General features: G+C 43.4%; 6 non-coding genes across 6 annotated transcripts; all 6 read right to left on the bottom strand.

Moving 5' to 3' along the window:
• Window positions 1-1,128: 1,128 nt before the first annotated feature.
• Window positions 1,129-1,202, bottom strand: TRNAN-AUU (transfer RNA asparagine (anticodon AUU)). Its single transcript has one exon. It is a non-coding gene; the product is annotated as a tRNA-Asn (tRNA).
• A 14,585-nt stretch (window positions 1,203-15,787) lies between these two features.
• Window positions 15,788-15,861, bottom strand: TRNAI-UAU (transfer RNA isoleucine (anticodon UAU)). Its single transcript has one exon. It is a non-coding gene; the product is annotated as a tRNA-Ile (tRNA).
• Window positions 15,862-19,453: 3,592 nt separating this feature from the next.
• Window positions 19,454-19,527, bottom strand: TRNAI-AAU (transfer RNA isoleucine (anticodon AAU)). The gene has a single exon. It is a non-coding gene; the product is annotated as a tRNA-Ile (tRNA).
• A 7,248-nt stretch (window positions 19,528-26,775) lies between these two features.
• On the bottom strand, window positions 26,776-26,849 carry TRNAI-AAU (transfer RNA isoleucine (anticodon AAU)). Its single transcript has one exon. It is a non-coding gene; the product is annotated as a tRNA-Ile (tRNA).
• Window positions 26,850-30,440: 3,591 nt separating this feature from the next.
• On the bottom strand, window positions 30,441-30,514 carry TRNAI-AAU (transfer RNA isoleucine (anticodon AAU)). The gene has a single exon. It is a non-coding gene; the product is annotated as a tRNA-Ile (tRNA).
• A 20,604-nt stretch (window positions 30,515-51,118) lies between these two features.
• TRNAI-AAU (transfer RNA isoleucine (anticodon AAU)) lies at window positions 51,119-51,192 on the bottom strand. Its single transcript has one exon. It is a non-coding gene; the product is annotated as a tRNA-Ile (tRNA).
• Between the last annotated feature and the right edge of the window lie 4,071 nt (window positions 51,193-55,263).

Raw genomic sequence — 55,263 nt, 5'->3', positions numbered from 1 at the left:
GTTGGAGGTAAGAGAGTTTTTTTTAGGTCTGGCCTTTCCTTCTGCTTCAAATTACTTGAGCTCATGTCAACAAAGTAACAACAAAACATAGCCAACGGTTCCTTGCTCAAGCCTTCCCTACTGCGCCTTCCCATGTCTCTCCTGCCGACCACAGTGCAGGAAATCTGAGTTTGCATTTGCGCGAAGAGATGTACAACACAAGAAGGCGCGCTTTCGTGCGCCGGGCACCACCCGGCCTGTGCATTCCTCACTGTTGTGAGATCAGTTTACTCAGCAGAGCATGACGCTGCAATTGGTTAGTAGGGCAGGCCTGACCAGAATAGTATATTTGGGGTCATGTATTTGATTGCATTTTTAAAACAGTAACAGAACTTAACTGCAATGTTTAAATAGGTCTAGACATATTTAAACAGTGTCAATTTAATAGAAGAATTGTGGACAATTCAGAGGGGAGGCACCAATGTTTTTTTTTCCCATTGGGTGGATACGGCATTAAAGAGTTTGAAGACCACTGGTCTAAGTGGACACTAATACACCTGAATGCTCCTGAATTCCTCGCAACAGATGCCAGCAAACCTGGCTGGAGAGCTACTGTGTTGGACTGATCCTGTCGATTAAAGTGGTCTTTCCTAGAGAGTCAGAGGTCATGGAAATAGATGGAGTTGATGGTAATCTTCAGGGCTTTGAAGTTTTCCCATCATCATCTGTCTCAAAAAAATGTGCTACTAAAGACAGAGAATAAGGTAGCTGTCTTTTACATTAACCAACAGTGAAGCATTCATTCAAAATCCCTCAATGCAATAGCAGAACAATTGGGTTATTGGGCAGAGATCAACCTGTTGCACACGTCGGCAGTACACATCAAGGGCACCCCACGCATCTAATAATCAGCTCTTGGTCTCCCTCCACCTCTCACGAGACATAGTCTGAGGCAGTGTCTCCATCTTGGAGAGACAATCCCTTGCACTTGTGTTGTTCTACTGGCGCTGCCGGCTTGAGCTTTGGTCAGCAGTGGCAAAAGAAGGACTAATGGAAAGTGAACGTATACTGGAGCAACAGAGTGTATGGATTTATGAGAGCTTGATTAAATGAGAAAAAAAGAGTTTAGTTGAGAGAAAAAATGCAACCTGGCCCGTACAGGGATCGAACCCACGACCTTGGCGTTAATAGCACCACGCTTTAACCAACTGAGCTAACCGGCCATGAGTACTAAAGATATCCTTTTTCCATGTAATGCAGATAGATAGAAGAGTTGGTCTCACTATCGCAATTCCTTCATACTTTTCTCCTTCCGCCCCCTGTCTGGATTACAATAACAAGAGCTGTGGAGTGCTGCACGCCAGCCTCAGTGCCTCTTCTTTCACTCAATCTCACTGTGTGCTGTGATATCTTTGTAACATCGCTAGTTGCCGGAAAAAAAGGAAAGGAGGGATAGTATTTTTATTCTTTTACAACAAAACCCAAAATGCATCGGCTTGCTTGGTCAATAGGTTTACAAGGCCAGCTGCTTTTGAGATATTATAATTATTGTGGTTATTCGGCGTTGGAGGTAAGAGAGGTTTTTTTAGGTCTGGCCGTTCCTTCTGCTTCAAATTACTTGAGCTCATGTCAACAAAGTAACAACAAAACATAGCCAACGGTTCGTTGCTCAAGCCTTCCCTACTGCGCCTTCCCATGTCTCTCCTGCCGACCACAGTGCAGGAAATCTGAGTTTGCATTTGCGCGAAGAGACGTACAACACAAGAAGGCGCGCTTTTGTGCGCCGGGCACCACCCGGCCTGTGCATTCCTCACTTTCGTGAGATCAGTTTACTCAGCAGAGCATGACGCTGCAATTGGTTAGTAGGGCAGGCCTGACCAGAATAGTATATTTGGGGTCATGTATTTGATTGCATTTTTAAAACAGTAACAGAACTTAACTGCAATGTTTAAATAGGTCTAGACATATTTAAACAGTGTCAATTTAATAGAAGAATTGTGGACAATTCAGAGGGGAGGCACCAATGTTTTTTTTTCCCATTGGGTGGATGCGGCATTAAAGAGTTTGAAGAACACTGGTCTAAGTGGACACTAATATACCTGGATGCTCCTGAATCCTCGCAACAGATGCCAGCAAACCTGGCTGGAGAGCTACTGTGTTGGACTGATCCTGTCGATTCAAGTGGTCTTTCCTAGAGAGTCGGAGGTCATGGAAATAGATGGAGTTGATGGTAATCTACAGGGCTTTGAAGTTTTCCCATCATCATCTGTCTCAAAAAAATGTGCTAGTAAAGACAGAGAATAAGGTAGCTGTCTTTTACATTAACCAACAGTGAAGCATGCATTCAAAATCCTTCAATGCAATAGCAGAACAATTGGGTTATTGGACAGAGATCAACCTGTTGCACACGTCGGCAGTACACATCAAGGGCACCGACAATGTGATGGCAGACAGCTGGAGGTTTCCAAATTTGCTGGAGTTGACGTTACCAGGTCGTTGTTTTGAGAGATATGCCGAGAGTTTGTGAAACCCTTTCTGGATCTCTTTTCAAACAAGGACAATGCTCATCTTTGTCGATTCTGATCCAGGCTTCCGGAACAAGGAGCCTAGGTAGTGGACGTATTGGTGATAAAGTGGCTGAGAAGTCTCCTTTATACATTCCCCCACTTTTTATTGATCCAGATGGTTCTCTTCAAGTCTCAGCAGGGGGGAGGGAACTTTATTCTTGTGGGCCCTTATTGGCCAGAGATGTCATGGTTTCCTCTTCTGAACCCCTGGCTCTTCTACCTCCTTGAGTACTGCTCAAGTGTGTCTCTGTCAGAACGTCGTCCCTGACCTTCTTGCTCCAACTCACTCTATCGCTTTGGAGGTTGAGAAGTCTGGACTGCTAGCAAAGGGTCTTTCCTCTTCCTTAGTGGAGTTAATTCAGCACTCCAGCAGGCCTTCTACTTCGAAGTCTTACTCAAAGAACTGGAAGTCTTTTGAGACGTGATGTTCTGCTCATGATCTTTTGGCACCTACCTGTAGTTTGTCTGCTATTTTGCATTTTCTTCTGAATGGGTTTCACTTGAATCTCTTTCCACTCTGAAAGCTCATTGCTTTGCGATAAAGGTTTTTAGGGACTTTTCTGTACCTTCGTCGATGTTACAATCTTTGGTGTCTAGGCTGTTCTGATCTTTTGTCAATTGTAAGACCAGTTGAAAAATCCCTTTTCTCCAACTCAGAATCTTCCTACTCTTTTATAGGCTTTGCAATTTTATCTCTTTGAGGATCTGGATACTGTAGACATAAAGATTGTTTCCTATAAAGTTATTTTCCTATTTCCTATCACCTTGCTGAGAACAATTGGGGAGCTGGGAGCCTTAAAATGCTGTCCTCTCTTCATTTGATACTTTGGAAGATGGGGTAACTTTAAGGCCTAGCCTTACCTTTGCTGCAAAGGTTAAGTCTATTTTTGATAGATCTTAGGAAATAATTCTTCCTTCTTTCCTTCCCTCTCCTTCCTCTCCGGAGGAACATTTGCTGAATACACTTGATGTTTAAAGAGCTCTTTTCATTCATGTCACCAGGCCTCTGCAGTTCAGGAAAACCGACTCCTTGTTTGTGACTTTTGGACAGCCTGGAAAAGACAAGAAGGTGACTTTTATGACTCTGAGTAGGTGGATTAAGTTGTCAATTCTTCTGGCTTTGCAAGGCTTTTTAGAATATCTTCCAGTTCAGGGATGGTCTACGAGAGGAATGGCCAGCTCCTGGGTTGAATTCCAGTGAGTAACAATCTAGGAAATTCCTAGGGTGGCTACTTGGTCCTCAGAGCATACATTTGTCAAGCATTATGGCTTAATAATTTTTCTGTTTTGCATTTGAGTACCAATGTTTTGAACTCTGCATTACCCTTAGTCCATCTTGTCTTTGTCACAAACATTACATCCTGCCCACCTTCCCATCAGTCCTTTGGCAAGGGCTTGGCACCCAGGTTGGGTGCATGGGGCTAGCATTTAAGGATCCTCCTGTTCTTTCTTCCTGTTGGAAGGTGACATCACCTTACTTTGTAATGACTGTCACAAGGTCGCAATGGACTAAGGCTAATGAAGATCACCAATAAGTAACCAACGCATCACCACTCTTTCTGAATGTGCGTGGCTCATTCCGCAGGACTAGTTCTTTGTATAATTCCTGGATTTTCAGAAGCCCTTTGATGGCAGCACCCCCACACTGAAAATTGTTTCAGCACCACTGTACAAGGGTCAGTTGTCGTGCTCATCTGCGGCGTAAACTTGCATTGAAGTAGTCTAACTCCCCAGGCCTTGTCTTTTGCTCAATTTTCCTTTGTGAGTTTTCTCTCAATCACTGTCGACTTCCTTTGATCTTTCTTTCTTCTTTCACTTCACCTTCGCCTTCAGTGTGTCTTTCGGCCCTCTTAAGAGACACACCCCCTTGTAGCCACTTCTATACTTCTGTCACCTAATTATTTTCCTATCCTTTCCCCTGTAACGTTGCTGATCCTAGCTATAGCATCACTATCCAGAATCTGTTCACCTGAGTTATGTTCCTCTTATCCCCATGCATCTAATAATCAGCTCTTGGTCTCCCTCCACCTCTCACGAGACATAGTCTGAGGCAGTGTCTCCATCTTGGAGAGACAATCCCTTGCACTTGTGTTGTTCTACTGGCGCTGCGGGCTTGAGCTTTGGTCAGCAGTGGCAAAAGAAGGACTAATGGAAAGTGAACGTATACTGGAGCAACAGAGTGTATGGATTTATAAGAGCTTGATTAAATGAGAAAAAAAGAGTTTAGTTAAGAGAAAAAATGCAACCTGGCCCGTACGGGGATCGAACCCGCGACCTTGGCGTTATTAGCACCACGCTCTAACCAACTGAGCTAACCTACCATGAGTTCTAAAATATCCTTTTTCCATGAAATGCAGATAGATAGAAGAGTTGGTCTCACTATCGCAATTCCTTCATACTTTTCTCCTTCCGCCCCCTGTCTGGATTACAATAACAAGAGCTGTGGAGTGCTGCACGCCAGCCTCAGTGCCTCTTCTTTCACTCAATCTCACTGTGTGCTGTGATATCTTTGTAACATCGCTTGTTGCCGGAAAAAAAGGAAAGGATGGATAGTATTTTTATTCTTTTACAACAAAACCCAAAATGCATCGGCTTGCTTGCTCATTAAGTTTACAAGGCCAGCTGCTTTTGAGATATTATAATTATAGTGGTTATTCGGCGTTGGAGGTAAGAGAGTTTTTTTTAGGTCTGGCCGTTCCTTCTGCTTCAAATTACTTGAGCTCATGTCAACAAAGTAACAACAAAACATACCCAACGGTTCGTTGCTCAAGCCTTCCCTACTGCGCCTTCCCATGTCTCTCCTGCCGACCACAGTGCAGGAAATCTGAGTTTGCATTTGCACGAAGAGACGTACAACACAAGAAGGCGAGCTTTCGTGCGCCGGGCACCACCCGGCCTGTGCATTCCTCACTGTCGTGAGATCAGTTTACTCAGCAGAGCATGACGCTGCAATTGGTTAGTAGGGCAGGCCTGACCAGAATAGTATATTTGGGGTCATGTATTTGATTACATTTTTAAAACAGTAACAGAACTTAACTGCAATGTTTAAATAGGTCTAGACATATTTAAACAGTGTCAATTTAATAGAAGAATTGTGGACAATTCAGAGGGGAGGCACCAATGTTTTTTTTTCCCATTGGGTGGATGCGGCATTAAAGAGTTTGAAGACCACTGGTCTAAGTGGAAACTAATACACCTGGATGCTCCTGAATTCCTCGCAACAGATGCCAGCAAACCTGGCTGGAGAGCTACTGTGTTGGACTGATCCTGTCGATTCAAGTGGTCTTTCCTAGAGAGTCAGAGGTCATGGAAATAGATGGAGTTGATGGTAATCTTCAAGGCTTTGAAGTTTTCCCATCATCATCTGTCTCAAAAAAATGTGCTAGTAAAGACAGAGAATAAGGTAGCTGTCTTTTACATTAACCAACAGTGAAGCATGCATTCAAAATCCCTCAATGCAATAGCAGAACAATTGGGTTATTGGGCAGAGATCAACCTGTTGCACACGTCGGCAGTACACATCAAGGGCACCGACAATGTGATGGCAGACAGCTGGAGGTTTCCAAATTTGCTGGAGTTGACGTTATCCAGGTCATTGTTTTGAGAGATATGCCGAGAGTTTGTGAAACTCTTTCTGGATCTCTTTTCAAACAAGGACAATGCTCATCTTTGTCGATTCTGATCCAGGCTTCCGGAACAAGGAGCCTAGGTAGTGGACGTATTGGTGATAAAGTGGCTGAGAAGTCTCCTTTATACATTCCCCCACTTTTTATTGATCCAGATGGTTCTCTTCAAGTCTCAGCAGGGGGGAGGGAACTTTATTCTTGTGGGCCCTTATTGGCCAGAGATGTCATGGTTTCCTCTTCTGAACCCCTGGCTCTTCTACCTCCTTGGGTACTGCTCAAGTGTGTCTCTCTCAGAACGTCGTCCCTGACCTTCTTGCTCCAACTCACTCTATCGCTTTGGAGGTTGAGAAGTCTGGACTGCTAGCAAAGGGTCTTTCCTCTTCCTTAGTGGAATTAATTCAGCACTCCAGCAGGCCTTCTACTTCGAAGTCTTACTCAAAGAACTGGAAGTCTTTTGAGACGTGATGTTCTGCTCATGATCTTTTGGCACCTACCTGTAGTTTGTCTGCTATTTTGCATTTTCTTCTGAATGGGTTTCACTTGAACCTCTTTCCACTCTGAAAGCTCATTGCTTTGTGATAAAGGTTTTTAGGGACTTTTCTGTACCTTCGTCGATGTTACAGTCTTTGGTGTCTAGACTGTTCTGATCTTTTGTCAATTGTAAGACCAGTTGAAAAATCCCTTTCTCCAACTCAGAATCTTCCTACTCTTTTATAGGCTTTGCAATTTTATCTCTTTGAGGATCTGGATACTGTAGACATAAAGATTGATTCCTATAAAGTTATTTTCCTATTTCCTATCACCTTGCTGAGAACAATTGGGGAGCTGGGAGCCTCAAAATGCTGTCCTCTCTTCATTTGATACTTTGGAAGATGGGGTAACTTTAAGGCCTAGCCTTACCTTTGCTGCAAAGGTTAAGTCTATTTTTGATAGATCTTAGGAAATAATTCTTCCTTCTTTCATTCCCTCTCCTTCCTCTCCGGAGGAACATTTTCTGAATACACTTGATGTTTAAAGAGCTCTTTTCATTTATGTCACCAGGCCTTTGCAGTTCAGGAAAACCGACTCCTTGTTTGTGACTTTTGGACAGCCTGGAAAAGACAAGAAGGTGACTTTTATGACTCTGAGTAGGTGGATTAAGTTGTCAATTTTTCTGGCTTTGCAAGGCTTTTAAGAATATCTTCCAGTTCAGGGATGGTCTACGAGAGGAATGGCCACCTCCTGGGTTGAATTCCAGTGAGTAACAATCTAGGAAATTCCTAGGGTGGCTACTTGGTCCTCAGAGCATACATTTGTCAAGCATTATGGCTTAATAATTTTTCTGTTTTGCATTTGAGTACCAATGTTTTGAACTCTGCATTACCCTTAGTCCATCTTGTCTTTGTCACAAACATTACATCCTGCCCACCTTCCCATCAGTCCTTTGGCAAGGGCTTGGCACCCAGGTTGGGTGCATGGGGCTAGCATTTAAGGATCCTCCTGTTCTTTCTTCCTGTTGGAAGGTGACATCACCTTACTTTGTAATGACTGTCACAAGGACGCAATGGACTAAGGCTAATGAAGATTACCAATAAGTAACCAACGCATCACCACTCTTTCTGAATGTGCGTGGCTCATTCCGCAGGACTAGTTCTTTGTATAATTCCTGGATTTTCAGAAGCCCTTTGATGGCAGCACCCCCACACTGAAAATTGTTTCAGCACCACTGTACAAGGGTCAGTTGTCATGCTCATCTGCGGCGTAAATTTTCATTGAAGTAGTCTAACTCCCCAGGCCTTGTCTTTTGCTCAATTTGCCTTTGTGAGTTTTCTCTCAATCACTGTCGACTTCCTTTGATCTTTCTTTCTTCTTTCACTTCACCTTCGCCTTCAGTGTATCTTTCGGCCCTCTTAAGAGACACACCCCCTTGTAGCCACTTCTATACTTCTGTCACCTAATTATTTTCCTATCCTTTCTCCTGTAACGTTGCTGATCCTAGCTATAGCATCACTATCCAGAATCTGTTCACCTGAGTTATGTTCCTCTTATCCCCACGCATCTAATAATCAGCTCTTGGTCTCCCTCCACCTCTCACGAGACATAGTCTGAGGCAGTGTCTCCATCTTGGAGAGACAATCCCTTGCACTTGGTTGTTCTACTGGCGCTGCGGGCTTGAGCTTTGGTCAGCAGTGGCAAAAGAAGGACTAATGGAAAGTGAACGTATACTGGAGCAACAGAGTGTATGGATTTATAAGAGCTTGATTAAATGAGAAAAAAAGAGTTTAGTTAAGAGAAAAAATGCAACCTGGCCCGTACGGGGATCGAACCCGCGACCTTGGCGTTATTAGCACCACGCTCTAACCAACTGAGCTAACCTACCATGAGTTCTAAAATATCCTTTTTCCATGAAATGCAGATAGATAGAAGAGTTGGTCTCACTATCGCAATTCCTTCATACTTTTCTCCTTCCGCCCCCTGTCTGGATTACAATAACAAGAGCTGTGGAGTGCTGCACGCCAGCCTCAGTGCCTCTTCTTTCACTCAATCTCACTGTGTGCTGTGATATCTTTGTAACATCGCTTGTTGCCGGAAAAAAAGGAAAGGATGGATAGTATTTTTATTCTTTTACAACAAAACCCAAAATGCATCGGCTTGCTTGCTCATTAAGTTTACAAGGCCAGCTGCTTTTGAGATATTATAATTATAGTGGTTATTCGGCGTTGGAGGTAAGAGAGATTTTTTTAGGTCTGGCCATTCCTTCTGCTTCAAATTACTTGAGCTCATGTCAACAAAGTAACAACAAAACATAGCCAACGGTTCGTTGCTCAAGCCTTCCCTACTGCGCCTTCCCATGTCTCTCCTGCCGACCACAGTGCAGGAAATCTGAGTTTGCATTTGCGCGAAGAGACGTACAACACAAGAAGGCGCGCTTTCGTGCGCCGGGCACCACCCGGCCTGTGCATTCCTCACTGTCGTGAGATCAGTTTACTCAGCAGAGCATGACGCTGCAATTGGTTAGTAGGGCAGGCCTGACCAGAATAGTATATTTGGGGTCATGTATTTGATTGCATTTTTAAAACAGTAACAGAACTTAACTGCAATGTTTAAATAGGTCTAGACATATTTAAACAGTGTCAATTTAATAGAAGAATTGTGGACAATTCAGAAGGGAGGCACCAATGTTTTTTTTTCCCATTGGGTGGATGCGGCATTAAAGAGTTTGAAGACCACTGGTCTAAGTGGACACTAATACACCTGGATGCTCCTGAATTCCTCGCAACAGATGCCAGCAAACCTGGCTGGAGAGCTACTGTGTTGGACTGATCCTGTCGATTCAAGTGGTCTTTCCTAGAGAGTCGGAGGTCATGGAAATAGATGGAGTTGATGGTAATCTTCAGGGCTTTGAAGTTTTCCCATCATCATCTGTCTCAAAAAAATGTGCTAGTAAAGACAGAGAATAAGGTAGCTGTCTTTTACATTAACCAACAGTGAAGCATGCATTCAAAATCCCTCAATGCAATAGCAGAACAATTGGGTTATTGGGCAGAGATCAACCTGTTGCACACGTGGGCAGTACACATCAAGGGCACCGACAATGTGATGGCAGACAGCTGGAGGTTTCCAAATTTGCTGGAGTTGACGTTATCCAGGTCGTTGTTTTGAGAGATATGCCGAGAGTTTGTGAAACCCTTTCTGGATCTCTTTTGAAACAAGGACAATGCTCATCTTTGCCGATTCTGATCCAGGCTTCCGGAACAAGGAGCCTAGGTAGTGGACGTATTGGTGATAAAGTGGCTGAGAAGTCTCCTTTATACATTCCCCCACTTTTTATTGATCCAGATGGTTCTCTTCAAGTCTCAGCAGGGGCGAGGGAACTTTATTCTTGTGGGCCCTTATTGGCCAGAGATGTCATGGTTTCCTCTTCTGAACCCTGGCTCTTCTACCTCATTGGGTACTGCTCAAGTGTGTCTCTCTCAGAATGTCGTCCCTGACCTTCTTGCTCCAACTCACTCTATCGCTTTGGAGGTTGAGAAGTCTGGACTGCTAGCAAAGGGTCTTTCCTCTTCCTTAGTGGAGTTAATTCAGCACTCCAGCAGGCCTTCTACTTCGAATTCTTACTCAAAGAACTGGAAGTCTTTTGAGACGTGATGTTCTGCTCATGATCTTTTGGCACCTACCTGTAGTTTGTCTGCTATTTTGCATTTTCTTCTGAATGGGTTTCACTTGAATCTCTTTCCACTCTGAAAGCTCATTGCTTTGCGATAAAGGTTTTTAGGGACTTTTCTGTACCTTCGAAGATGTTACAATCTTTGGTGTCTAGACTGTTCTGATCTTTTGTCAATTGTAAGACCAGTTGAAAAATCCCTTTTCTCCAACTCAGAATCTTCCTACTCTTTTATAGGCTTTGCAATTTTATCTCTTTGAGGATCTGGATACTGTGGACATAAAGATTGTTTCCTATAAAGTTATTTTCCTATTTCCTATCACCTTGCTGAGAACAATTGGGGAGCTGGGAGCCTTAAAATGCTGTCCTCTCTTCATTTGATACTTTGGAAGATGGGGTAACTTTAAGGCCTAGCCTTACCTTTGCTGCAAAGGTTAAGTCTATTTTTGATAGATCTTAGGAAATAATTCTTCCTTCTTTCATTCCCTCTCCTTCCACTCCGGAGGAACATTTTCTGAATACACTTGATGTTTAAAGAGCTCTTTTCATTTATGTCACCAGGCCTCTGCAGTTCAGGAAAACTGACTCCTTGTTTGTGACTTTTGGACAGCCTGGAAAAGACAAGAAGGTGACTTTTATGACTCTGAGTAGGTGGATTAAGTTGTCAATTTTTCTGGCTTTGCAAGGCTTTTAAGAATATCTTCCAGTTCAGGGATGGTCTACGAGAGGAATGGCCACCTCCTGGGTTGAATTCCAGTGAGTAACAATCTAGGAAATTCCTAGGGTGGCTACTTGGTCCTCAGAGCATACATCTGTCAAGCATTATGGCTTAATAATTTTTCTGTTTTGCATTTGAGTACCAATGTTTTGAACTCTGCATTACCCTTAGTCCACCTTGTCTTTGTCACAAACATTACATCCTGCCCACCTTCCCATCAGTCCTTTGGCAAGGGCTTGGCACCCAGGTTGGGTGCCTGGGGCTAGCATTTAAGGATCCTCCTGTTCTTTCTTCCTGTTGGAAGGTGACATCACCTTACTTTGTAATGACTGTCACAAGGACGCAATGGACTAAGGCTAATGAAGATTACCAATAAGTAACCAACGCATCACCACTCTTTCTGAATGTGCGTGGCTCATTCCGCAGGACTAGTTCTTTGTATAATTCCTGGATTTTCAGAAGCCCTTTGATGGCAGCACCCCCACACTGAAAATTGTTTCAGCACCACTGTACAAGGGTCAGTTGTCATGCTCATCTGCGGCGTAAATTTGCATTGAACTAGTCTAACTCCCCAGGCCTTGTCTTTTGCTCAATTTGCCTTTGTGAGTTTTCTCTCAATCACTGTCGACTTCCTTTGATCTTTCTTTCTTCTTTCACTTCACCTTCGCCTTCAGTGTATCTTTCGGCCCTCTTAAGAGACACACCCCCTTGTAGCCACTTCTATACTTCTGTCACCTAATTATTTTCCTATCCTTTCCCCTGTAACGTTGCTGATCCTAGCTATAGCATCACTATCCAGAATCTGTTCACCTGAGTTATGTTCCTCTTATCCCCACGCATCTAATAATCAGCTCTTGGTCTCCCTCCACCTCTCACGAGACATAGTCTGAGGCAGTGTCTCCATCTTGGAGAGACAATCCCTTGCACTTGTGTTGTTCTACTGGCGCTGCCGGCTTGAGCTTTGGTCAGCAGTGGCAAAAGAAGGACTAATGGAAAGTGAACGTATACTGGAGCAACAGAGTGTATGGATTTATAAGAGCTTGATTAAATGAGAAAAAAAGAGTTTAGTTGAGAGAAAAAATGCAACCTGGCCCGTACAGGAATAGAACTCACGACCTTGGCGCCATTAGCACCACGCTCTAACCAACGGAGCTAACAGGCCATGAGTAATACAGATATCCTTTTTCCTTGAAATGCAGATAGATAGAAGAGTTGGTCTTACTATCGCAATTCCTTCATACTTTTCTCCTTCCGCCCCCTGTCTGGATTACAATAACAAGAGCTGTGGAGTGCTGCACGCCAGCCTCAGTGCCTCTTCTTTCACTCAATCTCACTGTGTGCTGTGATATCTTTGTAACATCGCTTGTTGCCGGAAAAAAAGGAAAGGATGGATAGTATTTTTATTCTCTTACAACAAAACCCCAAATGCATCAGCTTGCTTGCTCATTAAGTTTACAAGGCCAGCTGCTTTTGAGATATTATAATTATAGTGGTTATTCGGCGTTGGAGGTAAGAGAGTTTTTTTTAGGTCTGGCCATTCCTTCTGCTTCAAATTACTTGAGCTCATGTCAACAAAATAACAACAAAACATAGCCAACGGTTCGTTGCTCAAGCCTTCCCTACTGCGCCTTCCCATGTCTCTCCTGCCGACCACAGTGCAGGAAATCTGAGTTTGCATTTGCGCGAAGAGACGTACAACACAAGAAGGCGCGCTTTCGTGCGCCGGGCACCACCCGGCCTGTGCATTCCTCACTGTTGTGAGATCAGTTTACTCAGCAGAGCATGACGCTGCAATTGGTTAGTAGGGCAGGCCTGACCAGAATAGTATATTTGGGGTCATGTATTTGATTGCATTTTTAAAACAGTAACAGAACTTAACTGCAATGTTTAAATAGGTCTAGACATATTTAAACAGTGTCAATTTAATAGAAGAATTGTGGACAATTCAGAGGGGAGGCACCAATGTTTTTTTTTCCCATTGGGTGGATGCGGCATTAAAGAGTTTGAAGAACACTGGTCTAAGTGGACACTAATATACCTGGATGCTCCTGAATCCTCGCAACAGATGCCAGCAAACCTGGCTGGAGAGCTACTGTGTTGGACTGATCCTGTCGATTCAAGTGGTCTTTCCTAGAGAGTCGGAGGTCATGGAAATAGATGGAGTTGATGGTAATCTACAGGGCTTTGAAGTTTTCCCATCATCATCTGTCTCAAAAAAATGTGCTAGTAAAGACAGAGAATAAGGTAGCTGTCTTTTACATTAACCAACAGTGAAGCATGCATTCAAAATCCTTCAATGCAATAGCAGAACAATTGGGTTATTGGGCAGAGATCAACCTGTTGCACACGTCGGCAGTACACATCAAGGGCACCGACAATGTGATGGCAGACAGCTGGAGGTTTCCAAATTTGCTGGAGTTGACGTTACCAGGTCGTTGTTTTGAGAGATATGCCGAGAGTTTGTGAAACCCTTTCTGGATCTCTTTTCAAACAAGGACAATGCTCATCTTTGTCGATTCTGATCCAGGCTTCCGGAACAAGGAGCCTAGGTAGTGGACGTATTGGTGATAAAGTGGCTGAGAAGTCTCCTTTATACATTCCCCCACTTTTTATTGATCCAGATGGTTCTCTTCAAGTCTCAGCAGGGGGGAGGGAACTTTATTCTTGTGGGCCCTTATTGGCCAGAGATGTCATGGTTTCCTCTTCTGAACCCCTGGCTCTTCTACCTCCTTGAGTACTGCTCAAGTGTGTCTCTGTCAGAACGTCGTCCCTGACCTTCTTGCTCCAACTCACTCTATCGCTTTGGAGGTTGAGAAGTCTGGAGTGCTAGCAAAGGGTCTTTCCTCTTCCTTAGTGGAGTTAATTCAGCACTCCAGCAGGCCTTCTACTTCGAAGTCTTACTCAAAGAACTGGAAGTCTTTTGAGACGTGATGTTCTGCTCATGATCTTTTGGCACCTACCTGTAGTTTGTCTGCTATTTTGCATTTTCTTCTGAATGGGTTTCACTTGAATCTCTTTCCACTCTGAAAGCTCATTGCTTTGCGATAAAGGTTTTTAGGGACTTTTCTGTACCTTCGTCGATGTTACAATCTTTGGTGTCTAGGCTGTTCTGATCTTTTGTCAATTGTAAGACCAGTTGAAAAATCCCTTTTCTCCAACTCAGAATCTTCCTACTCTTTTATAGGCTTTGCAATTTTATCTCTTTGAGGATCTGGATACTGTAGACATAAAGATTGTTTCCTATAAAGTTATTTTCCTATTTCCTATCACCTTGCTGAGAACAATTGGGGAGCTGGGAGCCTTAAAATGCTGTCCTCTCTTCATTTGATACTTTGGAAGATGGGGTAACTTTAAGGCCTAGCCTTACCTTTGCTGCAAAGGTTAAGTCTATTTTTGATAGATCTTAGGAAATAATTCTTCCTTCTTTCCTTCCCTCTCCTTCCTCTCCGGAGGAACATTTGCTGAATACACTTGATGTTTAAAGAGCTCTTTTCATTCATGTCACCAGGCCTCTGCAGTTCAGGAAAACCGACTCCTTGTTTGTGACTTTTGGACAGCCTGGAAAAGACAAGAAGGTGACTTTTATGACTCTGAGTAGGTGGATTAAGTTGTCAATTTTTCTGGCTTTGCAAGGCTTTTTAGAATATCTTCCAGTTCAGGGATGGTCTACGAGAGGAATGGCCACCTCCTGGGTTGAATTCCAGTGAGTAACAATCTAGGAAATTCCTAGGGTGGCTACTTGGTCCTCAGAGCATACATTTGTCAAGCATTATGGCTTAATAATTTTTCTGTTTTGCATTTGAGTACCAATGTTTTGAACTCTGCATTACCCTCAGTCCATCTTGTCTTTGTCACAAACATTGCATCCTGCCCACCTTCCCATCAGTCCTTTGGCAAGGGCTTGGCACCCAGGTTGGGTGCATGGGGCTAGCATTTAAGGATCCTCCTGTTCTTTCTTCCTGTTGGAAGGTGACATCACCTTACTTTGTAATGACTGTCACAAGGACGCAATGGACTAAGGCTAATGAAGATTACCAATAAGTAACCAACGCATCACCACTCTTTCTGAATGTGCGTGGCTCATTCCGCAGGACTAGTTCTTTGTATGATTCCTGGATTTTCAGAAGCCCTTTGATGGCAGCACCCCCACACTGAAAATTGTTTCAGCACCACTGTACAAGGGTCAGTTGTCATGCTCATCTGCGGCGTAAATTTGCATTGAAGTAGTCTGACTCCCCAGGCCTTGTCTTTTGCTCAATTTGCCTTTGTGAGTTTTCTCTCAATCACTGTCGACTTCCTTTGATCTTTCTTTCTTCTTTCACTTCACCTTCGCCTTCAGTGTATCTTTCGGCCCTCTTAAGAGACACACCCCCTTGTAGCCACTTCTATACTTCTGTCACCTAATTATTTTCCTATCCTTTCCCCTGTAACGTTGCTGATCCTAGCTATGGCATCACTATCCAGAATCTGTTCACCTGAGTTATGTTCCTCTTATCCCCACGCATCTAATAATCAGCTCTTGGTCTCCCTCCACCTCTCACGAGACATAGTGTGAGGCAGTGTCTCCATCTTGGAGAGACAATCCCTTGCACTTGTGTTGTTCTACTGGCGCTGCCGGCTTGAGCTTTGGTCAGCAGTGGCAAAAGAAGGACTAATGGAAAGTGAACGTATACTGGAGCAACAGAGTGTATGGATTTATAAGAGCTTGATTAAATGAGAAAAAAAGAGTTTAGCTGAGAGAAAAAATGCAACCTGGCCCGTACGGGGATCGAACCCACAACCTTGGCGTTATAAGCACCACACTCTAATCAACTGAGCTAACCAGCCATGAGTACTACAGATATCCTTTTTCCATGTAATGCAGATAGATAGAAGAGTTGGTCTCACTATCGCAATTCCTTCATACTTTTCTCCTTCCGCCCCCTGTCTGGATTACAATAACAAGAGCTGTGGAGTGCTGCACGCCAGCCTCAGTGCCTCTTCTTTCACTCAATCTCACTGTGTGCTGTGATATCTTTGTAACATCGCTTGTTGCCGGAAAAAAAGGAAAGGAGGGATAGTATTTTTATTCTTTTACAACAAAACCCAAAATGCATCGGCTTGCTTGCTCATTAAGTTTACAAGGCCAGCTGCTTTTGAGATATTATAATTATAGTTGTTATTCGGCGTTGGAGGTAAGTGAGTTTTTTTTAGGTCTGGCCGTTCCTTCTGCTTCAAATTACTTGAGCTCATGTCAACAAAGTAACAACAAAACATAGCCAACGGTTCGTTGCTCAAGCCTTCCCTACTGCGCCTTCCCATGTCTCTCCTGCCGACCACAGTGCAGGAAATCTGAGTTTGCATTTGCGCGAAGAGACGTACAACACAAGAAGGTGCGCTTTTGTGCGCTGGGCACCACCCGGCCTGTGCATTCCTCACTGTCGTGAGATCAGTTTACTCAGCAGAACATGACGCTGCAATTGGTTAGTAGGGCAGGCCTGACCAGAATAGTATATTTGGGGTCATGTATTTGATTGCATTTTTAAAACAGTAACAGAACTTAACTGCAATATTTAAATAGGTCTAGACATATTTAAACAGTGTCAATTTAATAGAAGAATTGTGGACAATTCAGAGGGGAGGCACCAATGTTTTTTTTTCCCATTGGGTGGATGCGGCATTAAAGAGTTTGAAGACCACTGGTCTAAGTGGACACTAATATACCTGGATGCTCCTGAATCCTCGCAACAGATGCCAGCAAACCTGGCTGGAGAGCTACTGTGTTGGACTGATCCTGTCGATTCAAGTGGTCTTTCCTAGAGAGTCGGAGGTCATGGATATAGATGTAGTTGATGGTAATCTACAGGGCTTTGAAGTTTTCCCATCATCATCTGTCTCAAAAAAATGTGCTAGTAAAGACAGAGAATAAGGTAGCTGTCTTTTACATTAACCAACAGTGAAGCATGCATTCAAAATCCCTCAATGCAATAGCAGAACAATTGGGTTATTGGGCAGAGATCAACCTGTTGCACACGTGGGCAGTACACATCACGGGCACCGACAATGTGATGGCAGACAGCTGGAGGTTTCCAAATTTGCTGGAGTTGACGTTATCCAGGTCGTTGTTTTGAGAGATATGCCGAGAGTTTGTGAAACCCTTTCTGGATCTCTTTTCAAACAAGGACAATGCTCATCTTTGTCGATTCTGATCCAGGCTTCCGGAACAAGGAGCCTAGGTAGTGGACGTATTGGTGATAAAGTGGCTGAGAAGTCTCCTTTATACATTCCCCCACTTTTTATTGATCCAGATGGTTCTCTTCAAGTCTCAGCAGCGGGGAGGGAACTTTATTCTTGTGGGCCCTTATTGGCCAGAGATGTCATGGTTTCCTCTTCTGAACCCCTGGCTCTTCTACCTCCTTGAGTACTGCTCAAGTGTGTCTCTGTCAGAACGTCGTCCCTGACCTTCTTGCTCCAACTCACTCTATCGCTTTGGAGGTTGAGAAGTCTGGACTGCTAGCAAAGGGTCTTTCATCTTCCTTAGTGGAGTTAATTCAGCACTCCAGCATGCCTTCTACTTCGAAGTCTTACTCAAAGAACTGGAAGTCTTTTGAGACGTGATGTTCTGCTCATGATCTTTTGGCACCTACCTGTAGTTTGTCTGCTATTTTGCATTTTCTTCTGAATGGGTTTCACTTGAATCTCTTTCCACTCTGAAAGCTCATTGCTTTGCGATAAAGGTTTTTAGGGACTTTTCTGTACCTTCGTCGATGTTACAGTCTTTGGTGTCTAGACTGTTCTGATCTTTTGTCAATTGTAAGACCAGTTGAAAAATCCCTTTTCTCCAACTCAGAATCTTCCCGCTCTTTTATAGGCTTTGCAATTTTATCTCTTTGAGGATCTGGATACTGTAGACATAAAGATTGTTTCCTATAAAGTTATTTTCCTATTTCCTATCACCTTGCTGAGAACAATTGGGGAGCTGGGAGCCTTAAAATGCTGTCCTCTCTTCATTTGATACTTTGGAAGATGGGGTAACTTTAAGGCCTAGCCTTACCTTTGCTGCAAAGGTTAAGTCTATTTTTGATAGATCTTAGGAAATAATTCTTCCTTCTTTCATTCCCTCTCCTTCCTCTCCGGAGGAACATTTGCTGAATACACTTGATGTTTAAAGAGCTCTTTTCATTCATGTCACCAGGCCTCTGCAGTTCAGGAAAACCGACTCCTTGTTTGTGACTTTTGGACAGCCTGGAAAAGACAAGAAGGTGACTTTTATGACTCTGAGTAGGTGGATTAAGTTGTCAATTTTTCTGGCTTTGCAAGGCTTTTTAGAATATCTTCCAGTTCAGGGATGGTCTACGAGAGGAATGGCCACCTCCTGGGTTGAATTCCAGTGAGTAACAATCTAGGAAATTCCTAGGGTGGCTACTTGGTCCTCAGAGCATACATTTGTCAAGCATTATGGCTTAATAATTTTTCTGTTTTGCATTTGAGTACCAATGTTTTGAACTCTGCATTACCCTTAGTCCATCTTGTCTTTGTCACAAACATTACATCCTGCCCACCTTCCCATCAGTCCTTTGGCAAGGGCTTGGCACCCAGGTTGGGTGCATGGGGCTAGCATTTAAGGATCCTCCTGTTCTTTCTTCCTGTTGGAAGGTGACATCACCTTACTTTGTAATGACTGTCACAAGGACGCAATGGACTAAGGCTAATGAAGATCACCAATAAGTAACCAACGCATCACCACTCTTTCTGAATGTGCGTGGCTCATTCCGCAGGACTAGTTCTTTGTATAATTCCTGGATTTTCAGAAGCCCTTTGATGGCAGCACCCCCACACTGAAAATTGTTTCAGCACCACTGTACAAGGGTCAGTTGTCATGCTCATCTGCAGCGTAAACTTGCATTGAAGTAGTCTAACTCCCCAGGCCTTGTCTTTTGCTCAATTTTCCTTTGTGAGTTTTCTCTCAATCACTGTCGACTTCCTTTGATCTTTCTTTCTTCTTTCACTTCACCTTCGCCTTCAGTGTGTCTTTCGGCCCTCTTAAGAGACACACCCCCTTGTAGCCACTTCTATACTTCTGTCACCTAATTATTTTCCTATCCTTTCCCCTGTAACGTTGCTGATCCTAGCTATAGCATCACTATCCAGAATCTGTTCACATGAGTTATGTTCCTCTTATCCCCACGCATCTAATAATCAGCTCTTGGTCTCCCTCCACCTCTCACGAGACATAGTCTGAGGCAGTGTCTCCATCTTGGAGAGACAATCCCTTGCACTTGTGTTGTTCTACTGGCGCTGCCGGCTTGAGCTTTGGTCAGCAGTGGCAAAAGAAGGACTAATGGAAAGTGAACGTATACTGGAGCAACAGAGTGTATGGATTTATAAGAGCTTGATTAAATGAGAAAAAAAGAGTTTAGTTAAGAGAAAAAATGCAACCTGGCCCGTACGGGGATCGAACCCGCGACCTTGGCGTTATTAGCACCACGCTCTAACCAACTGAGCTAACCTGCCATGAGTTCTAAAATATCCTTTTTCCATGAAATGCAGATAGATAGAAGAGTTGGTCTCACTATCGCAATTCCTTCATACTTTTCTCCTTCCGCCCCCTGTCTGGATTACAATAACAAGAGCTGTGGAGTGCTGCACGCCAGCCTCAGTGCCTCTTCTTTCACTCAATCTCACTGTGTGCTGTGATATCTTTGTAACATCGCTTGTTGCCGGAAAAAAAGGAAAGGATGGATAGTATTTTTATTCTTTTACAACAAAACCCAAAATGCATCGGCTTGCTTGCTCATTAAGTTTACAAGGCCAGCTGCTTTTGAGATATTATAATTATAGTGGTTATTCGGCGTTGGAGGTAAGAGAGTTTTTTTTAGGTCTGGCCGTTCCTTCTGCTTCAAATTACTTGAGCTCATGTCAACAAAGTAACAACAAAACATACCCAACGGTTCGTTGCTCAAGCCTTCCCTACTGCGCCTTCCCATGTCTCTCCTGCCGACCACAGTGCAGGAAATCTGAGTTTGCATTTGCGCGAAGAGACGTACAACACAAGAAGGCGAGCTTTCGTGCGCCGGGCCCCACCCGGCCTGTGCATTCCTCACTGTCGTGAGATCAGTTTACTCAGCAGAGCATGACGCTGCAATTGGTTAGTAGGGCAGGCCTGACCAGAATAGTATATTTGGGGTCATGTATTTGATTACATTTTTAAAACAGTAACAGAACTTAACTGCAATGTTTAAATAGGTCTAGACATATTTAAACAGTGTCAATTTAATAGAAGAATTGTGGACAATTCAGAGGGGAGGCACCAATGTTTTTTTTTCCCATTGGGTGGATGTGGCATTAAAGAGTTTGAAGACCACTGGTCTAAGTGGACACTAATACACCTGGATGCTCCTGAATTCCTCGCAACAGATGCCAGCAAACCTGGCTGGAGAGCTACTGTGTTGGACTGATCCTGTCGATTCAAGTGGTCTTTCCTAGAGAGTCGGAGGTCATGGAAATAGATGGAGTTGATGGTAATCTTCAAGGCTTTGAAGTTTTCCCATCATCATCTGTCTCAAAAAAATGTGCTAGTAAAGACAGAGAATAAGGTAGCTGTCTTTTACATTAACCAACAGTGAAGCATGCATTCAAAATCCCTCAATGCAATAGCAGAACAATTGGGTTATTGGGCAGAGATCAACCTGTTGCACACGTCGGCAGTACACATCAAGGGCACCGACAATGTGATGGCAGACAGCTGGAGGTTTCCAAATTTGCTGGAGTTGACGTTATCCAGGTCATTGTTTTGAGAGATATGCCGAGAGTTTGTGAAACCCTTTCTGGATCTCTTTTCAAACAAGGACAATGCTCATCTTTGTCGATTCTGATCCAGGCTTCCGGAACAAGGAGCCTAGGTAGTGGACGTATTGGTGATAAAGTGGCTGAGAAGTCTCCTTTATACATTCCCCCACTTTTTATTTATCCAGATGGTTCTCTTCAAGTCTCAGCAGGGGGGAGGGAACTTTATTCTTGTGGGCCCTTATTGGCCAGAGATGTCATGGTTTCCTCTTCTGAACCCCTGGCTCTTCTACCTCCTTGGGTACTGCTCAAGTGTGTCTCTCTCAGAACGTCGTCCCTGACCTTCTTGCTCCAACTCACTCTATCGCTTTGGAGGTTGAGAAGTCTGGACTGCTAGCAAAGGGTCTTTCCTCTTCCTTAGTGGAATTAATTCAGCACTCCAGCAGGCCTTCTACTTCGAAGTCTTACTCAAAGAACTGGAAGTCTTTTGAGACGTGATGTTCTGCTCATGATCTTTTGGCACCTACCTGTAGTTTGTCTGCTATTTTGCATTTTCTTCTGAATGGGTTTCACTTGAACCTCTTTCCACTCTGAAAGCTCATTGCTTTGCGATAAAGGTTTTTAGGGACTTTTCTGTACCTTTGTCGATGTTACAGTCTTTGGTGTCTAGACTGTTCTGATCTTTTGTCAATTGTAAGACCAGTTGAAAAATCCCTTTCTCCAACTCAGAATCTTCCTACTCTTTTATAGGCTTTGCAATTTTATCTCTTTGAGGATCTGGATACTGTAGACATAAAGATTGATTCCTATAAAGTTATTTTCCTATTTCCTATCACCTTGCTGAGAACAATTGGGGAGCTGGGAGCCTCAAAATGCTGTCCTCTCTTCATTTGATACTTTGGAAGATGGGGTAACTTTAAGGCCTAGCCGTACCTTTGCTGCAAAGGTTAAGTCTATTTTTGATAGATCTTAGGAAATAATTCTTTCTTCTTTCATTCCCTCTCCGGAGGAACATTTTCTGAATACACTTGATGTTTAAAGAGCTCTTTTCATTTATGTCACCAGGCCTTTGCAGTTCAGGAAAACCGACTCCTTGTTTGTGACTTTTGGACAGCCTGGAAAAGACAAGAAGCTGACTTTTATGACTCTGAGTAGGTGGATTAAGTTGTCAATTTTTCTGGCTTTGCAAGGCTTTTAAGAATATCTTCCAGTTCAGGGATGGTCTACGAGAGGAATGGCCACCTCCTGGGTTGAATTCCAGTGAGTAACAATCTAGGAAATTCCTAGGGTGGCTACTTGGTCCTCAGAGCATACATTTGTCAAGCATTATGGCTTAATAATTTTTCTGTTTTGCATTTGAGTACCAATGTTTTGAACTCTGCATTACCCTTAGTCCATCTTGTCTTTGTCACAAACATTACATCCTGCCCACCTTCCCATCAGTCCTTTGGCAAGGGCTTGGCACCCAGGTTGGGTGCATGGGGCTAGCATTTAAGGATCCTCCTGTTCTTTCTTCCTGTTGGAAGGTGACATCACCTTACTTTGTAATGACTGTCACAAGGACGCAATGGACTAAGGCTAATGAAGATTACCAATAAGTAACCAACGCATCACCACTCTTTCTGAATGTGCGTGGCTCATTCCGCAGGACTAGTTCTTTGTATAATTCCTGGATTTTCAGAAGCCCTTTGATGGCAGCACCCCCACACTGAAAATTGTTTCAGCACCACTGTACAAGGGTCAGTTGTCATGCTCATCTGCGGCGTAAATTTGCATTGAACTAGTCTAACTCCCCAGGCCTTGTCTTTTGCTCAATTTGCCTTTGTGAGTTTTCTCTCAATCACTGTCGACTTCCTTTGATCTTTCTTTCTTCTTTCACTTCACCTTCGCCTTCAGTGTATCTTTCGGCCCTCTTAAGAGACACACCCCCTTGTAGCCACTTCTATACTTCTGTCACCTAATTATTTTCCTATCCTTTCCCCTGTAACGTTGCTGATCCTAGCTATAGCATCACTATCCAGAATCTGTTCACCTGAGTTATGTTCCTCTTATCCCCACGCATCTAATAATCAGCTCTTGGTCTCCCTCCACCTCTCACGAGACATAGTCTGAGGCAGTGTCTCCATCTTGGAGAGACAATCCCTTGCACTTGTGTTGTTCTACTGGCGCTGCCGGCTTGAGCTTTGGTCAGCAGTGGCAAAAGAAGGACTAATGGAAAGTGAACGTATACTGGAGCAACAGAGTGTATGGATTTATAAGAGCTTGATTAAATGAGAAAAAAAGAGTTTAGTTGAGAGAAGAAATGCAACCTGGCCCGTACAGGAATAGAACTCGCGACCTTGGCGCCATTAGCACCACGCTCTAACCAACGGAGCTAACTGGCCATGAGTAATACAGATATCCTTTTTCCTTGAAATGCAGATAGATAGAAGAGTTGGTCTTACTATCACAATTCCTTCATACTTTTCTCCTTCCGCCCCCTGTCTGGATTACAATAACAAGAGCTGTGGAGTGCTGCACGCCAGCCTCAGTGCCTCTTCTTTCACTCAATCTCACTGTGTGCTGTGATATCTTTGTAACATCGCTTGTTGCCGGAAAAAAAGGAAAGGATGGATAGTATTTTTATTCTTTTACAACAAAACCCCAAATGCATCAGCTTGCTTGCTCATTAAGTTTACAAGGCCAGCTGCTTTTGAGATATTATAATTATAGTGGTTATTCGGCGTTGGAGGTAAGAGAGTTTTTTTTAGGTCTGGCCGTTCCTTCTGCTTCAAATTACTTGAGCTCATGTCAACAAAATAACAACAAAACATAGCCAACGGTTCGTTGCTCAAGCCTTCCCTACTGCGCCTTCCCATGTCTCTCCTGCCGACCACAGTGCAGGAAATCTGAGTTTGCATTTGCGCGAAGAGACGTACAACACAAGAAGGCGCGCTTTCGTGCGCCGGGCACCACCCGGCCTGTGCATTCCTCACTGTTGTGAGATCAGTTTACTCAGCAGAGCATGACGCTGCAATTGGTTAGTAGGGCAGGCCTGACCAGAATAGTATATTTGGGGTCATGTATTTGATTGCATTTTTAAAACAGTAACAGAACTTAACTGCAATGTTTAAATAGGTCTAGACATATTTAAACAGAGTCAATTTAATAGAAGAATTGTGGACAATTCAGAGGGGAGGCACCAATGTTTTTTTTTCCCATTGGGTGGATGCGGCATTAAAGAGTTTGAAGACCACTGGTCTAAGTGGACACTAATACACCTGGATGCTCCTGAATTCCTCGCAACAGATGCCAGCAAACCTGGCTGGAGAGCTACTGTGTTGGACTGATCCTGTCGATTCAAGTGGTCTTTCCTAGAGAGTCGGAGGTCATGGAAATAGATGGAGTTGATGGTAATCTTCAGGGCTTTGAAGTTTTCCCATCATCATCTGTCTCAACAAAATGTGCTAGTAAAGACAGAGAATAAGGTAGCTGTCTTTTACATTAACCAACAGTGAAGCATGCATTCAAAATCCCTCAATGCAATAGCAGAACAATTGGGTTATTGAGCAGAGATCAACCTGTTGCACACGTCGGCAGTACACATCAAGGGCACCGTCAATGTGATGGCAGACAGCTGGAGGTTTCCAAATTTGCTGGAGTTGACGTTATCCAGGTCGTTGTTTTGAGAGATATGCCGAGAGTTTGTGAAACCCTTTCTGGATCTCTTTTCAAACAAGGACAATGCTCATCTTTGTCGATTCTGATCCAGGCTTCTGGAACAAGGAGCCTAGGTAGTGGACGTATTGGTGATAAAGTGGCTGAGAAGTCTCCTTTATACATTCCCCCACTTTTTATTGATCCAGATGGTTCTCTTCAAGTCTCAGCAGGGGCGAGAGAACTTTATTCTTGTGGGCCCTTATTGGCCAGAGATGTCATGGTTTCCTCTTCTGAACCCTGGCTCTTCTACCTCATTGGGTACTGCTCAAGTGTGTCTCTCTCAGAACGTCGTCCCTGACCTTCTTGCTCCAACTCACTCTATCGCTTTGGAGGTTGAGAAGTCTGGACTGCTAGCAAAGGGTCTTTCCTCTTCCTTAGTGGAGTTAATTCAGCACTCCAGCAGGCCTTCTACTTCGAAGTCTTACTCAAAGAACTGGAAGTCTTTTGAGACGTGATGTTCTGCTCATGATCTTTTGGCACCTACCTGTAGTTTGTCTGCTATTTTGCATTTTCTTCTGAATGGGTTTCACTTGAATCTCTTTCCACTCTGAAAGCTCATTGCTTTGCGATAAAGGTTTTTAGGGACTTTTCTGTACCTTCGAAGATGTTACAATCTTTGGTGTCTAGACTGTTCTGATCTTTTGTCAATTGTAAGACCAGTTGAAAAATCCCTTTTCTCCAACTCAGAATTTTCCTACTCTTTTATAGGCTTTGCAATTTTATCTCTTTGAGGATCTGGATACTGTAGACATAAAGATTGTTTCCTATAAAGTTATTTTCCTATTTCCTATCACCTTGCTGAGAACAATTGGGGAGCTGGGAGCCTTAAAATGCTGTCCTCTCTTCATTTGATACTTTGGAAGATGGGGTAACTTTAAGGCTTAGCCTTACCTTTGCTGCAAAGGTTAAGTCTATTTTTGATAGATCTTAGGAAATAATTTTTCCTTCTTTCATTCCCTCTCCTTCCTCTCCGGAGGAACATTTTCTGAATACACTTGATGTTTAAAGAGCTCTTTTCATTTATGTCACCAGGCCTCTGCAGTTCAGGAAAACCGACTCCTTGTTTGTGACTTTTGGACAGCCTGGAAAAGACAAGAAGGTGACTTTTATGACTCTGAGTAGGTGGATTAAGTTGTCAATTTTTCTGGCTTTGCAAGGCTTTTAAGAATATCTTCCAGTTCAGGGATGGTCTACGAGAGGAATGGCCACCTCCTGGGTTGAATTCCAGTGAGTAACAATCTAGGAAATTCCTAGGGTGGCTACTTGGTCCTCAGAGCATACATTTGTCAAGCATTATGGCTTAATAATTTTTCTGTTTTGCATTTGAGTACCAATGTTTTGAACTCTGCATTACCCTTAGTCCATCTTGTCTTTGTCACAAACATTACATCCTGCCCACCTTCCCATCAGTCCTTTGGCAAGGGCTTGGCACCCAGGTTGGGTGCATGGGGCTAGCATTTAAGGATCCTCCTGTTCTTTATTCCTGTTGGAAAGTGACATCACCTTACTTTGTAATGACTGTCACAAGGACGCAATGGACTAAGGCTAATGAAGATTACCAATAAGTAACCAACGCATCACCACTCTTTCTGAATGTGCGTGGCTCATTCCGCAGGACTAGTTCTTTGTATAATTCCTGGATTTTCAGAAGCCCTTTGATGGCAGCACCCCCACACTGAAAATTGTTTCAGCACCACTGTACAAGGGTCAGTTGTCATGCTCATCTGCGGCGTAAATTTGCATTGAACTAGTCTAACTCCCCAGGCCTTGACTTTTGCTCAATTTGCCTTTGTGAGTTTTCTCTCAATCACTGTCGACTTCCTTTGATCTTTCTTTCTTCTTTCACTTCACCTTCGCCTTCAGTGTATCTTTCGGCCCTCTTAAGAGACACACCCCCTTGTAGCCACTTCTATACTTCTGTCACCTAATTATTTTCCTATCCTTTCCCCTGTAACGTTGCTGATCCTAGCTATAGCATCACTATCCAGAATCTGTTCACCTGAGTTATGTTCCTCTTATCCCCACGCATCTAATAATCAGCTCTTGGTCTCCCTCCACCTCTCACGAGACATAGTCTGAGGCAGTGTCTCCATCTTGGAGAGACAATCCCTTGCACTTGTGTTGTTCTACTGGCGCTGCCGGCTTGAGCTTTGGTCAGCAGTGGCAAAAGAAGGACTAATGGAAAGTGAACTTATACTGGAGCAACAGAGTGTATGGATTTATAAGAGCTTGATTAAATGAGAAAAAAAGAGTTTAGTTGAGAGAAAAAATACAACCTGGCCCGTACGGGGATCGAACCCGCGACCTTGGCGTTATTAGCACCATGCTCTAACCAACTGAGCTTACCGGCCATGAGAACTGAATGTATCCTTTTTCCCTGTAATGCAGATAGATAGAAGAGTTGGTCTCACTATCGCAATTCCTTCATACTTTTCTCCTTCCGCCCCCTGCCTGGATTACAATAACAAGAGCTGTGGAGTGCTGCACGCCAGCCTCAGTGCCTCTTCTTTCACTCAATCTCACTGTGTGCTGTGATATCTTTGTAACATCGCTTGTTGCCGGAAAAAAAGGAAAGGATGGATAGTATTTTTATTCTTTTACAACAAAACCCAAAATGCATCGGCTTGCTTGCTCATTAAGTTTACAAGGCCAGCTGCTTTTGAGATATTATAATTATAGTGGTTATTCGGCGTTGGAGGTAAGAGAGTTTTTTTTAGGTCTGCCCGTTCCTTCTGCTTCAAATTACTTGAGCTCATGTCAACAAAGTAACAACAAAACATAGCCAACGGTTCGTTGCTCAAGCCTTCCCTACTGTGCCTTCCCATGTCTCTCCCGCCGACCACAGTGCAGGAAATCTGAGTTTGCATTTGCGCGAAGAGACGTACAACACAAGAAGGCGAGCTTTCGTGCGCCGGGCACCACCCGGCCTGTGCATTCCTCACTGTCGTGAGATCAGTTTACTCAGCAGAGCATGACGCTGCAATTGGTTAGTAGGGCAGGCCTGACCAGAATAGTATATTTGGGGTCATGTATTTGATTGCATTTTTAAAACAGTAACAGAACTTAACTGCAATGTTTAAATAGTTCTAGACATATTTAAACAGTGTCAATTTAATAGAAGAATTGTGGACAATTCAGAGGGGAGGCACCAATGTTTTTTTTTCCCATTGGGTGGATGCGGCATTAAAGAGTTTGAAGACCACTGGTCTAAGTGGACACTAATACACCTGGATGCTCCTGAATCCTCGCAACAGATGCCAGCAAACCTGGCTGGAGAGCTACTGTGTTGGACTGATCCTGTCGATTCAAGTGGTCTTTCCTAGAGAGTCGGAGGTCATGGAAATAGATGGAGTTGATGGTAATCTTCAAGGCTTTGAAGTTTTCCCATCATCATCTGTCTCAAAAAAATGTGCTAGTAAAGACAGAGAATAAGGTAGCTGTCTTTTACATTAACCAACAGTGAAGCATGGATTCAAAATCCCTCAATGCAATAGCAGAACAATTGGGTTATTGGGCAGAGATCAACCTGTTGCACACGTCGGCAGTACACATCAAGGGCACCGACAATGTGATGGCAGACAGCTGGAGGTTTCCAAATTTGCTGGAGTTGACGTTATCCAGGTCGTTGTTTTGAGAGATATGCCGAGAGTTTGTGAAACCCTTTCTGGATCTCTTTTCAAACAAGGACAATGCTCATCTTTGTTGATTCTGATCCAGGCTTCCGGAACAAGGAGCCTAGGTAGTGGACGTATTGGTGATAAAGTGGCTGAGAAGTCTCCTTTATACATTCCCCCACTTTTTATTGATCAAGATGGTTCTCTTCAAGTCTCAGCAGGGGGGAGGGAACTTTATTCTTGTGGGCCCTTATTGGCCAGAGATGTCATGGTTTCCTCTTCTGAACCCCTGGCTCTTCTACCTCCTTGGGTACTGCTCAAGTGTGTCTCTCTCAGAACGTCGTCCCTGACCTTCTTGCTCCAACTCACTCTATCGCTTTGGAGGTTGAGAACTCTGGACTGCTAGCAAAGGGTCTTTCCTCTTCCTTAGTGGAGTTAATTCAGCACTCCAGCAGGCCTTCTACTTCGAAGTCTTACTCAAAGAACTGGAAGTCTTTTGAGACGTGATGTTCTGCTCATGATCTTTTGGCACCTACCTGTAGTTTGTCTGCTATTTTGCATTTTCTACTGAATGGGTTTCACTTGAATCTCTTTCCACTCTGAAAGCTCATTGCTTTGCGATAAAGGTTTTTAGGGACTTTTCTGTACCTTCGTCGATGTTACAGTCTTTGGTGTCTAGACTGTTCTGATCTTTTGTCAATTGTAAGACCAGTTGAAAAATCCCTTTCTCCAACTCAGAATCTTCCTACTCTTTTATAGGCTTTGCAATTTTATCTCTTTGAGGATCTGGATACTGTAGACATAAAGATTGTTTCCTATAAAGTTATTTTCCTATTTCCTATCACCTTGCTGAGAACAATTGGGGAGCTGGGAGCCTCAAAATGCTGTCCTCACTTCATTTGATACTTTGGAAGATGGGGTAACTTTAAGGCCTAGCCTTACCTTTGCTACAAAGGTTAAGTCTATTTTTGATAGATCTTAGGAAATAATTCTTCCTTCTTTCATTCCCTCTCCTTCCTCTCCGGAGGAACATTTTCTGAATACACTTGATGTTTAAAGAGCTCTTTTCATTTATGTCACCAGGCCTCTGCAGTTCAGGAAAACCGACTCCTTGTTTGTGACTTTTGGACAGCCTGGAAAAGACAAAAAGGTGACTTTTATGACTCTGAGTAGGTGGATTAAGTTGTCAATTTTTCTGGCTTTGCAAGGCTTTTTAGAATATCTTCCAGTTCAGGGATGGTCTACGACAGGAATGGCCACCACCTGGGTTGAATTCCAGAGAGTAACAATCTAGCAAATTCCTAGGGTGGCTACTTTGTCCTCAGATCATTCATTTGTCAAGCATTAGGGCTTAATAATTTTTCTGTTTTGCATTTGAGTACCAATGTTTTGAACTCTGCATTACCCTTAGTCCATCTTGTCTTTGTCACAAACATTACATCCTGCCCACCTTCCCATCAGTCCTTTGGCAAGGGCTTGGCACCCAGGTTGGGTGCATGGGGCTAGCATTTAAGGATCCTCCTGTTCTTTCTTCCTGTTGGAAGGTGACATCACCTTACTTTGTAATGACTGTCACAAGGACGCAATGGACTAAGGCTAATGAAGATTACCAATAAGTAACCAACGTATCACCACTCTTTCTGAATGTGCGTGGCTCATTCCGCAGGACTTGTTCTTTGTATAATTCCTGGATTTTCAGAAGCCCTTTGATGGCAGCACCCCCACACTGAAAATTGTTTCAGCACCACTGTACAAGGGTCAGTTGTCATGCTCATCTGTGGCGTAAATTTGCATTGAAGTAGTCTAACTCCCCAGGCCTTGTCTTTTGCTCAATTTGCCTTTGTGAGTTTTCTCTCAATCACTGTCGACTTCCTTTGATCTTTCTTTCTTCTTTCACTTCACCTTCGCATTCAGTGTATCTTTCGGCCCTCTTGAGAGACACACCCCCTTGTAGCCACTTCTATACTTCTGTCACCTAATTATTTTCCTATCCTTTCCCCTGTAACGTTGCTGATCCTAGCTATAGCATCACTATCCAGAATCTGTTCACCTGAGTTATGTTCCTCTTATCCCCACGCATCTAATAATCAGCTCTTGGTCTCCCTCCACCTCTCACGAGACATAGTCTGAGGCAGTGTCTCCATCTTGGAGAGACAATCCCTTGCACTTGTGTTGTTCTACTGGCGCTGCCGGCTTGAGCTTTGGTCAGCAGTGGCAAAAGAAGGACTAATGGAAAGTGAACGTATACTGGAGCAACAGATTGTATGGATTTATAAGAGCTTGATTAAATGAGAAAAAAAGAGTTTAGTTGAGAGAAAAAATGCAACCTGGCCCATACGGGGATCGAACCCGTGACCTTGGCGTTATTAGCACCACGGTCTAACCAACTGAGCTAACTGGCCACGAGTACTACAGATATCTTTTTTCCATGAAATGCAGATAGATAGAAGAGTTGGTCTTACTATCGCAATTCCTTCAAACTTTTCTCCTTCCGCCCCCTGTCTGGATTACAATAACAAGAGCTGTGGAGTGCTGCACGCCAGCCTCAGTGCCTCTTCTTTCACTCAATCTCACTGTGTGCTGTGATATCTTTGTAACATCGCTTGTTGCCGGAAAAAAAGGAAAGGATGGATAGTATTTTTATTCTTTTACAACAAAACCCAAAATGCATTGGCTTGCTTGGTCATTAAGTTTACAAGGCCAGCTGCTTTTGAGATATTATAATTATAGTGGTTATTCAGCGTTGGAGGTAAGAGAGTTTTTTTTAGGTCTGGCCGTTCCTTCTGCTTCAAATTACTTGAGCTCTTGTCAACAAAGTAACAACAAAACATAGCCAACGGTTCGTTGCTCAAGCCTTCCCTACTGCGCCTTCCCATGTCTCTCCTGCCGACCACAGTGCAGGAAATCTGAGTTTGCATTTGCGCAAAGAGACGTACAACACAAGAAGGCGCGCTTTCATGCGCCAGGCACCACCCGGCCTGTGCATTCCTCACTGTCGTGAGATCAGTTTACTCAGCAGAGCATGACGCTGCAATTGGTTAGTAGGGCAGGGCTGACCAGAATAGTATATTTGGGGTCATGTATTTGATTGCATTTTTAAAACAGTAACAGAACTTAACTGCAATGTTTAAATAGGTCTAGACATATTTAAACAGTGTCAATTTAATAGAAGAATTGTGGACAATTCAGAGGGGAGGCACCAATGTTTTTTTTTTCCAATGGGTGGATGCGGCATTAAAGAGTTTGAAGAACTCTTGTATAAGTGGACACTTATACACCTGGATGCTCCTGAATTCCTCGCAACAGATGCCAGCAAACCTGGCTGGAGAGCTACTGTGTTGGACTGTTCCTGTCGATTCAAGTGGTCTTTCCTAGAGAGTCGGAGGTCATGGAAATAGATGGAGTTGATGGTAATCTTCAGGGCTTTGAAGTTTTCCCATCATCATCTGTCTCAAAAAAATGTGCTAGTAAAGACAGAGAATAAGGTAGCTGTCTTTTACATTAACCAACAGTGAAGCATGCATTCAAAATTCCTCAATGCAATAGCAGAACAATTGGGTTATTGGGCAGAGATCAACCTGTTGCACATGTCGGCAGTAAACATCAAGGGCACCGACAATGTGATGGCATACAGCTGGAGGTTTCCAAATTTGCTGGAGTTGACGTTATCCAGGTCGTTGTTTTGAGAGATATGCCGAGAGTTTGTGAAACCCTTTCTGGATCTCTTTTCAAACAAGGACAATGCTCATCTTTGTCGATTCTGATCCAGGCTTCCGGAACAGGGAGCCTAGGTAGTGGACGTATTGGTGATAAAGTGGCTGAGAAGTCTCCTTTATACATTCCCCCACTTTTTATTGATCCAGATGGTTCTCTTCAAGTCTCAGCAGGGGGGAGGGAACTTTATTCTTGTGGGCCCTTATTGGCCAGAGATGTCATGGTTTCCTCTTCTGAACCTCTGGCTCTTCTACCTCCTTGGGTACTGCTCAAGTGTGTCTCTCTCAGAACGTCGTCCCTGACCTTCTTGCTCCAACTCACTCTATCGCTTTGGAGGTTGAGAAGTCTGGACTGCTAGCAAAGGGTCTTTCCTCTTCCTTAGTGGAGTTAATTCAGCACTCCAGCAGGCCTTCTACTTCGAAGTCTTACTCAAAGAACTGGAAGTCTTTTGAGACGTGATGTTCTGCTCATGATCTTTTGGCACCTACCTGTAGTTTGTCTGCTATTGTGCATTTTCTTCTGAATGGGTTTCACTTGAATCTCTTTCCACTCTGAAAGCTCATTGCTTTGCGATAAAGGTTTTTAGCGACTTTTCTGTACCTTCGAAGATGTTACAATCTTTGGTGTCTAGACTGTTCTGATCGTTTGTCAATTGTAAGACCAGTTGAAAAATCCCTTTTCTCCAACTCAGAATCTTCCTACTCTTTTATAGGCTTTGCAATTTTATCTCTTTTAGGATCTGGATACTGTAGACATAAAGATTGTTTCCTATAAAGTTATTTTCCTATTTCCTATCACCTTGCTGAGAACAATTGGGGAGCTGGGAGCCTTAAAATGCTGTCCTCTCTTCATTTGATACTTTGGAAGATGGGGTAACTTTAAGGCCTAGCCTTACCTTTGCTGCAAAGGTTAAGTCTATTTTTGATTGATCTTAGGAAATAATTCTTCCTTCTTTCATTCTCTCTCCTTCGTCTCCGGAGGAACATTTTCTGAATACACTTGATGTTTAAAGAGCTCTTTTCATTCATGTCACCAGGCCTCTGCAGTTCAGGAAAACCGACTCCTTGTTTGTGACTTTTGGACAGCCTGGAAAAGACAAGAAGGTGACTTTTATGACTCTGAGTAGGTGGATTAAGTTGTCAATTTTTCTGGCTTTGCAAGGCTTTTTAGAATATCTTCCAGTTCAGGGATGGTCTACGAGAGGAATGGCCACCTCCTGGGTTGAATTCCAGTGAGTAACAATCTAGGAAATTCCTAGGGTGGCTACTTGGTCCTCAGAGCATACATTTGTCAAGCATTATGGCTTAATAATTTTTCTGTTTTGCATTTGAGTACCAATGTTTTGAACTCTGCATTACCCTTAGTCCATCTTGTCTTTGTCACAAACATTACATCCTGCCCACCTTCCCATCAGTCCTTTGGCAAGGGCTTGGCACCCAGGTTGGGTGCATGGGGCTAGCATTTAAGGATCCTCCTGTTCTTTCTTCCTGTTGGAAGGTGACATCACCCTACTTTGTAATGACTGTCACAAGGACGCAATGGACTAAGGCTAATGAAGATTACCAATAAGTAACCAACGCATCACCACTCTTTCTGAATGTGCGTGGCTCATTCCGCAGGACTTGTTCTTTGAATAATTCCTGGATTTTCAGGAGCCCTTTGATGGCAGCACCCCCACACTGAAAATTGTTTCAGCACCACTGTACAAGGGTCAGTTGTCATGCTCATCTGCGGCGTAAATTTGCATTGAAGTAGACTAACTCCCCAGGCCTTGTCTTTTGCTCAATTTGCCTTTGTGAGTTTTCTCTCAATCACTGTCGACTTCCTTTGATCTTTCTTTCTTCTTTCACTTCACCTTCGCCTTCAGTGTATCTTTCGGCCCTCTTAAGAGACACACCCCCTTGTAGCCACTTCTATACTTCTGTCACCTAATTATTTTCCTATCCTTTCCCCTGTAACGTTGCTGATCCTAGCTATAGCATCACTATCCAGAATCTGTTCACCTGAGTTATGTTCCTCTTATCCCCACGCATCTAATAATCAGCTCTTGGTCTCCCTCCACCTCTCACGAGACATAGTCTGAGGCAGTGTCTCCATCTTGGAGAGACAATCCCTTGCACTTGTGTTGTTCTACTGGCTCTGCCGGCTTGAGCTTTGGTCAGCAGTGGCAAAAGAAGGACTAATGGAAAGTGAACGTATACTGGAGCAACAGAGTGTATGGATTTATATGAGCTTGATTAAATGAGAAAAAAAGAGTTTAGTTGAGAGAAAAAATGCAACCTGGCCCGTACGGGGCTCAAACCCACGACCTTGGCGTTATTAGCACCACCCTCTAACCAACTGAGCTAACCGGCCATGGGTACTAAAGATATCCTTTGTCCATGTAATGCAGATAGATAGAAGATTTGGTCTCACTATCACAATTCCTTCATACTTTTCTCCTTCCGCCCCCTGTCTGGATTACAATAACAAGAGCTGTGGAGTGCTGCACGCCAGCCTCAGTGCCTCTTCTTTCACTCAATCTCACTTTGTGCTGTGATATCTTTGTAACATCGCTTGTTGCCGGAAAAAAAGGAAAGGAGGGATAGTATTTTTATTCTTTTACAACAAAACCCAAAATGCATTGGCTTGCTTGGTCATTAAGTTTACAAGGCCAGCTGCTTTTGAGATATTATAATTATAGTGGTTATTCGGCGTTGGAGGTAAGAGAGTTTTTTTTAGGTCTGGCCGTTCCTTCTGCTTCAAATTACTTGAGCTCATGTCAACAAAGTAACAACAAAACATAGCCAACGGTTCGTTGCTCAAGCCTTCCCTACTGCGCCTTCCCATGTCTCTCCTGCCGACCACAGTGCAGGAAATCTGAGTTTGCATTTGCGCGAAGAGACGTACAACACAAGAAGGCGCGCTTTTGTGCGCCGGGCACCACCCGGCCTGTGCATTCCTCACTGTCGTGAGATCAGTTTACTCAGCAGAGCATGACGCTGCAATTGGTTAGTAGGGCAGGCCTGACCAGAATAGTATATTTGGGGTCATGTATTTGATTGCATTTTTAAAACAGTAACAGAACTTAACTGCAATGTTTAAATAGGTCTAGACATATTTAAACAGTGTCAATTTAATAGAAGAATTGTGGACAATTCAGAGGGGAGGCACCACTGTTTTTTTTTCCCATTGGGTGGATGCGCCATTAAAGAGTTTGAAGACCACTGGTCTAAGTGGACACTAATACACCTGGATGCTCCTGAATTCCTCGCAACAGATGCCAGCAAACCTGGCTGGAGAGCTACTGTGTTGGACTGATCCTGTCGATTCAAGTGGTCTTTCCTAGAGAGTCAGAGGTCATGGAAATAGATGGAGTTGATGGTAATCTTCAGGGCTTTGAAGTTTTCCCATCATCATCTGTCTCAAAAAAATGTGCTAGTAAAGACAGAGAATAAGGTAGCTGTCTTTTACATTAACCAACAGTGAAGCATGCATTCAAAATCCCTCAATGCAATAGCAGAACAATTGGGTTATTGGGCAGAGATCAACCTGTTGCACACGTCGGCAGTACACATCAAGGGCACCGACAATGTGATGGCAGACAGCTGGAGGTTTCCAAATTTGCTGGAGTTGACGTTATCCAGGTCGTTGTTTTGAGAGATATGCCGAGAGTTTGTGAAACCCTTTCTGGATCTCTTTTCAAACAAGGACAATGCTCATCTTTGTCGATTCTGATCCAGGCTTCCGGAACAAGGAGCCTAGGTAGTGGACGTATTGGTGATAAAGTGGCTGAGAAGTCTCCTTTATACATTCCCCCACTTTTTATTGATCCAGATGGTTCTCTTCAAGTCTCAGCAGGGGCGAGGGAACTTTATTCTTGTGGGCCCTTATTGGCCAGAGATGTCATGGTTTCCTCTTCTGAACCCCTGGCTCTTCTACCTCCTTGGGTACTGCTCAAGTGTGTCTCTCTCAGAACGTCATCCCTGACCTTATTGCTCCAACTCACTCTATCGCTTTGGAGGTTGAGAAGTCTGGACTGCTAGCAAAGGGTCTTTCCTCTTCCTTAGTGGAGTTAATTCAGCACTCCAGCAGGCCTTCTACTTCGAAGTCTTACTCAAAGAACTGGAAGTCTTTTGAGACCTGATGTTCTGCTCATGATCTTTTGGCACCTACCTGTAGTTTGTCTGCTATTTTGCATTTTCTTCTGAATGGGTTTCACTTGAATCTCTTTCCACACTGAAAGCTCATTGCTTTGCGATAAAGGTTTTTAGGGACTTTTCTGTACCTTCGAAGATGTTACAATCTTTGGTGTCTAGACTGTTCTGATCTTTTGTCAATTGTAAGAACAGTTGAAACATCCCTTTTCTCCAACTCAGAATCTTCCTACTCTTTTATAGGCTTTGCAATTTTATCTCTTTGAGGATCTGGATACTGTAGACATAAAGATTGTTTCCTATAAAGTTATTTTCCTATTTCCTATGACCTTGCTGAGAACAATTGGGGAGCTGGGAGCCTTAAAATGCTGTCCTCTCTTCATTTGATACTTTGGAAGATGGGGTAACTTTAAGGCCTAGCCTTACCTTTGCTGCAAAGGTTAAGTCTATTTTTGATAGATCTTAGGAAATAATTCTTCCTTCTTTCATTCCCTCTCCTTCCTCTCCAGAGGAATATTTTCTGAATACACTTGATGTTTAAAGAGCTCTTTTCATTTATGTCACCAGGCCTCTGCAGTTCAGGAAAACCGACTCCTTGTTTGTGACTTTTGGACAGCCTGGAAAAGACAAGAAGGTGACTTTTATGACTCTGAGTAGGTGGATTAAGTTGTCAATTTTTCTGGCTTTGCAAGGCTTTTTAGAATATCTTCCAGTTCAGGGATGGTCTACGAGAGGAATGGCCACCTCCTGGGTTGAATTCCAGTGAGTAACAATCTAGGAAATTCCTAGGGTGGCTACTTGGTCCTCAGAGCATACATTTGTCAAGCATTATGGCTTAATAATTTTTCGGTTTTGCATTTGAGTACCAATGTTTTGAACTCTGCATTACCCTTAGTCCATCTTGTCTTTGTCACAAACATTACATCCTGCCCACCTTCCCATCAGTCCTTTGGCAAGGGCTTGGCACCCAGGTTGGGTGCATGGGGCTAGCATTTAAGGATCCTCCTGTTCTTTCTTCCTGTTGGAAGGTGACATCACCTTACTTTGTAATGACTGTCACAAGGACGCAATGGACTAAGGCTAATGAAGATTACCAATAAGTAACCAACGCATCACCACTCTTTCTGAATGTGCGTGGCTCATTCCGCAGGACTAGTTCTTTGTATGATTCCTGGATTTTCAGAAGCCCTTTGATGGCAGCACCCCTACACTGAAAATTGTTTCAGCACCACTGTACAATGGTCAGTTGTCATGCTCATCTGCGGCGTAAATTTGCATTGAAGTAGTCTAACTCCCCAGGCCTTGTCTTTTGCTCAATTTGCCTTTGTGAGTTTTCTCTCAATCACTGTCGACTTCCTTTGATCTTTCTTTCTTCTTTCACTTCACCTTCGCCTTCAGTGTATCTTTCGGCCCTCTTAAGAGACACACCCCCTTGTAGCCACTTCTATACTTCTGTCACCTAATTATTTTCCTATCCTTTCCCCTGTAACGTTGCTGATCCTAGCTATAGCATGACTATCCAGAATCTGTTCACCTGAGTTATGTTCCTCTTATCCCCACGCATCTAATAATCAGCTCTTGGTCTCCCTCCACCTCTCACGAGACATAGTCTGAGGCAGTGTCTCCATCTTGGAGAGACAATCCCTTGCACTTGTGTTGTTCTACTGGCTCTGCCGGCTTGAGCTTTGGTCAGCAGTGGCAAAAGAAGGACTAATGGAAAGTGAACGTATACTGGAGCAACAGAGTGTATGGATTTATAAGAGCTTGATTAAATGAGAAAAAAAGAGTTTAGTTGAGAGAAAAAATGCAACCTGGCCCGTACGGGGCTCAAACCCACGACCTTGGCGTTATTAGCACCACCCTCTAACCAACTGAGCTAACCGGCCATGGGTACTAAAGATATCCTTTTTCCATGTAATGCAGATAGATAGAAGAGTTGGTCTCACTATCGCAATTCCTTCATACTTTTCTCCTTCCGACCCTGTCTGGATTACAATAACAAGAGCTATGGAGTGCTGCCCGCCAGCCTCAGTGCCTCGTCTTTCACTCAATCTCACTGTGTGCTGTGATATCTTTGTAACATCGCTTGTTGCCGGAAAAAAAGGAAAGGAGGGATAGTATTTTTATTCTTTTACAACAAAACCCAAAATGCATCGGCTTGTTTGCTCATTAAGTTTACAAGGCCAGCTGCTTTTGAGATATTATAATTATAGTGGTTATTCGGCGTTGGAGGTAAGAGAGTTTTTTTTAGGTCTGGCCGTTCCTTCTGCTTCAAATTAATTGAGCTCATGTCAACAAAGTAACAACAAAACAGCCAACGGTTCGTTGCTCAAGCCTTCCCTACTGCGCCTTCCCATGTCTCTCCTGCCGACCACAGTGCAGGAAATCTGAGTTTGCATTTGCGCTAAGAGACGTACAACACAAGAAGGCGCGCTTTTGCGCGCCGGGCACCACCCGGCCTGTGCATTCCTCACTGTCGTGAGATCAGTTTACTCAGCAGAGCATGACGCTGCAATTGGTTAGTAGGGCAGGCCTGACCAGAATAGTATATTTGGGGTCATGTATTTGATTGCATTTTTAAAACAGTAACAGAACTTAACTGCAATGTTTAAATAGGTCTATGTTGTAATCAGAGTCAGTAGCCCAGATGATTAACGTAGGTTTATTGGTAAACTCCTTGCATTACACCTTCACAGTTCACTGCTTATCACCCTCTCTCAAGCTTCCACCAACTCTCTTCATCCAACATTCTAAGGTGCACTCCAGATTGTACCATTCGTCAACATTCTATAGGAATGGTTGGAATGCACCAATTCACTAGTATAATTACACTGTAGATTACACAGATTTAGTAAATAGGAAATAAGATTATTAGAATAATAATAATAGTGTACCTAACTTAGGAAAAGAACTATGTTACATATATTGGGTTAATTGAACAACACATTACAACACTTCCCCTTCCCCACCAAGAAGGATTAGAGTTGTGGCTAAGATACAATTGTTAAAAGTAGAATATCATTCCTTATGAAATATCAATAAAATTTCTACAGGGGAAAAGTGAACTTGAACACTTCCAAGATCACTGCTGCTCCTCACCAAACCCTTCTCCAGACTTCCTTGGATCGATCTGGATGGCAGACAAGCGGTCCATACTCCACACACGGCCATCCTCCATAGTTACAACATTCTTATGTACCTTAGATATTCTCAAAGGTCTTGAGAACCGACTACCTTCTCTTCGAGTGGAACCTGGAAGCTTTATCCTGACCCATTGTCCTACCACCCATTGTTTGCTCTTAGTACCAAATTTGTTATTGTACCATTCCTGGTACTTCCTCTGAATCTCTTCCACTTTTGTCATTACTTCCTTGCGATGGACTATGACAGGCTCCCCTCCTTTCAACCAATTCGGGTTTAACTTAGTTCCTGGTTGCCTACCCTTGAGAGACGTGAAAGGGGATACTCCTGTGACCAAATTGGGTGTGGTATGGTAAGACCATAGCTACGTTCAATTGCACCCTCTCCTGACTCACGAGATACGCTGGCTAACTGCAAAAATTATTTGACCATTCTGTTTACCCTTTCAACGAGACCATTTGCCCTTGGGTTATATAATGCTGTTCGTGATGTTTTATTCCACTGACTGTCAAAAATTCCAACATGGTGCTTGAAGTAAACTGCACCCCATTATCCGTTACTAATGTGCTAGGAATCCCTTCACGGGAAAAGGACTCCCTAAGGAATTGTATTACATCCAGTGTGGTTACATTATGCACAGCTTTGGTCATGACCCAGTGTGTGTGATAATCAACTAATACTAAGATAAACCTAGCTCTTGATCCAGGGCACGTTAGGGGTCCTACTATGTCCAACCCTAGGTTGTCCCAAGGTTTAGTGGGGACCTCAACTGGGGATAGGGGCGCCTTACGTGTACTTCTGGTCTTGTCACTTAGTGAACAATGGGTGCAATCACGTACGATATCCTCTACTAACATATCCATAGTGGGGAACCAGTAGGAGGCTCGTAGTCTGCTCTTGGTCAAAGTTCTTCCCAAGTGTCCCTCATGTGCTAAATCTATAAGTTTCCTCCAGAGTGCCTCAGGGGGAACTATTCTCTCTCCTCTCATTACAAGTTCCTTAGTTAGATGAAGTTCTGAGCGTACCTCCCAATATCCCCTTACGTCTTTTTTGACCTGTTTGCATTTATCAGGCCAACCCTTCACAATCATGGTTTTCAAGGTTTGCAAGGTCGGGTCCCCTGAAGTAGCTATGACCCATTCTTCTTTAGTGATACCCGACAATTCTACATGGAGCACAGGATCAAAACTCTCAATGGTCTCCTCCTCTCCTCCCTTCCTAGGTAATCTTGAGAGACAGTCGGCTACAATATTTCTTTTTCCTGGAACATATTGCATGTCAAAGTTAAAGCCTTCCAACCCCATAATCCATTTTGCAATCCGGGGGGTAGCTTGGTCCTTACCATTAACAGTAAATAATGAAATAAGGGGTTTGTGGTCCGTTCTAACTACAAATGGTAACCCCCACAGGAAAAATTTAAAATTATTGATTGCCCAAAAACAGGCTAAAGCCTCCCTCTCTATTGTGGAATAGTTTAGTTCTGCCTCCTTTAGTGACCTGGATGCGAATGCCACTATTCTCTCCTGTCCATTTACCCACTGAGATAGAGTGGACCCTAAACCTTTTCCACTCGCGTCTGTAGTAAGCCAAGTTTTCCTGGTGGTATCAAAATTTCCTAACATAGGGCAATGGATAATGGCTTCTTTAACTTCATCAAATGCAATTTGACAGTCTTTGTTCCAATCGAATGGTATATTTTTTTTTAATAATGCCCTAATGGGAGCTGTAACTGTAGCAAAATTATACACAAATTTTGACATAAATTCAGCTAAACCCAGAAACGATCTCAACTCTTCTTTAGTGGTTGGGGCTGGAGCTTCTTTCACCGCCACTACTAGATCACATTTGGGTTCCACGCCCTCCTTGCTTATTTTGTTCCCCAGGTATTCTACTGAATCGACACCCAATTGGCACTTCTCTTTCCGGATGGTCATGCCAGCTTCATCTAGGGCTTGGAATACTTCTTTTAGTGTTAAATTATGTTCACTTTCTGTACTTCCATACACTAGTATGTCGTCCTGGAAGCACATTACTTGTTTGATTCCCTGCAAAACCTTCTGCATGATTCTTTGGAATACCGCTGCCGCTGATGCGAGACCAAATGGCATCCTGCGATATCTAAACGCCCCAAATGGAGTGATAAAAGAAGTGAGAGAATATGAAGATGGGTGCAACTCCACTTGGTGATATGCAGAAGATAAGTCAATTACACTAAAGTGTTTGGCGGAACCCAACATACTTATCATTTCATTTATTTTAGGTAGGGGGAATCTATCTACCCATATATTTGTGTTTAAGTCCCTCAAGTCCACACACAGACGAATGCCTCTGCCGTTGGATTTCTTGGTGACAACTATGGGTGCCAACCATAATGAACTTTCAATCGGTTCTATAACACCCAATTCAACTAATTTGTCCAATTCTTCTTTCAGGGGTTCCCTCATTAGATATGGTACCGTTCTAACTTTATGTACTACTGGTGTAGCCCCCTCCTTAAGTTTAATTTTGTGTTGGAAGTTTTTCAACAATCCCAACCTATTCTCGAACAACTTGGGATATTCCTCACATATGTTTTCACAGAGATTATGCAAATCCACTAGTAACACCTGTTCCTCGCCATTGGGATCCAGTTTGATTCCCAGTTCCCTCTGGTGCCTCCAACCCAGCAAGTTGGATCCCCTCTCCGTGATGTACACCATACCTGTGGTATGTTTGCCCTTGAACATGATATCTAGTTCTAGCATTCCCTTAAGAGGTATGGGATCGTTGTTGTACCCTCCTGGTCTAATATTGGCCGCATGCAGTTCATAACCTTTCTCCTGGAACTTGTCAACAAACGTTTGATAATTCAAGAATGTATACGGTGAACAAGAATCGGCGTAGACCTGTACCTCAATGTCATCCAGACTAACGTCACACACAGGATAGGTGTTATTGAAAGGTTCTTTTACCTGATTACTCTTAACCTGCAGAATGAATTTCGTGCCTGAATCAGTGACCTCTTCTACTCTATTTGTTTTTTTCTTGAAGTTTCTATTGTTTTTGCAGACCCGCGCATAGTGTCCTTTAGTCCCGCACTTCCTACACAAGCACCCACGCGCAGGGCACTCAGGACTATTTGCTAGATGTTTGGGATTCCCACATCTGAAGCATCTGCCTTTTGTTATGTCTTCATCACTATTTCTCCTTGTTTTGGTAGCTAATACTTCTGAAACTTCATCTTTAACCATTACCCCTTCATCCCTTGCCTTGCCGCCTTTTATTTCCTTCACTCCTTCCACTTCAGGTGTATTCTTAATCTCTCTCATGCATTCTACTGTATGTTCAATGCCCCTTGCCATATCCACAGCCTCTTTAAGAGTAGGATTGTAAGTAAGGAGCTTCTCTTGTACCCTTAGGTTGTTTGTGCATCTAACTAACTGATCACGGATCAATGAGTCTTCTATCTCACCAAAATCACATGTTTGAGCCAGCCCTCGCAGGGAAGCTATGTAGGTGCCAACCTTTTCATCTTTGGCTTGTACTCTACTGAAGAATCTATGCCGCTCTAGGACAATATTAACTTTGTGCCCAAAATGACTCTCCAACTTGTACAATGTTTGTTGAAACACATCTGAGTTCTCACCATCCTCCTCTCCCTCTCCTTCATTAGCTGAAATGTTCTCATACACTTTTCTTCCTTGTATTCCTAAGTTATGTAGTAGAATATGTTGCTTCCTTAATGATGTGAACTTTTCTCCCCCAATAGCAATTAAATAAGATTCAAATAATTTAGACCATTCCCTCCAGGGTAGCAATGGTTCACCAATTTCGTTTAAGAATGGAGGAGGCTGGGACATCCCTGCTGCAGCCATTATGTATTTGACTACAGTAGAGTATATTATGTTATTGCTTTCAGTTCCTTACAAAAAATACACTCTATATATAAAAGAAAATTATTGCATAAAGATGTGCAGACTTCGCATTAATAACACAAACCTAATACTGCATCACAGAATAATATGCCCATATTAAAACAGTAAATTTCAGGATAATCACCAGCCTATTCAATCTGTACCCAATGCTATACTTCTAAATAATATTTACAGTACACCATTGCGCTCATATTCTGATACAACTTAGCACCAAACAAACTTTTATTTTGAAATCGTCCTTTTTCTGCCCAAGCTATCTTCCTGTTCGAGGATTCAATCTCCTTCCTCGAGCATATGATGAAGTCTTCCGAGTCAAGAGTGTCTCCACATGAAGCAGTGAGCCGTTCGCACCCCGTGTGAAACCACAGGTGAGAATACTAGCTGCAACAATGCTGGCACAAGCCTCCGCTCACTACATTATCCGTGTCGCCCCTGACACAGAAGTTCCACTCAGGTTTCTTAGTCGGCGTCCCGGAGTCCAGCGCACCGCTGAGACGCACTCACTGCGCTCAGCGCCGCGCTCAATGCGAACTTTCCCAAAGCGATCCTTATGTCCGTGTTGTGTCGTTGTGCTCTATTTAGCGCCTCACGGACTGCGCTGACGCAGAAATTCCTCTCAGGTTCCTCAGTCGTTGTCCCGGAATCTAGCGCACCGCTGAGACACAGTCACTGTGCTCAGCGCCGCACTCAATGCGGACTTCCCAGGCGATCCTTCCGACCGTGTTATGCCGCCGTACTTAGCGCCTCACAGAGCGCGCTGGGACGCTACAGCAACCAAACCATTTTCCGTCCATCCACGAACGCCAGAATAACGGGGCTATATTACTAGAGTTGCCTTAGAAATTTCATTGTTAGCGCTATGTCACCGAAATCTTCACGATTGAACTGGCTAATCCTTACAACCGGTTCTTTTTGGTACTTTAACCTTATGACACTGTGTTTGTCGCACATCCAACCGTGTTGAATAAGGAGGCTACACTCACCGTATTGCCAGTATCCTCCTCACAGCACACTCCCTTATGACGTACTGAAGCGCTATACAGTCATACGCAGCAGAGTAAATATGAAATAGTAGCGTAAACAACCGCTACTTTGCCTGCTTACACACACAGGCGCCAATTACCTCAATGTCATAAAATTCAAGCAGGAAGCAGGTAATCCACTGTGGTGCTGAATCAATCAGGGGCAAGGAGTCTTCACTGCCCCTGCGCAGTATCCCATCCTCGTCGCCAAAAGTTCATCTGTTGTAATCAGAGTCAGTAGCCCAGATGATTAACGTAGGTTTATTGGTAAACTCCTTGCATTACACCTTCACAGTTCACTGCTTATCACCCTCTCTCAAGCTTCCACCAACTCTCTTCATCCAACATTCTAAGGTGCACTCCAGATTGTACCATTCGTCAACATTCTATCGGAATGGTTGGAATGCACCAATTCACTAGTATAATTACACTGTAGATTACACAGATTTAGTAAATAGGAAATAAGATTATTAGAATAATAATAATAGTGTACCTAACTTAGGAAAAGAACTATGTTACATATATTGGGTTAATTGAACAACACATTACAACAGTCTAGACATATTTAAACAGTGTCAATTTAATAGAAGAATTGTGGACAATTCAGAGGGGAGGCACCAATGTTTTTTTTTCCCATTGGGTGGATGCGGCATTAAAGAGTTTGAAGACCACTGGTCTAAGTGGACACTAATATACCTGGATGCTCCTGAATCCTAGCAACAGATGCCAGCAAACCTGGCTGGAGAGCTACTGTGTTGGACTGATCCTGTCAATTCAAGTGGTCTTTCCTAGAGAGTCGGAGGTCATGGAAATAGATGGAGTTGATGGTAATCTACAGGGCTTTGAAGTTTTCCCATCATCATCTGTCTCAAAAAAATGTGCTAGTAAAGACAGAGAATAAGGTAGCTATCTTTTACATTAACCAACAGTGAAGCATGCATTCAAAATCCTTCAATGCAATAGCAGAACAATTGGGTTATTGGGCAGAGATCAACCTGTTGCACACGTCGGCAGTACACATCAAGGGCACCGACAATGTCATGGCAGACAGCTGGAGGTTTCCAAATTTGCTGGAGTTGACGTTATCCAGGTCGTTGTTTTGAGAGATATGCCGAGAGTTTGTGAAACCCTTTCTGGATCACTTTTCAAACAAGGACAATGCTCATCTTTGTCGATTCTGATCCAGGCTTCCGGAACAAGGAGCCTAGGTAGTGGACGTATTGGTGATAAAGTGGCTGAGAAGTCTCCTTTATACATTCCCCCACTTTTTATTGATCCAGATGGTTCTCTTCAAGTCTCAGCAGGGGGGAGGGAACTTTATTCTTGTGGGCCCTTATTGGCCAGAGATGTCATGGTTTCCTCTTCTGAACCCCTGGCTCTTCTACCTCCTTGAGTACTGCTCAAGTGTGTCTCTGTCAGAACGTCGTCCCTGACCTTCTTGCTCCAACTCACTCTATCGCTTTGGAGGTTGAGAAGTCTGGACTGCTAGCAAAGGGTCTTTCCTCTTCCTTAGTGGAGTTAATTCAGCACTCCAGCAGGCCTTCTACTTCGAAGTCTTACTCAAAGAACTGTAAGTCTTTTGAGACGTGATGTTCTGCTCATGATTTTTTGGCACCTACCTGTAGTTTGTCTGCTATTTTGCATTTTCTTCTGAATGGGTTTCACTTGAATCTCTTTCCACTCTGAAAGCTCATTGCTTTGCGATAAAGGTTTTTAGGGACTTTTCTGTACCTTCGTCGATGTTACAATCTTTGGTGTCTAGACTGTTCTGATCTTTTGTCAATTGTAAGACTAGTTGAAAAATCCCTTTTCTCCAACTCAGAATCTTCCTACTCTTTTATAGGCTTTGCAATGTTATCTCTTTGAGGATCTGGATACTGTAGACATAAAGATTGTTTCCTATAAAGTTATTTTCCTATTTCCTATCACCTTGCTAAGAACAATTGGGGAGCTGGGAGCCTTAAAATGCTGTCCTCTCTTCATTTGATACTTTGGAAGATGGGGTAACTTTAAGGCCTAGCCTTACCTTTGCTGCAAAGGTTAAGTCTATTTTTGATAGATCTTAGGAAATAATTCTTCCTTCTTTCATTCCCTCTCCTTCCTCTCCGGAGGAACATTTGCTGAATACACTTGATGTTTAAAGAGCTCTTTTCATTCATGTCACCAGGCCTCTGCAGTTCAGGAAAACCGACTCCTTGTTTGTTACTTTTGGACAGCCTGGAAAAGACAAGAAGGTGACTTTTATGACTCTGAGTAGGTGGATTAAGTTGTCAATTTTTCTGGCTTTGCAAGGCTTTTTAGAATATCTTCCAGTTCAGGGATGGTCTACGAGAGGAATGGCCACCTCCTGGGTTGAAATCCAGTGAGTAACAATCTAGGAAATTCCTAGGGTGGCTACTTGGTCCTCAGAGCATACATTTGTCAAGCATTATGGCTTAATAATTTTTCTGTTTTGCATTTGAGTACCAATGTTTTGAACTCTGCATTACCCTTAGTCCATCTTGTCTTTGTCACAAACATTACATCCTGCCCACCTTCCCATCAGTCCTTTGGCAAGGGCTTGGCACCCAGGTTGGGTGCATGGGGCTAGCATTTAAGGATCCTCCTGTTCTTTCTTCCTGTTGGAAGGTGACATCGCCTTACTTTGTAATGACTGTCACAAGGACGCAATGGACTAAGGCTAATGAAGATTACCAATAAGTAACCAACGCATCACCACTCTTTCTGAATGTGCGTGGCTCATTCCGCAGGACTAGTTCTTTGTATGATTCCTGGATTTTCAGAAGCCCTTTGATGGCAGCACCCCCACACTAAAACATTGTTTCAGCACCACTGTACAAGGGTCAGTTGTCATGCTCATCTGCGGCGTAAATTTGCATTGAAGTAGTCTAACTCCCCAGGCCTTGTCTTTTGCTCAATTTGCCTTTGTGAGTTTTCTCTCAATCACTGTCGACTTCCTTTGATCTTTCTTTCTTCTTTCACTTCACCTTCGCCTTCAGTGTATCTTTCGGCCCTCTTAAGAGACACACCCCCTTGTAGCCACTTCTATACTTCTGTCACCTAATTATTTTCCTATCCTTTCCCCTGTAACGTTGCTGATCCTAGCTATAGCATCACTATCCATAATCTGTTCACCTGAGTTAGGTTCCTCTTATCCCCACGCATCTAATAATCAGCTCTTGGTCTCCCTCCACCTCTCACGAGACATAGTCTGAGGCAGTGTCTCCATCTTGGAGAGACAATCCCTTGCACTTGTGTTGTTGTACTGGCGCTGCCGGTTTGAGCTTTGGTCAGCAGTGGCAAAAGAAGGACTAATGGAAAGTGAACGTATACTGGAGCAACAGAGTGTATGGATTTATAAGAGCTTAATTAATTGAGAAAAAAATAGTTTAGTTGAGAGAAAAAATGCAACCTGGCCCGTACGGGGATCGAACCCATGACCTTGGCGTTATTAGCACCACGCTCTAACCAACTGATCTAACCAGCCATGAGTACTAAAGATATCCTTTTTCCATGTAATGCAGAAAGATAGAAGAGTTGGTCTCACTATCGCAATTCCTTCATACTTTTCTCCTTCCGCCCCCGTCTGGATTACAATAACAAGAGCTGTGGAGTGCTGCACGCCAGCCTCTGTGCCTCTTCTTTCACTCAATCTCACTGTGTGCTGTGATATCTTTGTAACATCGCTTGTTGCCGGAAAAAAAGGAAAGGAGGGATAGTATTTTTATTCTTTTACAACAAAACCCAAAATGCATCGGCTTGCTTGGTCATTAAGTTTACAAGGCCAGCTGCTTTTGAGATATTATAATTATAGTGGTTATTCGGCGTTGGAGGTAAGAGAGTTTTTTTTAGGTCTGGCCGTTCCTTCTGCTTCAAATTACTTGAGCTCATGTCAACAAAGTAACAACAAAACATAGCCAACGGTTCGTTGCTCAAGCCTTCCCTACTGCGCCTTCCCATGTCTCTCCTGCCGACCACAGTGCAGGAAATCTGAGTTTGCATTTGCGCGAAGAGACGTACAACACAAGAAGGCGCACTTTTGTGCGCCGGGGACCACGCGGCCCGTGCATTCCTCACTGTCGTGAGATCAGTTTACTCAGCAGAGCATGACGCTGCAATTGGTTAGTAGGGCAGGCCTGACCAGAATAGTATATTTGGGGTCATGTATTTGATTGCATTTTTAAAACAGTAACAGAACTTAACTGCAATGTTTAAATAGGTCTAGAAATATTTAAACAGTGTCAATTTAATAGAAGAATTGTGGACAATTCAGAGGGGAGGCACCAATGTTTTTTTTTCCCATTGGGTGGATGCGGCATTAAAGAGTTTGAAGACCACTGGTCTAAGTGGACACTAATACACCTGGATGCTCCTGAATTCCTCGCAACAGATGCCAGCAAACCTGGCTGGAGAGCTACTGTGTTGGACTGATCCTGTCGATTCAAGTGGTCTTTCCTAGAGAGTCAGAGGTCATGGAAATAGATGGAGTTGATGGTAATCTTCAGGGCTTTGAAGTTTTCCCATCATCATCTGTCTCAAAAAAATGTGCTAGTAAAGACAGAGAATAAGGTAGCTGTCTTTTACATTAACCAACAGTGAAGCATGCATTCAAAATCCCTCAATGCAATAGCAGAACAATTGGGTTATTGGGCAGAGATCAACCTGTTGCACACGTCGGCAGTACACATCAAGGGCACCGACAATGTGATGGCAGACAGCTGGAGGTTTCCAAATTTGCTGGAGTTGACGTTATCCAGGTCGTTGTTTTGAGAGATATGCCGAGAGTTTGTGAAACCCTTTCTGGATCTCTTTTCAAACAAGGACAATGCTCATCTTTGTCAATTCTGATCCAGGCTTCCGGAACAAGGAGCCTAGGTAGTGGACGTATTGGTGATAAAGTGGCTGAGAAGTCTCCTTTATACATTCCACCACTTTTTATTGATCCAGATGGTTCTCTTCAAGTCTCAGCAGGGGGGAGGGAACTTTATTCTTGTGGGCCCTTATTGGCCAGAGATGTCATGGTTTCCTCTTCTGAACCCCTGGCTCTTCTACCTCCTTGGGTACTGCTCAAGTGTGTCTCTCTCAGAACGTCATCCCTGACCTTCTTGCTCCAACTCACTCTATCGCTTTGGAGGTTGAGAAGTCTGGACTGCTAGCAAAGGGTCTTTCCTCTTCCTTAGTGGAGTTAATTCAGCACTCCAGCAGGCCTTCTACTTCGAAGTCTTACTCAAAGAACTGGAAGTCTTTTGAGACGCGATGTTCTGCTCATGATCTTTTGGCACCTACCTGTAGTTTGTCTGCTATTTTGCATTTTCTTCTGAATGGGTTTCACTTGAATCTCTTTCCACACTGAAAGCTCATTGCTTTGCGATAAAGGTTTTTAGGGACTTTTCTGTACCTTCGAAGATGTTACAATCTTTGGTGTCTAGACTGTTCTGATCTTTTGTCAATTGTAAGAACAGTTGAAAAATCCCTTTTCTCCAACTCAGAATCTTCCTACTCTTTTATAGACTTTGCAATTTTATCTCTTTGAGGATCTGGATACTGTAGACATAAAGATTGTTTCCTATAAAGTTATTTTCCTATTTCCTATCACCTTGCTGAGAACAATTGGGGAGCTGGGAGCCTTAAAATGCTGTCCTCTCTTCATTTGATACTTTGGAAGATGGGGTAACTTTAAGGCCTAGCCTTACCTTTGCTGCAAATGTTAAGTCTATTTTTGATAGATCTTAGGAAATAATTCTTCCTTCTTTCATTCCCTCTCCTTCCTCTCCGGAGGAATATTTTCTGAATACACTTGATGTTTAAAGAGCTCTTTTCATTTATGTCACCAGGCCTCTGCAGTTCAGGAAAACCGACTCCTTGTTTGTGACTTTTGGACAGCCTGGAAAAGACAAGAAGGTGACTTTTATGACTCTGATTTGGTGGATTAAGTTGTCAATTTTTCTGGCTTTGCAAGGCTTTTTAGAATATCTTCCAGTTCAGGGATGGTCTACGAGAGGAATGGCCACCTCCTGGGTTGAATTCCAGTGAGTAACAATCTAGGAAATTCCTAGGGTGGCTACTTGGTCCTCAGAGCATACATTTGTCAAGCATTATGGCTTAATAATTTTTCTGTTTTGCATTTGAGTACCAATGTTTTGAACTCTGCATTACCCTTAGTCCATCTTGTCTTTGTCACAAACATTACATCCTGCCCACCTTCCCATCAGTCCTTTGGCAAGGGCTTGGCACCCAGGTTGGGTGCATGGGGCTAGCATTTAAGGATCCTCCTGTTCTTTCTTCCTGTTGGAAGGTGACATCACCTTACTTTGTAATGACTGTCACAAGGACGCAATGAACTAAGGCTAATGAAGATTACCAATAAGTAACCAACTCATCACCACTCTTTCTGAATGTGCGTGGCTCATTCCGCAGGATTAGTTCTTTGTATGATTCCTGGATTTTCAGAAGCCCTTTGATGGCAGCACCCCCACACTGAAAATTGTTTCAGCACCACTGTACAAGGGTCAGTTGTCATGCTCATCTGCGGCGTAAATTTGCATTGAAGTAGTCTAACTCCCCAGGCCTTGTCTTTTGCTCAATTTGCCTTTGTGAGTTTTCTCTCAATCACTGTCGACTTCCTTTGATCTTTCTTTCTTCTTTCACTTCACCTTCGCCTTCAGTGTATCTTTCGGCCCTCTTAAGAGACACACTCCCTTGTAGATACTTCTATACTTCTGTCACCTAATTATTTTCCTATCCTTTCCCCTGTAACGTTGCTGATCCTAGCTATAACATCACTATCCAGAATCTGTTCACCTGAGTTATGTTCCTCTTATCCCCACGCATCTAATAATCAGCTCTTGGTCTCCCTCCACCTCTCACGAGACATAGTCTGAGGCAGTGTCTCCATCTTGGAGAGACAATCCCTTGCACTTGTGTTGTTCTACTGGCGCTGCCGGCTTGAGCTTTGGTCAGCAGTGGCAAAAGAAGGACTAATGGAAAGTGAACGTATACTGGAGCAACAGAGTGTATGGATTTATAAGAGCTTGATTAAATGAGAAAAAAAGAGTTTAGTTGAGAGAAAAAATGCAACCTGGCCCGTACGGGGATCGAACCCACGACCTTGGCGTTATTAGCACCACGCTCTAACCAACTGAGCTAACCAGCCATGAGTACTAAAGATATCCTTTTTCCATGTAATGCAGATGGATAGAAGAGTTGGTCTCACTATCGCAATTCCTTCATACTTTTCTCCTTCCGCCCCCTGTCTGGATTACAATAACAAGAGCTGTGGAGTGCTGCACGCCAGCCTCAGTGCCTCTTCTTTCACTCAATCTCACTGTGTGCTGTGATATCTTTGTAACATCGCTTGTTGCCGGAAAAAAAGGAAAGGAGGGATAGTATTTTTATTCTTTTACAACAAAACCCAAAATGCATCGGCTTGCTTGGTCATTAAGTTTACAAGGCCAGCTGCTTTTGAGATATTATAATTATAGTGGTTATTCGGCATTGGAGGTAAGAGAGTTTTTTTTAGGTCTGGCCGTTCCTTCTGCTTCAAATTACTTGAGCTCATGTCAACAAAGTAACAACAAAACATAGCCAACGGTTCGTTGCTCAAGCCTTCCCTACTGCGCCTTCCCATGTCTCTCCTGCCGACCACAGTGCAGGAAATCTGAGTTTGCATTTGCGCGAAGAGACGTACAACACAAGAAGGCGCGCTTTTGTGCGCCGGGCACCACCCGGCCTGTGCATTCCTCACTGTCGTGAGATCAGTTTACTCAGCAGAGCATGACGCTGCAATTGGTTAGTAGGGCAGGCCTGACCAGAATAGTATATTTGGGGTCATGTATTTGATTGCATTTTTAAAACAGTAACAGAACTTAACTGCAATGTTTAAATAGGTCTAGACATATTTAAACAGTGTCAATTTAATAGAAGAATTGTGGACAATTCAGAGGGGAGGCACCAATGTTTTTTTTCCCCATTGGGTGGATGCGGCATTAAAGAGTTTGAAGACCACTGGTCTAAGTGGACACTAATATACCTGGATGCTCCTGAATCCTAGCAACAGATGCCAGCAAACCTGGCTGGAGAGCTACTGTGTTGGACTGATCCTGTCAATTCAAGTGGTCTTTCCTAGAGAGTCGGAGGTCATGGAAATAGATGGAGTTGATGGTAATCTACAGGGCTTTGAAGTTTTCCCATCATCATCTGTCTCAAAAAAATGTGCTAGTAAAGACAGAGAATAAGGTAGCTGTCTTTTACATTAACCAACAGTGAAACATGCATTCAAAATCCTTCAATGCAATAGCAGAACAATTGGGTTATTGGGCAGAGATCAACCTGTTGCACACGTCGGCAGTACACATCAAGGGCACCGACAATGTGATGGCAGACAGCTGGAGGTTTCCAAATTTGCTGGAGTTGACGTTATCCAGGTCGTTGTTTTGAGAGATATACCGAGAGTTTGTGAAACCCTTTCTGGATCTCTTTTCAAACAAGGACAATGCTCATCTTTGTCGATTCTGATCCAGGCTTCCGGAACAAGGAGCCTAGGTAGTGGACGTATTGGTGATAAAGTGGCTGAGAAGTCTCCTTTATACATTCCCCCACTTTTTATTGATCCAGATGGTTCTCTTCAAGTCTCAGCCGGGGGGAGGGAACTTTATTCTTGTGGGCCCTTATTGGACAGAGATGTCATGGTTTCCTCTTCTGAACCCCTGGCTCTTCTACCTCCTTGAGTACTGCTCAAGTGTGTCTCTGTCAGAACGTCGTCCCTGACCTTCTTGCTCCAACTCACTCTATTGCTTTGGAGGTTGAGAAGTCTGGACTGCTAGCAAAGGGTCTTTCCTCTTCCTTAGTGGAGTTAATTCAGCACTCCAGCAGGCCTTCTACTTCGAAGTCTTACTCAAAGAACTGGAAGTCTTTTGAGACGTGATGTTCTGCTCATGATCTTTTGGCACCTACCTGTAGTTTGTCTGCTATTTTGCATTTTCTTCTGAATGGGTTTCACTTGAGTCTCTTTACACTCTGAAAGCTCATTGCTTTGCGATAAAGGTTTTTAGCGACTTTTCTGTACCTTCGTCGATGTTACAATCTTTGGTGTCTAGACTGTTCTGATCTTTTGTCAATTGTAAGACCAGTTGAAAAATCCCTTTTCTCCAACTCAGAATCTTCCTACTCTTTTATAGGCTTTGCAATTTTATCTCTTTGAGGATCTGGATACTGTAGACATAAAGATTGTTTCCTATAAAGTTATTTTCCTATTTCCTATCACCTTGCTGAGAACAATTGGGGAGCTGGGAGCCTTAAAATGCTGTCCTCTCTTCATTTGATACTTTGGAAGATGGGGTAACTTTAAGGCCTAGCCTTACCTTTGCTGCAAAGGTTAAGTCTATTTTTGATAGATCTTAGGAAATAATTCTTCCTTCTTTCATTCCCTCTCCTTCCTCTCCGGAGGAACATTTGCTGAATACACTTGATGTTTAAAGAGCTCTTTTCATTCATGTCACCAGGCCTCTGCAGTTCAGGAAAACCGACTCCTTGTTTGTGACTTTTGGACAGCCTGGAAAAGACAAGAAGGTGACTTTTATGACTCTGAGTAGGTGGATTAAGTTGTCAATTGTTCTGGCTTTGCAAGGCTTTTTAGAATATCTTCCAGTTCAGGGATGGTCTACGAGAGGAATGGCCACCTCCTGGGTTGAATTCCAGTGAGTAACAATCTAGGAAATTCCTAGGGTGGCTACTTGGTCCTCAGAGCATACATTTGTCAAGCATTATGGCTTAATAATTTTTCTGTTTTGCATTTGAGTACCAATGTTTTGAACTCTGCATTACCCTTAGTCCATCTTGTCTTTGTCACAAACATTACATCCTGCCCACCTTCCCATCAGTCCTTTGGCAAGGGCTTGACACCCAGGTTGGGTGCATGGGGCTAGCATTTAAGGATCCTCCTGTTCTTTCTTCCTGTTGGAAGGTGACATCACCTTACTTTGTAATGACTGTCACAAGGACGCAATGGACTAAGGCTAATGAAGATTACCAATAAGTAACCAACGCATCACCACTCTTTCTGAATGTGCGTGGCTCATTCCGCAGGACTAGTTCTTTGTATGAATCCTGGATTTTCAGAAGCCCTTTGATGGCAGCACCCCCACACTGAAAATTGTTTCAGCACCACTGTACAAGGGTCAGTTGTCATGCTCATCTGCGGCGTAAATTTGCATTGAAGTAGTCTAACTCCCCAGGCCTTGTCTTTTGCTCAATTTGCCTTTGTGAGTTTTCTCTCAATCACTGTCGACTTCCTTTGATCTTTCTTTCTTCTTTCACTTCACCTTCGCCTTCAGTGTATCTTTCGGCCCTCTTAAGAGACACACCCCCTTGTAGCCACTTCTATACTTCTGTCACCTAATTATTTTCCTATCCTTTCCCCTGTAACGTTGCTGATCCTAGCTATAGCATCACTATCCAGAATCTGTTCACCTGAGTTATGTTCCTCTTATCCCCACGCATCTAATAATCAGCTCTTGGTCTCCCTCCACCTCTCACGAGACTTAGTCTGAGGCAGTGTCTCCATCTTGGAGAGACAATCCCTTGCACTTGTGTTGTTCTACTGGCGCAGCCGGCTTGAGCTTTGGTCAGCAGTGGCAAAAGAAGGACTAATGGAAAGTGAACGTATACTAGAGCAACAGAGTGTATGGATTTATAAGAGCTTGATTAAATGAGAAAAAAAGAGTTTAGTTGAGAGAAAAAATGCAACCTGGCCCGTACGGGGATCAAACCCACAACCTTGGCGTTATTAGCACCATGCACTAACCAACTGAGCTAACCGGCCATGAGTACTAAAGCTATCCTTTTTCCATGTAATGCAGATAGATAGAAGAGTTGGTCTCACTATCGCAATTCCTTCATACTTTTCTCCTTCCGCCCCCTGTCTGGATTACAATAACAAGAGCTGTGGAGTGCTGCACGCCAGACTCAGTGCCTCTTCTTTCACTCAATCTCACTGTGTGCTGTGATATCTTTGTAACATCGCTTGTTGCCGGAAAAAAAGGAAAGGAGGGATAGTATTTTTATTCTTTTACAACAAAACCCAAAATGCATCGGCTTGCTTGCTCATTAAGTTTACAAGGCCAGCTGCTTTTGAGATATTATAATTATAGTGGTTATTCGGCGTTGGAGGTAAGAGATTTTTTTTTAGGTCTGGCCGTTCCTTCTGCTTCAAATTACTTGAGCTCAT

Source organism: Pleurodeles waltl, chromosome 12, assembly GCF_031143425.1.
Source record: "Pleurodeles waltl isolate 20211129_DDA chromosome 12, aPleWal1.hap1.20221129, whole genome shotgun sequence".
Taxonomy (NCBI): Eukaryota; Metazoa; Chordata; class Amphibia; order Caudata; family Salamandridae; genus Pleurodeles; species Pleurodeles waltl.
This window is presented reverse-complemented; position numbering and strand designations above follow the sequence as displayed.